The sequence below is a fragment of the Artibeus jamaicensis genome, unplaced genomic scaffold (assembly GCF_021234435.1).
Source record: "Artibeus jamaicensis isolate MK-2021 breed Jamaican fruit bat unplaced genomic scaffold, CSHL_Jam_final contig_387, whole genome shotgun sequence".
NCBI lineage: Eukaryota > Metazoa > Chordata > Mammalia > Chiroptera > Phyllostomidae > Artibeus > Artibeus jamaicensis.
This window is the reverse complement of record NW_026521812.1, coordinates 3583724-3655812: the sequence shown is the minus strand read 5'-3', so window position 1 is coordinate 3655812 and position 72089 is coordinate 3583724. Positions and strand designations below refer to the sequence as shown.

At 41.5% G+C, this 72089-nt stretch overlaps 1 protein-coding gene across 2 annotated transcripts; it reads right to left on the bottom strand.

Moving 5' to 3' along the window:
• Positions 1–40296: 40296 nt before the first annotated feature.
• Positions 40297–46716, bottom strand: LOC119039939 (serine/threonine-protein kinase Sgk1). 2 transcript variants are annotated; one of them, XM_037132771.2, is made up of 12 exons: positions 46449–46716; positions 45334–45409; positions 44828–44903; positions 44318–44422; positions 44130–44213; positions 43881–44012; positions 43535–43647; positions 43070–43193; positions 42572–42667; positions 41941–42096; positions 41746–41835; positions 40297–41483 (listed from the first exon to the last, which is right to left on the bottom strand). In XM_037132771.2, exons 1-12 carry the CDS (start codon positions 46564–46566, stop codon positions 41316–41318), a joined length of 1338 nt encoding a protein of 445 aa, XP_036988666.1. In that variant the 5' UTR covers positions 46567–46716; the 3' UTR covers positions 40297–41315. The 2 variants fall into 2 exon arrangements, with proteins under 2 accessions (XP_036988666.1, XP_036988667.1); XM_037132772.2 differs by lacking the exon at positions 46449–46716 and adding an exon at positions 45539–45698.
• Between the last annotated feature and the right edge of the window lie 25373 nt (positions 46717–72089).

Genomic DNA, 72089 nt, shown 5'->3' with positions numbered 1-72089 from the left:
CCACACCATTACTCCAACCTGAAAGCAAAATAAGGGCATTTTCAGACACGCATACTCCGGAAAATTTTTTATTTACCCTTTTGGAAATAAAAATACTGAGGATCTACTTCAGCAAAACTTAAACCTGAGGGGGGAAATAAAGAATCAGGTCAAGATTGCATGTTGTAACTAAGCCTGGAATTGGTGGGGTTACGCAGCATGACTAGCTGGGAACGAACATATACATTGCTCAACAACCAATTGTTAATCTCAGAACAAAACACACTCTAATGAAGGTGAAAGAAACATTTTTAAAAAGCTGAGTTTGACAGATCTGGGCTACTTCCAAAAAGATGCCACAGCTGCACCTAATTCTTCCTGTAGTCTTTTTTTTTTTAAAGATTTTATTTATTTATTTTTAGGAAGAGGGGAAGGCAGAGAGAAAGAGAGAGAGAGAGAGACGTTAATGTGTGGTTGCCTCTCTCTCACTCCCTCCTGGGGACCTGGCCTGCAACCCAGGCATGTGCCCTGACCTTGAATCGAACCAGTGACCCTTTGGTTTGAAGGCTGGAGCTCAAGCCACTGAGCCACACCAGCCAGGGCTTATAGTCTTTGATTTATCAGTGAAGTTTGGTGCTGGACGAGATCTACTATTTAAGTGAGTCTGCTCGGACAGCCCTGCTACACTAAAGGCAGGTAGAGAGGCAGACGTTACCGTGGGAGTATGGTGGGCACAGTATCTTCTATTTTTTAATTCTCTTGGGTTCCCTGGGCAAACTTTGATTTCTCCATAATTAGTCATTCTGTTTATTCCTCTTGGTCCTTCTCTTTGGAGATTACTTTTGGAAAATTGCTCTTGGTTACCTGGCAACAAGCGAGCTGAGACTGATGGTTCACGCCTCTCAGTGGCAGAGCCCGAAATTTTCTATGTAATCAAGTGCTCTGCCTGCCTCCACCGGGAAGAGTGGTACCCAGATTTCACTTCTCGTGGTAGCAGGACCCCGCAAGTTTTTCAGATGTGGAGAGCTGAAATTTTCCAGGGGGTTCCTTAATAACTGGCGCCCAAGCTCAGACTTCTGAGTACTCTGGGCCAAACGTTTATTCTTCACACCTGAGACCACTGTCATACCCACTTTAGTAAAGAGCAACAGAAATCAGGATCCCAGCCCAGCGCGTGTTCAGCTGCTCCCAGATCAAGCATGTCTCTCCACAGGATGTGAGAGGCCAGGGTCCTCCCTACTTCTACCACGTGGAGCCTCTGGTGTGCGCTGCATCTCTCGAGCGGCGGTCTAGTGGTTCTTGGTTGTCCTTTCTTCTTTCTACATGGAAGGCCAGAATGATTGATTGGGGTGGTTGGCATGGTTTCCAAAGCCCCTGCATGGCTCTGTTCTCCCAAAGAGAATCTTCTTGAAATTGGCATACAGTCTGGGGAGAAGTGTGTATGTGTGTGCACACGTGTGTGTGAATGACAGGGTTTACTTTTGGGTGGAAGCCCTGCAGGGAACACAAACACTAATTTTGTTGACAAAAAAGACTAAGGCTTTACTCTGATGGGACAGTGTTCACGCTTGGAACCCAAACCACAGTGCAACAGGTCACTCTTTTTCTTCAGCGATCACATGTCTGTGTTTTTCTCCCTAGGACTAAAGACAGTAGTAGCTGGTTGTTTATTAAGTATGAGGTGAGGGAAGATAGATGGGAAAGCAGCCACCAGCACCGGTTCCGCAGAAACACATTCTGGCCTCCCAATTCTGCTCTGAATAGGCCGATGCTACGCTTAGTGCCTCCCTGGAGCTTACAAAGGGGACAGCTGCCTTGTCCTGAAGGTGCTGGGTGGCCTGCCTTGTCATTCAGCACAGTACACCCCAGCCTTCTGTCTGGATGTCAGGTACCAGTCAAAATCTCTAATCTACTCATGGCCTGGTGGGGCTGCTGTCCCCTCTGCATTTCTGCATTTGTAATACATACGCTTGCCCAACACGTAGAACCAAACGACTAACCCCTTTATTTAAAAGGACTCTGGATTTGAAATAATAGAGTACTATGAACCCTACTTTTTGTGTTTGTGTAAGGGGTTTATAATAAGAAACACTTTTGCTCTCAATTTTTACCACAGCCTCAAAAGTTTGAGTTGAAAGTACTAGGTGGAGCCCTCGATGGTGTGGTTCAGTGGATTGAGTGCTGGCCTGCAAACCAAAAGGTTACCGGTTCAATTCCAGGTCAGAGTACATACCTGGTTGCTGGCCAGGTCCCCAGTTGGGGGTGTGCAAGAGGCAACCAATTGATGTTTCTCTTGCACATTGATGTTTCCCTCCCTCTCTCCCTCCCTTCCCCTCTCTCTAAAAAAAAAAAAACCAAATAAAATCTTTAAAAAAAGAATTTAGAAAATAATAGGTGGAAATGTTCTCACATCCCCAAGGGAGGGGCTGCAAAGGAGCTGTTTTCCTGACCTATCCTAACGTCTTATCCTAACATTCACCAAAGAGCAGAAGAGGTTGAGGTTGAGTGGGAGTTCCTTCGAAAAAAAAATACTGGCAAGCTGAGACTCTTTTCATTGGGACAAGGAGAGGGCTGCTTCCTCTTCACTTAAGCCCAGTGAGAAGGTCTTCAGAGACACCCGTGGAAAGCTTGATGGGTGTTTCTAGTGTTTGGGGATGTGTATGAGCCATACCTCTAAAGCCAAAGCTGAAAGGCTAAACTGAAGCCACGGGTGAACACAGGAAGAGAAAGAGGGCGGTGATGGGCACAGGTGGTTTGTGTTAGAATATTCGAGCATATCATAGACCAAGTGCATAGTAAGGATTGTAAATGATCCGTCTGGAAGGGGCCCTACAGAGGAGAGCAGCCTAAAGAGGTAATCCCCTCAGTCTCAAGGCCAAGGAACCACTGGGTCTGATGCTGAGGTTCAACGTTGGCGCGACAGTTCAGTTCGGAAGGACGTATTCTGAGTGCTTTCCATTTTCTGTTCTGCGAGAGCAGGATCCTGGAATACACAGGAAGAATCTAGTTTCTTCGGGTGTGAAAGGGGGGAACACAACTCTCACTTATCAAGTTTCCTAAGAATAAGTAATAAAATGCAAATAAATATTCCCAAAGTTATCCTGCTCACCTTGCTAAAATATCATTTGCAATTGAAATAATAGGCATTTTTAGTGGGTTGGTTTAAAATTCAGCATTGATTGGTAAAGGAGAAGAAAGATAACGAAGTCCAATTCTTTCTTCTGCTCATACACCATTAAACATTTAGTTCAGGAGCTTCGGTAATTCTGTGTTAAGAAAAAGAAGTTTTTTTTGGAAAGACAGAGCTCTGGTCTTTTGTAAAATAGTCCATTCTTAATGGTCCCCTTTGAAGTGGACCTTCTGTTCGTACAGGCAGCTGCCTGCTGGAAGATATGTCTGACTCAATATGACTTTCAAAACAGTCTGCTGTGAAAGGAAGAATCAAGAAGCCAGAATCAAAATATAATTATAAATAAACCATGGGCAGGCTTACTTCCTGGACATGGATGAGGAAACAGCTTTCCCAGAAGTGTTGGCCGCGTGTTGTGAATGCGAAGGGGAGCTGGCTTTACTCGGGTAGAGTAGTAATAAGGGGGGAGATACTGGGTTCTTAAGTACGTCCTTGAACTTGCAAGTCTGCCTCTGAAATTGAGTTTTGCAAGCATATGTAACATCTTTATGATTTGAGTCAATGAATAGAAACATTTTTAAAGAAGGCATAACATCAGCTATTTTTCACCATGAATTTGACTTTGTTAATTCCTGTCACTAGGTCATCTTTCAAGAAATATAACAAAAAACTGTTATGTTTTGTTAACAGAGAAGGAAAAGAATAAGGGGAGGAGGTAAAAAAGGAGAGAAAGACAAGCAGAAAGTTGTTTTTAAAGTCAGCCTCTGGACCCCACTTTTAATGAGACGAAAACAGAATAAAGACCATCCAGGGAGTTTTTCCTGAAGGTAAAGTCACTCATTTTAAAGGACCGTTCTTTATTCGGATATGTTCTTCCACCTATTTTTTGGTGTTAAAATATCCTTCGTAAAACATGAATGGTGGTGATAATAGTAGTAGCTTTGAAAAATTTGAACTAAAATTGGGCAGCTTTCTTACAGTCAACCTTATTTTTAAAAAGCTTGCTGGTCTGAAGTTGAAGAGCCACTGCCTTAGAGGCTGAGGTGAAGGCCGAAAATGCGTGAGCTCCACAGAACCCCCGCTGGGATCGCTGGGGGAAGCTGAGTCCGAGAGGGCACAGAAAGGAAACCCAGGAAAAGCCAAGGCAGAAGGACGGTGAGGCAGGTGCAAGAGCTGAAAGGAGCTGATAAAAAAGGAGAATTCAGGGGTCGCTCTGTTCCCTTCCTTTATATAATCTTTGACCACGTTAATGAACTAGCTTATGTTTCCCAATGCCTAGTGCCATGAGTACTGTATAAATATTTTCTGTTATAGGACTAGCATAACTAATCCATGCTTAGGTAAATTAAGAAGAAAAGAATTAAAATAACATTTAATATTTGATGTCTGGCATCTATTTTCTCACTGGATTCTCACAAACTATCTTTTTATGCCATAGATGAGGAAACGGGGTATGTGAAAAATTCTTTAAATCCACAGAACCCATGAAGAATAAAAGCCTAATCTGAACCAAGGGTGTGTTCTTTCAGCTACATCATACTACTCAGCATTATCCTCGATATCCAAAATATAAAGCACAAGACTGCCTATGTTAACATTTAGACTATATTATGATTTTAAGATTTCAACTGTAGAATATTAACCATCTCTATTGCACTTATTGTATTTATATATTATTTTTCTCAATGGTAAAAATGAATCTATAAATAATGGAATTGTATACCAAATGCTGATAAAATATTTAAGGTTTGCTCAGAAGGGAAGGGGGTGATTAAGGTTAGGATTTACAGACTCTTGCTTTCTTCTTTTGAATTTAAATTTATTAGCCACAGAAGCACACAGTTGAAGACTAAAACTCAGTTTGACTTCTCAAAACTCTTTTACAAAATTTTCTTATAAAAGTGAGGAAGAGGAGGAAAGGGGTTTGATCAAACAGAGAAGCCACCCTTCTGTGTCACTGAAGTGGTACTAAGTCTTCGATCAGCAATAATATGAAAAGAATGCAATAAACGGGACCTTTAGAGTTTCATAAAGTCCAACGGAGGTACATATTTTAAGAGCATACTAAGTACAATTCAACAAAACAACGACTTGACCTGAGAAACAATATCTTGATTATGAACATTCTTTAATCCTCAAACTTTGCCCCATTTGATATTCATATATCTCATGATCAAAGCAGAGAATTTCTGTCAGAAATTATATTTTTGTCCAATCTATTGTTGAAACATGATGAAGTAGTATATTCAGCACTTCATAAAAACAAAACAAAACTCTTTTCTTCATCCTGATTTAGGATAGATTTATATATCTTTTGGTTATTGATAAATCTTCGCACAGCTTGGATTAAGCTTCTCAGCAATGACCAAACCCAGCATCTACTCCTTTATGCTTCCTGAATACTCAAGAGAAAGAATTCTCACTGTCTCAGTAAGTCAGAACTTCTCAATAAAACAAAAATAATGGAGCTTTGGAAAGCTCTGAGTATCCAAGGGATATGAAAGCACCATCTTTGGCCCTTCACTCTCTGTGGAATGGAATCAGCCTTTCTCTCTCTATAAAACAGGAATTGACTACTTAATAGATTTTGAAAGTATACTTTTTACTTTGACTTTCTACTGGCAAGTCTTAAACTGGGGTAAAGTTGTCTTTTTTTTAATGAAAAAGAACTTCACGCTGCTCGAAGGAAAGTTAAGAATTAAGTTTGAAGACTTAAAATAGTTAAATATAGAAATAAAGACTGTGTTCCCTGCAAAACCCCCTAATTAGCAGAATTTTGGCCACGAAGAAGATCTGGAAATCACAAGTTCATGTCCCACGACCTGACTTCATCTACCTTTGATCAAAATGCTAGGCCAAGGGTTAGAAAAGCAGCCCCCCTGGTGGCGGGGAGCTGGCCTGGTACTGTCACTTAGGTCTTGGGTGTGCTAGCTACTCATGGTTGGCATTTGCAGCTGAGTTTTGCCCTCTTCTGTTGAATAGGAACAGTTTCACAGGACATTATTACCAGAAAAGGCCATCTGTGACCATAACTGTGACAGAGAGAGCGAAAATAAATCTATTCTGCATTCATGCCTGAGCACAGATGAGAACATATGTATTCTTCAAATTACAAAATGACCGAGCATCCCCCTTGCCTGGGTAGTAGTCCTGGCTGCAGCATCTTTACCAATAATGACTTCGGCTTCATTCTGAAAAATGGTGCCCTTCGGAGCTGGCACCGTCTGTCTTAACACTTGAGTGACGGAAACCCCACATCCCCAGAGTCAGTGTCGTCCTTCCTTCTTGTCCAGTTGTCTCCCTCTAGTTGCAGGCCCTAGATGGATATAAGACAAAAGCTACTAAAAGGAACATGGATATGGAGAAGAGAGTTGTGTGCTTTTATATTTTTTCTAAGAATTTTAATAAGAAGCAAGGAGAGGCTGTGTCAGAGTCTCCTCAGTAGATGGGATATTAAATGGGGGAATAAAAAATAAATGCAATGGTACCACCAGAGCATATATTCCTTCTGGGAATATATGCTTGGACTAATTTTACATTTCTTTACTAATTTATAGCATCGTATCTGGACAAACTAGATTTCAATAGATTTTCTTTGACGTATAAATCAGTTTGAGCTAAGCCACAGGTAGTTCCTGATTACCCAGTTGGTATTTCCTGACACCTGAAAAGGAAATTTTACACTTATTTCTTTTTTTCCAATTTTTTAGGTTTTATTTTATTATTTATTTTTAGAGAGAGGGGAAGGGAGGGAGAAAGAGAGGGTCAAAAACATTAGTGTGTGGTTGCCTCTAGAGAACCCCCCACTGGGGACATGGTCTGCAACACAGGAATGTGCCCTGACTGGGAATCAAACTGCTGACCCTTTGGTTTGCAGGCTGGCACTCAACCCACTGAGCCACGCCAGCCAGGGCTATACTCGTTTGAGGTCACAATGCCTGCTGCCCAGATACTAAGCCAACTCACTGTTCACCTAATGTAAATAAGTACTAACTTCCTAAGTTTATTGTGAAGATTGAAAGAGTTTGCTTCAGGCAGTCATTATAATGTTACTATAATAGCAAGTGTGTCTTAAAGTTAAATTAAACATTAGCTTTCATTATAAGCTATTTAGAATGCAAGTCCTCATTGGCCCGGGTTTAATAATAGCTTTTTTTAAACCCTCTAGACTTAGTATCTGGATGTGTGGAAACATTTATTGAATGAATGAAGAAGTGAATGAACAGATTAAGTTCACACCCACTCCTAAGTTCTCCACTACCTACTTTAGCAAATGAATCACTGTTGATTATTACATACGTTAGAAACCGACAAGTCACTGTACAAGTTTATCATCTGGTGGTATCAACACAGGTAATGAGAACCCTAGAATGATTAACCTCAAAATAGGTACAGCCAACTGCAAAGAAGTCAGTCCTAAGTGAAATAAAGTATTTCTTGAGTAAACTTGTTCATGACCACTATCAGGGTGGGCATTAACAGCAGGTAGTCAGTCGCATGTAAGTTAGTACTTGAACCCTGAAACCACGCTGCCTGCTGAGGGAAGCTTCCTTCAGTTCTGGCCCCGTGTCTCCCTGGTGTGCTCAGCACTTAGGGCAATGTCGACAGGAATTCAACACAAAGTGGTTTTGCTACTGTTAGTGGGAAACATAGGTCGAATAATGCAATCTAATAATGCAATCAAGTGCCTTGCAATGTAAATGAGGCAAGTAAATATTTACACAAATATTTCTATTACAAAAGACAAACGATGTAACAGATTTTCTATTAAATGATTTTATTTATTTTATTTCATGGTGTTTCACCTGAGCGAGTCTGTAATATAATGAAGATTTTAAATTTTAATAACCTTCTCCTATTTAAATTCTATGACTTAATAGTTCTTCCATAATGGGCAAAATGTGTTTTACTTCTATTTTCCAGTTAATGAAGACAAAAATGAATGTTGTAAGTTTTTGAAATGACATGTAAACGTACCTTAATTTTTATTCATGTACGTTCTGTTTCTGTCCTCAAGTGTATCCAACCAAACTGTTACTTCAGAAATCTTGGGAAACCTTAAGTTTTCTAGCATTTCCCTTGCTCCAAATCTGAATTTAGTGTTTCAAGGTTAGAGAGAAATTATAAAAAAATAAAGGAATAGTGTGACTATGTAAACAAAAGCAAAAATCATCTCTGAAAAAGCTGTAAAGAGCTGCCTGTGGCCTCCGGGCCAGAATTTTCTGTAGGGGTCATTCCGGAGGGGCTGGTCCGGCGTCTCCGAGCCAACACTGCCATCTACTGGTCATGGTGCTACAGTGTCTTACGAGTGAAGTTTTGGTTGATGGATGGTGAAGGATTGGCTTTTCCTTTTGCATTGGTATATTTTACAGATTTTATTCAAATCGGCAAGGATGGAAGGAGAAGGTTTCTTCTACTTCCGGAACAAATCTCACAGTTTGGTGCACCGACTGAGAACACTGGCTTTCCTGCTCAGCCGTTTCCTGCTTGGGTGACTTGGCAAATTGCCTACAGCTTTCTGGGTCTTTGCATATAATCTGTGCTCAGTGATTATTAGGTGTTATTATTACTTTCCCCATAAGGTGAACCTGAATGAAAGTTTCTTGATTGTTTTATAACAACATCCCTAATTACTAAGATGTTTCCCATGTGTGTGTTTGTTCCAATAGCCCTACCATAGCAGGACAGACTATAAAGTCTAAAAGTTTACTGAAGTTTCATTTTCATTGCTGGAAATTAATCAGTGTCTTAAATGTATTCCATCGAGAGTCATTTCAGGTTGCCTGTTTTCATAAAAGCACTCATTTTATTTTTGAATTTTTACATTTTTCTATAAACCCAATTTATGATGGTGACAAACGTTGAAAAATACACCTATGAACAAATAAAAACTGGGCACTGCGTTTGGACATGCAGCATGGACTCATGAGGAACAACTTTCAGAATACAGACGACAGACAGCTCGGCACGCCACGCCGTCTCAGGTCGGAAATTCACGGACGTCCGCGACAGTCCCACGCTGCTTCTTTCCTCCCCTCGGCCATCTTGTCTCCTTTCTTCACTTTCGGATTTACTCTGCAGGCTCCTGCCTTGTCTGGTGTTAATTTGCCTATCTTATCTCAGCTCCTGCCAAATCTCTTTATGAATTTTCTTGATGCGGATCACAAAGGCCCAGGAGTACAGCAGGCCCTCAGGGTCCTCCTCAGAAGGTCATGGTGAGGAGGGGTGGGGATGCTGCCATCATTCTATCTGTGACCTAGTTGGATACATATTTTATAAGTTCCAATTAGCACACAGTGCAGTTAAATAATAACCCATCCTCCTCAGCATCAAAAACATAATGGTGGAGCTGCTACCAGGTAGTTCTGCCTCAGTCCTAGGTCTGAGGCAGACCCATTGCTCAGGTCCAAAGTTTTAGAGATGCCTTTAATTTCTCTTTTTGTCTCACATCTCAAATCCAGTCCATAAACAACTCATCAGCTCTACCTACAAAACACATCCCTAATCTGACTTTTTTAAGCCTCCTCGAGGACCAAGACCCCAGGTCGAATTGCCACGTTCTCTCCTTGTACCTCTGTGAAGTGTCTCTGAATGGATCTCTCAAACATGTAAACCAGACCATGACCTTCCTCTGTTCTAACTCTTCAATGTCCTGTCATCATTTTTAGGCCACGGTGCAAACTCCTTGTCATGGCCTCCAGGCCCTGCAAAAACTGGTAGCAGACGACCGCACCGATTTCCATCCACTTTTCTTCTCCCACACTGCGCCTGGGCCTCACTGGCCTTCTAGTTCTTTCTGAGCCTTCTGAGTTTATCTCACTTCAGAGCCTTTGCCCTCGCTGATTTATCCACCTGAAGTGCAATGGTGAGCTCCCTCACAGCCTTCACACCCCACAGGAAGGCCTCCCCCAAACATGCTGACTACCTTGTCCCATTACTTCCACCCCTGAGCAGCTCTATGCCAATTTGCAGGATGGTGTGTTTATTTGTTGGTAGTGTGTCTCCACCCTAAGTTGTAAACTACATTGAGGCAGCGTCTTCCTGTTGTTCACGGCTACACCCTGCCCCCCACCCCAGTGCCTAGCACATAAGAGGAATTTTTTAAAAATTGTTGCATTTATGTGAGAATTATTGAGTAAACACAAATTCAAGGTCTCTATTGACTATTTATAGACATTACATCTAATTATTAAAAGTAATAAATACCACTTAGAGAACTCATCAAATGACAGATACTAAACATTACACCCATGTTGTCTGATTTAATGCTCACAGTAAATGCTAAAAGAATCCTATGTGTTTTCTTCAACTGCCCGATGACCTTGGTTGTCTATTAATTTTCAGAAATTTAGAAAGTTGTTGATTAATATTGATAAATGGCATAGATCTTCTCAGACATTTTGTAGATATGTTTCCAAAACAAGCCTTTCCTCTGGATTTAAACTGGCCTAAGCCAATCTGCCCATTTGAGACAGGTCCTTTAGGGACATGCCAGAGGTCTCTGGGGAGTGGAGACCCCTCTAGGAGAGAGTCAGAGGACCACCACACAACCTCCCCATCAGTACACATCACCTCGAAAGCAAGGCTTAGGCTGAATTGTGCCACACGGACAGCTTTTAGAAAACCAGCGCAGTGACAGCCGTGCAATCTTTTTTAAAAGCTCAGTGACCACCTAGCACAAAAGGGCCACTAACTGTGCCTACATTGTGGCTGCAGACGTTAACTAATGTAGTCAGAGCAGGTGACTTCAGTGAACTGGTGCGACCAGGTCTTGTCTGGAGCCCTGAAGTAAGAGTTGTGAAGGGGAGAGGCAGCTGTCCTCAGATTCTCATATCCCAGTCCACTCAAGGGCAATAGTTCCTGTACAGTATTTCTAAGCAAATTCCACAACTGGATTATTCGTTTTAACAATATAAAATTAATTCTAGCAGCTCTTGTGCTGATGAAGAGTCCTTATAATGTGGATGGAAATAGTTGAAGCCTGTATGAGTAGTGTCTGGAGTGAGATCATCTTCTGATTCAAGGGCTTCAAACGGGAGCTAACTACTTAAGGAGTGTGTAGTCTTGATTAGAGAAAATAAAATACACTTCAAATGCCAAGTAAGCTGTCCTCAAGTGTTCATTCTTCACACACACACACCACACTGCCAGAGCTGAAGTATATTTAAAGGGAAACTATAAACCATGCAAGTCTCAATGGGAAGGCCAGTTCTGGGACCGGGTGGGTGATGGGCAGGCTGGGCTGACAGCCAGCAGCATCTTCGTGACTCTTTCCTGGATAGTGAGCAGTGAGGATGAAGCCCTCACAGTTGTCAAAGAAAGACTTCTCTGCAATCCATTACTGGACGAAGCAATCCATGTTTTTATTCCCACTGGGCGGGTGGTAGAGTTGGGAGTTAACTTGCATTTCCATTTGCAACTCTTAACCACCCCCCCCCCCCCACTACGGGAACTCTGTGAAGCAAGCACCCGCTTATCTTGGAGAGCTGTTTTTGGGTTGTGGAAATAAACACAGACCAAACCAATGAGAAAAGCAAAGGCTACTTATTCAGAGCTCTAAGATAGGCACTGTCACACATGGTTTGGCAGGACTTAAGGCAGGGAGAGGAGGAGGAAAGCTTAATAAGGGAAGAAAGAAAAGCCTTCAGGTGTGCCCTGGTTGGGGGTTGTTGGAGTAGAGATGCTGTAGGTGGGCTAACTAAAAGTGGGGTGTCTTACTCAATTGGATGGGAGTGCATATCTGATTTTCTCTGGTTGGTCCTAAGTTAAAAGTAGGGACAAAAATTAGGGAAGCTGGCAGTTATATTTAAGTCCTTGACCTTTGAGGCCAACTTGTTACAGAAGTTACCGTTTAGTTTCCTGGACTATTTCTAGAGAGCAGTACGAGCTCCTCCAACTCTGACTTCTAGCTCTTGGTTTCCTGGGCTAGTTTCTGCAGTAAGGGGGGTGGTATCTTGTGCAGGTTGCTGCAGGTTGGGGTCAGAATTCTTTTTTTTAATGTAGTTGTCCATTGCATGTTCGATATCTTGGGGTAGTAGGCAAGTGAGATGAGGTGACTATATCAAGCCAGGTTTTTTCATGACCTTGTTAGGTGCCCTCTCTGGGCACCTCATCCTGCCCAGAGAGGTTGGGATCTACAGGTTGGCCCAGGGCACTATTAGGAAAAATAGCTCGATCTCTATAAAAGTCTTCTCTCACCTATTTTGGTTTGTGCCTCCTCTGTACTAAGTGCTTCACCAGTAAAAGTGCATCTGATTTCTGTCTTTTAGGAATTCCTAGAAATTTCTGTTCCATTGATGGTATCCTTCATTTATCATATTCTTATATTTTTTCTGCCATTTTGATGATATTCTTCTGGTAGGGAGAAGAGCTAAATATTTTTGCTGCAGGTTAAGCTGTAGTGCGTTTTATACCAGAATAGAATGAAGAAACATTACTTTCCCATCCCTAATGCCAATTTTTTTTTTGAAAAAAATTCAAAGCTCTGATTTCAGGGGATATTTCTTTTCTCTCAACAAACGCAAAGCTATTCTTAAGCTTCTTTTTTTGTTGTTGTTCTAGGGTTTTGCTGAAGAAAACCATACCCGGTTTTGTCTGGATGACTAGATGCATCACAGAACTAAGTTGGAGATGCCATGGGTATGGGCATAGGGGTGGAGGTGAGAAGGTAGAGAAAAGATTATAATAACTGCAAAAAAGTGAAGTCATTTGATATGCTTTATGTAAATCAGGTCAATTAGCATAAAATCTAAATTCTATTTGCAATAATGAGGGACTCAAAGTCTCTAGAATATAATAATTTGTTGGAAAAGTATGACACATATTCCTTTCATAGAAAGAAAATTCTTTTTTGATGGTTTCAACATTTGCTTGCTCTAGTATCTTTTACTTTTACAAAAACAGTTATTAGATCAGACATTCATGTGACATTGTAGACATTATGTCATTTTTGATAAATTTTAATTTTGAAGGGCCACATTCTCCACCACTGACCAATTTTGGCAAAGTCACATACACTCTGTAATATTAACAAAGAAGTTTTCAGAAATGCGCCCAGGAAATTAACCTGAAAATTTGCTGTATTACAGTGAGATTTAAAATAGATTTTAAGAAAAAAACTTAAACACTAACTGCTCATCAACATCACATTTCCTACTGCAGTCAACATTTCATTGTAATTGGAAATGTTTCATAGTTACAATAGTTCTGCAAATTACTTTGGTCACCTGGTGTTAGACAGGCCATAATGTTCTTTTGATGTAGTGACCCTTTTAAAGATAGTGCTGTGTTACTTACAATTGCCAAGATTTGAAAGCAGCTCAAGTGTCCATCGGTAGATGAGTGGATAAAACAACTGTGGAACATTTATTTACTCAATGAAATTGTACTTGGCCATAAAAAAGAAGAGAATTTTACCCTTTGCAACAGTATGGATGGACAGAGAACATTATGCTAAGTGAAATAAGCCAGTCAGAGAAAGACAAATACCATGTGATTTCACTCAGTGACAAGTGACACAGAGACAGACTCATAGGTAAGGAGAAGGCTGATAGCTCTGGAGGGGTTGGGGAGAGATGGAGCAGAAGAGTAAAAGGACTCCTGGCCGCGGACAACAGTGTGGAGATTGTGGTGGGCAGGGGTGGGTGGAGGTGCAAGAGGGTACAAGGAAGATAAATGGTAAGGGAAAAATACAGTAAAAAAATTTTAAAAATAGTGCTGTTATATCTTATATAGGAAAATAATTGATTTGAAATTTCATTTTGGCTCACAGGTGAAATGGAGTCTGATTTATAGTCAAGATAAATCTCCTTAATATTTCTAGAGTTTTTCTAATGTAGATAAGTTGGTATTAATATCGCTCTGTCATATATTTTTATAAACAATTTCTTTTTCTTCAAAACTTTCTTAGTATTTTTGATGATTCCAAAGGGTTTATGTACATTGAATTTAATGCCCCTTATCATTGAAAGAAATTCTACTCATTCCTTTGAATGACTGTCTGAGTGCTCCGTTAATTGGTCTCATCCTATCTTTACCAACACTTGTAAGGCTCTACTATTGATAGTTTTCATTTTCATATTTGATTTAGGTATCAACTTCATATTGCCATTTAATTTTTTCTTGGTGGTAGATCTCGCTTTCTGAACAGAGTTGATAGGTCCACGTGATAATGTCCATTATTTTTTCTGTCTCAGGCACAGGTGGCTTACAGAGCAACTGCCAGTCTCTAACCTTATTAGGCGTGGGGATTATCATCTTGTCCACAGAATCTAGCAAAGCATTTGATACCAAATTCGTGCTCAATAAATTATCGAGTCGAATGCATTGATAGTTGTTTAGTATATGAGTTGAAGAATTCACCTTTCTTCCAGCAGAAGTTGCTAAATTTAAGGTGTTTAAGGCTTAGCTTAACTATAAACTGATACTTATATTCTAAATTGTAAAGGTTTACCTTATATTCTTGTAAGTTTTGAGAATTTCTTTTTTAGAGATTTTAGTAGTTCTTTGGCTTGTTCCGAGTGGTGCCCTTTATTATTTTTTTCATGAGTAGTTGTTTTTGTTGTTTGCCGTACTCACAGATGATGATAACGGTAGTAACAATGGCTGACATTTGCAGAGTTCTTACCATGCGCCAGGTGCGGAGCCAAGCGCTTCCCCTGTATCACCTCAGCTAAGACTTGTGGCACTTCTATGATGTAGGAACTGCTGCTACCTCCATGTTGTGATGAGAAAAATGGAGGGAGGTTAAGCAACTTTGTCAAACATCTCACAGCTGCAAAGTGACAGTACCAGAATTCAAATGCAGGCCTTTGGGCAATTTTAGCATGATGTCACTAAGCTTTTCTCTATGTCATTATGTCTTTTTGTAAACATAACTTTGCTAAATTTTTAACCTGAGGGCCAATATGTGTGCTTACCACAAATAACATATATTTTGCTGCTGAGTGAGCTCCTGCCTTTCCAGTTTTCTGACAAGCATCTTCTATGCTTATTAGATTAAACCTTCCTTTTAACTAGAAAAAAGAATAATTAAACTTTAAAGCTCTAAGACTCAAGCTTCTCTCTCACCTCCAAACTACTTAAAATCTTTGGAGAAGTTTTCTTCAGTCAAAGAGATATCTTTACAAGGACCTCTTATGAAGCACTTAACACAGCCCATGTAGAGAAGTGTTCTGTAAGTATTAATATTATAAGTGCTATTATCTCCTGTGTGGAAGCAAACCACAAGATCAGAAAGAATGCAGACAGATTAGAAAGGGTTGTTTGTAGTTGTGGGTGTCTGTTGTTTTTATCTGCCCCACTTTTCTGCCTTTCTGGGAACAACATCACCCCTTCTTTGGAAGACTTTCCCCCAATACCCATTCCATGTGATGAGGGGCACTCTGATCATGGAACTCTGCCCTTTCAGACACCCTGGTTGGCATGAGGTCCCAGCTGGTCCAGGCCCAGCACTTCCCTAGCATTTATTGATCCCATAGTGAGAGACAAAAGCCCTTTCATCTTCTGAGGAAAATGAAGCAAAATAAAATTAAATAAGTGGTTTAAAGTTACATTTGTCAATCTATTTTAAAAAGAAGTTAGATCTCTACTACACATCATTCACAAAAGTAAATTCCACATTAATCAAAAACTTAAAAAACTATAAAAATATTAAAAGAAAAAAAAGAGTGAATATAATTTAGTCAAGGAAAGAACTTTTTCAACGTTATATCAGATGCAAAATCCATAAAGGAAAATGATGATGCATTAAACCCTGTTAAAAATTTAAACTTCTATATAACAAACACCATTGCAAAAAAAGTTAAAAGACAACCAGTAAACTGAGAAGAAATGTTTACAACATATATAGTAACCATTGGCACAATACCAAAAATTTACAAAGAACTCATAATCGACAAGTAAGAGACAAACAGCAATAAGAACAGGTAATTCACAGAATAAGTAATATGAATCATCGGTAAACATATAGAAAGGTGCTCAATTGTACTGCATGTCAGGGTAATGCCAAAACACAAACTTCGGTGAAATAAGGTACCTTTACTTACCCATCATACTGCAAAAATATTAAAATCTGATCCTTGCTAGCAAGTGTATGGTAAAGGGGTTTTCTCATGGTGGAAGTAAAAATTTCATAATATTATACACTGCAGATTTAAAATTTAGTGCTCATAGCTTATGGCCTGGAAATTTAAATCCTTGGCATTTATTTTAGAGGAAACATTTGCATGGGTGTATAAAAAAGCATATTTAAGATTGTCAATTGCAGAATTGCATGAAACAAGAAAAACTTGGAGGCAGCTTAAATGTCTAACAACAGAGGTTGAAAAATTAAATATATTCATCTAGAATGATTATGAAGCAATTTTAAATGAGTTATGTTTCAATATCTGATATGGAAGAATCACTGAGAATATTGTTACATGAAAAAATGAGTCACAGAACAGGTGTGGCATAATAACATCCATGTAAAACAAATAAATATGCTACATTTCCACATGTACGTGTACCTATAGGCATACTTGGTGTACTATATATAGATGATATGGATAGAAACATCATTGTGACAAACTCTGAAAGATGAGCATTAAAAGATGGAGGCATGGTAAACACAGCCTGCCTCCTTGCAAAACCATGTCAAAACTATAACTTAGCTATAGAACTACCATCACTCAGAACCATAAAAAATGGAGCTGAATGGAAGTCCTAAAACTATGAAATTAAAGAAGAAACAGCATCCAGACTGATTGGATGGTTAGAGATGGAGACAGTCCCACACTGATGTAAGGAAGATAAAAATCAGGAGGGCTCTCTCAGGAGCAAGAGGTCCCAGTCCCCTACCGGGACCCCCAGCCCAGGGTTCCAGTACTAGGAAGATAACTGATAACTTCTGGCAGTAAAAAACAGTGGGGTTTGAGTCTGTGGAAGACAGAAACTGCTGGACTCCCTGAGTGGTTTTCTTAAAGTGTCCACGAATATACTTACACACACTCACTCCCCGTGAGCTCCAGTGTGGTGGAAGCAGAGTGAAAGGCATCAGGGAGGAGCTGAATTGTCTGGGGCAGAGCTGAAAGGCAGCTCTTTCCCAGACAGAAGTGCCGGCAGAGGCCATTGTTTATTTTCTGAACCCTCCCTCCACAGAGCCATAGAGCTGGCAGGTAGACACCACATCTGAGTTTCCATCAACCTGGCTCACACTGTTTACTCCACTCTGGCAATTCCCTGAGGCCCTGTCCAACCCAACTTTGGGGCCCGTCCAAGCTGTTTCCAGTGGCTTTTCTATTCAAATGGCTTGTCTTGGCCCATGCTTCATATTTTCCTTAATTGTCTCAAACAAGTAGCATTTGGCTTCAGGAAGCCACATACACCTCACTAAGTTGCCTCAAGCCTGATACTAGCAGTAGCTAGACTTGTTTCACAGTTTGGCCTTGCTTGCACAACTCCAGGCCCAGCATGAGTAGTAGCCATCTGCAGATTAGTTTGTAGCTTATGCTATGTGACCCTGGATAGAACACTGTCAGTGGCTGACCTTGGGCTTACCAATAGCAATCAGAGCTCAACTACGAGAGGAGGATGTACACACCTCACACAGTGGACACATTTTGGGTACTGCCCTTGGGTAATAGAGGAGGCTGTGCCACTGGACTCTACAGGATACCTACTACACTAGGTCACTCTACCAAGCTTGGAGACATTGCAGGCTCTACTTAATACATAAACACAAACACAGGAAGGCTGCAAAAGTGAGGAGACAGAGAAACATTGCCAAAATGAAAAAAACAGAATAAAAGTCTAGAAAAAGAACTAAATAAAATGGAGACAAGCAATTTGTTTGATGCAGAGTTCAAAACACTGGTTATAAGGTTGCTCAAAGAACTTAGTGAGGACCTTAATAGCGTAAGAAATCCAGTCAGAAATGAAGGATACACTAATTGAAATAAAGAACAATTTATAGGCAATCAACAGTAGAGTGGATGAATCCAAGAATCCAATCAGCAATTTGGAATATAAGAAAGCAAAAACAATCAATCAGAGCAAAAGAAGAATAAGAATTTTCCCAAAAGAAGATAGTGTAAGAGCCTCTGGTACAACTTCAAGCATACCAACATTTACATCATGGGGGTGTCATAAGGCAAGGAGAGAGAGCAAGAATTTAGAAACCTATTTGAAAAAATGACAGGAAACTTCCCTAACTTGAAGAAAAATAAAAAAACTTCCCTGTTGAAGAAAATAGACATGGAAGTCCAGGAAACACAGACAGTCCCAAACAAGAAGAACCCAAAGAGGCCCACATCAAGACACATCATAATTAAAATGCCACAGGTTAAAGACAAAGAAAGAATCTTAAAAGCTGCAGGAGAAAAGCAGTTAGTTACCTACAAGGAGGCTCCCATAACAGTGTCAGCTGATTTCTCAAAAGAAACTTTGCAGACTAGAAGGCATTGGCAAGAAATATTCAAAGTGATGGAAAGCAAGGACCTACAATCAAGATTAGTCTACCCAGCAAAACCATCATTTAGAATTGTCGAACAGATAAAGAACTTCCTAGACAAGAAAAAAGTAAAGGAGTTCATCATCAGCAAGCCACTATTATATGAAATATTAAATGTCTTTCTTTCTTTCTTTCTTTCTTTCTTTCTTTCTTTCTTTCTTTCTTTCTTTCTTTCTTTCTTTCTTTCTTTCTTCTCTTTCTTTTTTTCTCTCTCTCTCTTTCTTTCTCCCTTCCTTCCTTCTTTCCTCCCTTTCTTCCTTCCTTCCTCCCTTCCTTCCTTCCTTCCTTCCTTTTTATAATTTTTTAATGTACTTTTAGAGAGAGGGAAAGAGAGGAAGAAAGAGAGGAAGAGAAACATTGATGGGTTGCTTCTTACTTGCTCCTAACTCCGGACCTGACCCTCAACACTGGCATATTCCTTGACTGGGAATAAAACCAGGGAGTCTTCAGGTTGCAGACTGGCACTCAATCCACTGATCTATACCAGCCAGGGAAGGGTCTTCTTTAAGAAGAAGAGAAAGACCAAAAATATGAATTAAATGGCCATAAATACATATCTATCAACAATTGATCCTAAAAGACAAAATAAAGAAACAAGCAGAACAGAACCAGAGTAGATACAGAAAACATTTTTATGGTTGCCAGAAAGGAAAGGGGGTCAGGAAGATGGGTGAAGAGGTGAGAAATTAAGAAGTGTGCTACAAATTGGTAGTTACAGAATGGTCATGGGGTGTAAAGCATAAGGAGTATATTAACCAAAGAACTTATACGCATGACCCATGGGCATGAACATGAGTGGGGATTGCCTGAGGGAGGCGGCGAGGCTGGGTGGAAGGGGGGCAAAGGGGAAAAACTGGGACAATTGTAATAGCATAAACAATAAAAAATATATTTTTAAAAAGGTAAACATTAAACTACTAGTAGTAATAGTAATCTCTGTAAAGGATTATGGTAGAGATAATAGCTGAGAATCACTTTTAATTCATCAGAACTGTTTGGATTTTTATACAGAGAATATAACCATTAGGTGCTTTGTATACTTAAAAATTAATTATTAAAAATAAGCAGGAAATATTGAACATGGGTTGTAATTCAGTTTTTAAAAACAATTATTTTCTTCATGAAACCAACCCTATTCAAATGAGGGCACCACCTGTCTCCTCCATCTGTTTTCCCAGCTTACTCTCTTACTCAAGAACACTCCTGTTGACACCTGCTCATCCCAGGATCTACACTGTGACTCTAAGCTCTCCAGTCTTAAGCCTCATCAAATCTACCCATCTTTTTATCCGTTTCTTCAAGTGATTACCTAAGTACAATAGATTAATTCCCTATGGGAGTGCTATAGTAATATCTTAGTGTATTGTCTCTCATAGATAAACTATGTAATTTAACAGAGATCTTTGGTGTCTTATCTTGTAGAACGAATCCATGTATTCAGTAATCTGTACACTTAACATTTGTGCAATTTACTGTGTGCAGTTAAAATCTTAAAAAAATAAAAGCTTAAGACAATGGGAAATTGTCATAAGCACCTTGCCTTAAGGAGTGTGGCCTGAAAAGTAAATTGGGACTGTCCATTTCCCCAGCAGATGGAAAAGAAAAATGATTCACAAATGCACATAAGACCCAGGGACTCTTCAAAATGTTTGTGGAGGTGAACCCTAAGAAAAGACTAGATTTATAGCTAACGAAGGAGACAGGGGCTTAGAGTCTCGAGATTGGCTCTAAGTGTTCATATAAAATGATTGCATTTTTAACAATTGGCCAAACAGAATCTTTCTGAGTCAGTTAAGAATTAGAACCATTTTGACTAAATCAGTTAAGCTATAAAGCTAGCTTATCACCTTTTGTTTAAAAAAAATTAAAATGATTTATCAGCCAAATGTTTTCATAAGAAAGAATGATTGATTAATTAAATAGCTTGATTAGCTTCTACTTCTTCATTTACATGTTTCCCAAAATTACCCTTTATATCAAATACCTTATTTCTCTCCCTGATTTTTTTCTTTCATATATACTTTCTATTGCTGTAGCATATGACAGTTTATTAAAGGAGATCGTAATTTAAGCCAATGAACCTAGTCAAAAGAATATTATGAAGTCTTAGATGACTAGTCTTTGATATAAGTCTTCTGAATCTTCCAATAGCTTATATTTGTGTTTAGAGCTGCCAGGTTTTTTGGTGTGTGTGTGTGTGTGTGTGTGTGTGTGTGTGTGTATGTATGTAGAAAGACAGAGCAACTGGTCTACCTCAAGTTCCTCAGCGTAGTTATCCAAGTAATAGTAAAATTAACAACAATTACAACAGCAGCAACAGCAGCAGCTTAGCAGCAGATTTGGTGACGGTTGTGCCATTTAAGGAGGAAGAGTTGCTTTGAGTACTTTGTTTCTGCTTGGGAGGAGCACAGTTTTTCAACTGACACATTTCTGAGTTTCAGTTCTGGATTAGCCATGCATTTATTAGTTAGATGACCTTGGGCAAGTTCTTTAACTTCACTGGACCTAAGTTTTCTCATCTACAAATGGAAAAATAATATCTCTCGTGGTTTTTGTGAGTTGGAAATGTCATCACTGTAGAAGTGTCTAGTACATAAAGGCAACATAGAAATATGTGTTTTTTTTCTCGTCCCAGCTGGAGGACTGTCTCTTTTTCTGGCAACATCTAACTCTTTCCCAATCTACATGTGGTAGCATTGCTTTTAGACTGTTGTAGACTCAGCTGAGGAGCAAACATTTTGAGCTTTTGCCTGGGGTCACTGCCTGCCAGCCGCAGGTAGATCTGGACTCCTTGTGTAAGCGCAGCAGGATGGATTAAATCTCTAAAATATTTTACTGTATCAGATCTTATTATTTTATAAATTAATTAAGAAATAAAAATATGAATGTTGAAAGACTGGGTTCTAAACAAAAAATTATGGGTCTTATAAACAATACCTTTGGAACAAAGATGTAAATCATTAGTCATGCCCACAGTGTTAATGAGATATTCATTGACTTATGAATAAAAAGAAAATTGAAGAACATTTATAATATGCTGGAGCTGTATCATGGTGTCTAAAGGTAAGATGAGATCAAGATTCCTATAAAGATTTTAGATTTGGGGGAACAGCCTTCTGCATGACGTGAAAGGATTGGCTGTAATGACCTCATTCACCATGTATTTAATTACAGAGTCAAGGGTTCCTCAGTTACACCTTAAGTTCAATTCAAAGGTAGGATTTCTCAGTAAATAAACAAAAACTCTTTACTAAAGATTTACAATGCATTAAGTACCCAGACTTACTATGTACAGAGCTTTTCAAAATGACGAAAATACCATTTTAGGAACCATCTTGGTAGCGGAACTTCCCACCTCGGCCCTCCACCTCCCTCCTCTGCAGACAGAGGCTGCATCCTGTCCTTGCTGCAGGAACAGCAGTAACAGCCTAACAGGGAAACCGAAGAGAATTTACATGAACTACATAGACCCCAAAAGCAAGCAGATACATCCTCCTAGACTACTTATCATCACATGGGGAACTTGTATGCCATGTTGTTACTGTGCAGGCACTAAAATCTTGTCAGAGCAAATGAAGAGAAGTTCGCAGGAGCTGCAAGTCGAGAAGAGATCACGAAAATGTACTAGGCAGAAAGAAGCCCTGGGAATATAAATGGTCTCTTAATGGATCCCTTGGGGAGTAGGTACTTAGGAAGCAGTGGAAGAATTGAATTTATGTCAAACTCCCTTTGAGGTGAAGAGGTTAATTTAAAGTAAGACTAATAATTTTAGCTCAAAGGCCCTAGGACTGCCCTCACATAGTGGCACAAAGTTATCCTCAGGGTCCCCTGAGGGGCAGGCATTTTTCTCATCCCATGGAGGCATTTCCTTATTCTCTCCTGGCCTAATTAAGTCTCTTCTTTCTATTCTTTCTGATTTCCCCCTCTGCACACAGGAATAGACATCTTTTCTCAGTCCCTTGTACAAGAAGTGATTGCTGGTTAAATAAGTATTTCCAAAGTGTGTTCAGTGAAAGATCTTCTCCTGCCCAGTGCTTTTTGGTTCTCCCAAACAACCCAGCACACCCAATTACCCAAGTGTATCTACTGGCCTCCTTGAGCAAATCCACCAAAGAGCCGCCCACCTTGGTCGCATTCACATGCGATGTGTGTGCATGTTTTGGTTATTCTCATTTGTATCATTCTCCCTCCAAGCACTTTTCATTCAAAAAACTTATCAGCAAGTTATTTTACTATCATTGAGATTCTGCTCTATTTACTGTTCCCCTGCAGAAAAAATATCTCCACTATGGAAGAAAAAATGTTAACTCTACTTTTTGCATCTGAATCTGGCCAAGAGTGTTATTAACCTAAGGGTTCAGAAGTGATCATCAGTATAACTCAAATTCATGCCAAATCCTCCATTGAAACATTCAGTTGGTGGAAACCAGTCATAACAATTCCATTCTAATTTCTGTTCATAATTATGGCAAAAATTCAAGCCACTTGATATTTTGACTAGCATTTCTCCTCCTCCTCCTCCTCCTCCTCCTCCTCCTCCTCCTCCTCCTCCTCCTCTCCTTCCTCCTCTTCCTTCTCCTCCTCCTTCTTCTTCTTTGCCACTGGAAGACCATGAGGACATTATGCTGGGAATGAGGAGCTGCTAGTCACAGCCATCCTCTGAGATGCCTGTATCACTTCAAATAGTTCAGATGTTTTTACAGCAAGGGAACACAGCACATACAGGATGAAGCTAATAAATGGCCTCTCTGTGAGGAGCAAGAGGGCAACCAATATCATCAGTGATAAGGAGTAAGAGTGATTTTGCAGTGGAGAAGCCTAGAAGACCCACTGCAACAAGTGGTCAAGGTTAACATTATTAGGAACAGGACAATGAAAGTAGTGTCAACTAATAGAATGCAATGAGAGCACATAGGTTCTGTGATAGTCCTTCCAAAGGTGTGTAACCTGAATGCTGTCATGATAAATTATCAAATAAACTGACACAGAGAGACATTCTACAAAACTACTGGCCTGAAATTAAATATGTCAAGGTCAAAGGAATTAAGGAAAGTGTGAGGAACTATTTCAGATTGAAGGATACTAAAGAGATGTGACAGCTAAGTAACCGACATGATTCTGAACTGAATCCTTCTGCTGTAAAGGGTGTTGGAACAAATGGCAAAATTTAATTGAGGTCCAAGGGTTAGATGATAGTGATGTTATGAACGGTCATTTCTTAGTTTTGACAGTTGACTGTGGTTATGTAGCAGAATAGCTTTTTTGTAGGTAATATATCTCAAAATATTTGGGGTTGATGAGGTAACAGGTCAGTAACTTATTCTGAAGTAATTCAGGAAAAAAATTATTGGTACTGAACTTGCAACTTTTCTCTAAGTTTGAGATAATTTCAAAAATATTAATATAAAGTAGAATGATGCACACAATAGTGATACAAAGAGGATTCTTCTGTCTTTTAGTTTTTCAAGGACCACCCAGAGGATATACAGGAAGACTTGATTGAAATAGGTTTGGTCAGATTTTACAGGTTAAGTGCCTGGTTTTGAAGACTTGGACCAAGCTTTTCTGTGAGGACAGATTGGCTCATGTGGTTTGCCTTGGGTTTCCTTCTCTGCAAACTTTCTAACCTGAACTCTTTTCGTCTCTTTACCCCAATGCTATATTGCACTGGTGGCAATGGAACAGCTTCTCTTTCCTTTATTTGGCCCGGCTATGAGATCTACTTCACCAAGGCCAGAGTGTGCCCAGCGATGATGAGAAAGCTAACTTCTCAACCTGAACAACAACAAAAAATCTCCACACATAATTTCATAAGATTGGTAAATCCAATCAAATTTGGTTTAATAAGATCAGTAAATCTAATCATGGGAGTAGATTTCTACATTTCCACTTTTTTCAAGTGGCAAAACCACAAGCTGGAAAAAATAAATAAAGATCAGGAAGTTAAGTGTCGTGGATAAGCATGAGCTCAGAGTCTAGAAGATGCCCAGGGGACCAGTCCTGGCTCTGGCACGTCCTGGGCCAGTTACCCACCCTCTCCATCTCTCTGTCTCCTCCTCTGTAAAAAGGGTTAAGATTGATACTCTCCTAATCGACTTTGTAAATGTAAAGCACTTAGGATAGTAACTGGTAGATGGTAGTTTCTCAATACATACTATTATTATTTATACCTTATGATTTAGCAAATCCACTTCTAGGCTTCACCATAGAGAAAAAGGAGCACCATGCACAAGAATTTCCATTGCAATAGTGTTTGTCCTACAGAAAAATGCAATAACTGAGTATCTATAAATCAAAGGTTAGCTATACCTTGACACATTCCTACCGTAATTTTTTTATACTGGAATTCAAAAGAGTAATTGTCATGTTGTATTGGGAAGGATAAGTGTGTATTGGTACACATGCTATCTTTATGTGAAAAATATACTAGGTAATGCTCTATATTTCTGTGGTTCTACATAAATATATGTAATGCTTTGAAAAATATCTGGAAGAATACACACAACAAATTGTCAACCATCTGTTACCTTTTGCAGGAAGAAACTAGGTTAAAGCCATAATCAAAAGCAATGTAACTTTGCTTATAATCCTAATTTTTTAAAAGATTGTATTTATTTGTTTTTTAGAGAGAGGGGAAGGGAAGGAGAAAGAGAGATAGAGAAGCATCAATGTGTGGTTGCCTCTCAAGTGCTCCCCACTGGGGACCTAACCTGCAGCCCAGGCATGCATCCTGACTGGGAATTGAACCAGCAACCCTTTGGTTCACAAGCCTGTGCTCAATCCGCTGAGCTACACCACCCAGGGCTATAATCCTAGTTTTAACAATATATATTTACATTATGTATACAATTAAAGATTGGCAATAAAAATCATTACAGTATTTGTGTGGTATAGATATAAACATTTTAAGCATATGATCAATTTTTGATTAGCGTCCCAATGAGAAGGAACAAAATATTTCAATTCAAAATATTAAATTGGAGAGAAATTTTGACATATTTTGCTCTGGGAGATGACGTTATTCACTAGTTTGCTTCTTTCTCCAGCTGATTTCCAGTTCCGCGTTTTACAGGGACTAAAAATAAAAGTTGTCTTTATTTTCTAACCAAATACCAGCAGATGGGAAGGGACACTGGGGTGGGGAGGGGGCAGGAAAATGTGCTCATGCTTTAGCTAAAAGATGACAATTTTTTTGTGAGTTGTTTCTCCCGCTGCCCCTGGATTAGTAAAGATTTTGTGCTTGGGGTCATTGCGTTGAATGGCCTTTGGAAGTCTGTGTGTTTGGTTTTCTCAGAGAGGCTTTCTCTTCCCTGTGTCTTTTGTCCCTCTGAGTGCCTGTTTGAGACTAGGGAGTGGACCTGTGGTTCTGAAAAAGGAACACTTAGACCCAGTCATAGTTCCAGGGGGCTCCCAACCGCTGGCCCTCTGCAAGTTCTGCTCTAGCAGGAAACATTTGTATGTAACAAGGAACAGGGGTGTGACCTTGTGGGTAAAATGGAGGTGCTGAGCCATTGGCAATGACCTCAAACCCTGGCTTGAGAGATTGTTTGCACTTTAGTCATAGGGCATTTAACCTCTCATTTTTTCCATTTATAAAATAGGAATGATAATAGCACTAACAAATGTAACCCAATGCCACATTTACACAGCACTTAAAACTCTGGGATAAAAAGCAACTTAGAAAATGTCTCTGCATTACTCACTGGGATAATGGACCAGGAATAGGCTTCCTCTGAAAACGTTAAACTCATAATATTCTTATTGGTTATTTGATCTCAATATTTGTGCCAAATGCATTGGAGATAATACAGTTTCTTATGCTGCTTACATTTTTTTACTCAGCCATAGAAAGTTCAAAATCAAATGTTTACTTATTTTTGGAGTTGGGGGAAAGAAAAATAAAGCAACTGGCCATATAGGCACAATAAAGTTAAAAGGTTTGACTTCAAAGAAAACACAATATCCATTTAGTCAAATGGCTTAAAATAAGACTGATTTAAAGGACATGAAGTTAAGGAGTTGGCAAAAATTAGAGACAACTAGGATGCCAAATTTCCTGATGGGCTCCAAGGAAAAAATGAGAGAAAAAGCCAAAAGCCAGAGGTGTCAGTGTGAAACAGGAATAATCCATCTACAATTAGGCTGCAGAAACACTGAACTTGAGGGACAACAGCCAGTCTCTTCAGTGTGTCTGGAACCTGTCCTGTGTCCAGGACCTGCTAGCCCTCTCTCTCCACGACCCTAAAGAATTACTTTAGATTTCTGGGAGTTTGCTTCTGAAACGTCAGCTGGGAGATTTGGAAGCTGATTCCCACCAGCTATGGGTCACTCACGGTTCCTTTTATTTTTTTCTATGTAGAATTTGGATGCAACTCATTGTAGTTGGTCTGTAATTTCAGACAAGCACAAGGGCTGGCCTGAACTGTCTCCAGAAACAATGTCATGAACTTGACATCTACCCACATGCTAGCAAACGGGAGGGCCTGCTTTCCACGTGAGGCTAGTCTCAGCACCACTTCGGTATCAACTCAGATTTGCACCTATAGAAACTTATTCTGTCCAAATTGGGTGATCTCATTTGCGTAACCTTCACCTGGGCAACTCTTGCATAGGAGCTAATAGTAGGTACGTTCCAAGTGCTCTGGATAGCACAGAAGTGACCCTGTCCTCAGTGGTTGCTCGAACTGGCCCCATATAATTAAGAACCTATCCTATTTATTTTCTTGATCACTTCTAAGGAAGAATTTTATTTTCAGCTCTCCCCAGAATGCATTCCAGAGTTTACTAACCTACAACTTACACTATTGGGAAATTCTTCTGTGTAACAAGACACATGTCCTCTCACCTGTGAATATGGGTGGGGATGGGGAACAGAGCGAAGAAGGCTGGGGGATGTCTGTTCCTAGGATGTGCCCAGGCTGATAGAATAGTTGATGTGATTCTAGCTTAAAATGCATGCTATGGGGCTCTTCCCAGAGGATTCTTTACTCGCGTTTCCCTGGCACTCTGCCGTGAAGGATCCGTGGCTGAAATAAACAGGGCTTTCATCAGGCTTCTAATGGAACGGCATCTCCTTATTCCCTCTGGAAGCAGGCTCTCTCAGTAAGTGAGAGATGTGGTACCTTCATGTCATGATTACTAAAAGTCAACGGGATCAGTTTTCCATTTGTTGAGTCCGGTTCATTTTTTTAAAAGATATTTATTATTTATTTATCTTTAGAAGGGAAGGGAAGGAGAGAAGGAGAGAAGCATCAATGTATAGTTGCCTCTTGTGTGTCCCCTGCTGGGAACTGGCCTGCAACCCAGGCATGTGCTCTGACTGGGAATCAAACCGCGATCATATGGTTCGCAGGCCCGCGCTCAATCCACTGAGCTATGCCAGCCAGGGCTGATTCTTGATCTTTTTCTTAGTTATTTCAAAGAACTACATGAAAACTTGTGTTTAAGTAATGAAGTTTAGACATAAAATTGTAATGGTAGGTTAAAATAATAGGTTATGTTTGTACATAACTTTAAACACTTCAGATGGTTTTATTTATTCTCAACAGCTGGGAGAGCACTGCAAGTATCAAATATTTAGAGCTGGAAGAAAATGTGGAGATTATTTGCACAGGTGCCTACATGACATAAGAATTTCCAGTGCAGTCTGTCCCCAAAAGTAGTTAGTTAAGGTGTGTGATGGTTAATTTTATGTGTCAATTTGACTAGGCTAATGGATGCCCAGGTACTTGGGAAACATTATTTTTGGGTGTGTCTGTGACGGTGTGTTCAGGAGGGATTAGCATTTGAATCTGTAGTCTGAGTAAAGATCATCCTCACCGCAGCAGCGGGTGGGGGTCAGGCAACCTGCTGAGGCCTGAAAAAAGACCAGGAAGGTTGAATTTGCTCTTCGAACGAGGACATTCATCTTCTCTTGCCCTTGGACATTGATGCTCCTGGTTCTCAGGTTTTCAGATCAGGCTGAATTAATGACATTACTGGTTTTCCTGGCTGTCCCTCTTGCAGACAGTAGATTGTGGGACATTTCAGCCCCTGTGATCACATGAACGAATGAGCCAATTCTCTCTCTCTCTCTCTCTCTCTCTATATATATATATATATATATATACACACACACACACACACACACACACACACACGTATATAAACTATACAGGGTGCAGCACAAATAACACCCCCTTTTTTATTACAAAACCTTTCATTACAAAGTAATAAGCATGTAATTCTGTAACATAACAATATCACACTCAAGCACACCATATGACATTTTTTAGATGAGATGTCAAATTAAAATCATAAATTATCACACCCATATTATGACCCTACCAACCACACTCAGAGAGGCATTGCTTCTGCTGAAATATATATATATATAGTTTTTTCATTTATATATGTATGCATATATATAGTTTATGCTTCTGCTTCTTCGGAGAACCCCGACTGACACATGGAGCCACCATTTGGTCCCTCCAGCCATCAGGATTTCACTAGGTTGCTTCAAAGTGGGCCTCCCTTTGCTTCTGACCCAGTTCCCGCTCTGTCCTCACACAGCACAGCAGGATGGGGCTAATCACTGGTTTGCACGATGTATTTGTGGACAGCGATCATGCTTTCTATCACTTCCCTCTCAGGCTTAACACCCCCAGGCTCTCTCCTCCCAGCTAAACACTCACAGTTTTTGCCTATGGAATCTGGGTTAGTACCTTCCCATCCCACTCATTTTAATCTGAAGGTGTTTCTTGAAATATCCTCCTGATATTTTTTTTGAAATTGTCCTCCTGATATTGCCTCATCTGTAAGAAGATGGAACTTCTTCTCATTTGGACACAGCCTTTCTGTCAATCAGCCTAAGAACACATTTGTTTATTTCCCCTGGACTCATATTGGGATTGCAACCAATTAAATTGTCTAGTTTTCACATGCACTGCTAAGTCCAACTTTTTCAATTTTACAGTTGTGAAGTCTTTGTACTTTTATCTGGGATTTTCTATTATTTATTTACTAGTTGTCATTTGATTTGATTTTTCTCCAACAATCTTTTTGAATTCTGGTTCTAGCGTTTATTATGCAATAGTTTTTTTTTTAGTCTTAAGTTTTAATTTCAGTATATTGACTTTTTTGTTTTTCTATATATTTTTACTTGTTTTGATATTGTCCAAAGTGTCACCACCCTTGCTTTTTCAATGAAGAGTATTTTTTAAATGTCTGAAAAGTATATACAAGTAATTATTCATTCATTCATTCAACGAACATTTGTTGAGCATCCACTGTACGCCAGGGATTGGATGCCAGGGACAACAGAGATCAGACGGAGAAAGTCTTGACCTTGCGGAGCTCACAGTCTAAGAAAGATGTAAAGGAGTGTGGTATAGTAAAGGAAATAAGCATATCGAGGAAATCATTTATATGGAGCTGCTTTAGATAAGGTGGAGGGAACATATTTTCCTTAAAAGGCGGCGTAGATGAGGCAGAGTCTTAGGAAGAAGGAAGAGAAAATGGAAAGCCCTGAGACTGGAGAGAGCTCGATCAGTATGGCAAGGTCCTGAGACGCATGGCCTGGTTTGGTTTCTGTCTGTCTGGTTCTGTCTCTGACCTTGGCCCCCATCACAGGACTTCTTGGGTTTACTCATGGCTTCACATTTCCCAGTGTACAGCCTTGAACACAGGGCATTGGTCACTCAGTCTGGCCCTGACCAGCCCTCTTGTGACAAATGCAGGACTCTTCCCTTATGAGCCATTTCATGGGGATTTTTGTTTGAAAGACCACATGCAATCAAGAATTGCAGGCTGAGCAAGCGCAGCAATGATGCAAAATCCAGAGTCTCAAAGTTGAAAAGTCCCCGTTGCTGTTGGAGTTTAGTTGGTGTGTGCACGTGAGTGCAAATGCTTGTATACTGTTCTCACTTTACTGTCTGCGTGTTCCTCTGCAGGCATAGTCCTTCCACTAACCTTATCACCTACTTTCAGTCTTCTAACGTCTCACAGTAATGCCAACTCAGCTGCAAAGTCATCTGGAAAATTAATATCCAGGACTAGTGACACCAGCCTCTCGCCCAGATTAGTTTTGGCTTCTAATTTTCCTTCTTCCCGTATCATATTAAATGATGAGAACATGAGCCAAGGAGGAACCCCCCCAGGGGGCCCTTCTCAGAACACCATGATGCAGGGAGAAAAATTACAAAAATGTGGTCTCCATCGGCTTCAGAATATTTCCCTAGAACAGAGGCTATGAAACAACATGCATTTAGTTTAACAGACCTGTTTTGGTGGTGACCGTTTCTGAGAAGAATCTTAACCTTCCTAACTTCCTCTGTAAAAATAAAGAGATTGATATTAACCACGTGCAATTTCCTGGCACCTCGGAGAGTGAAAGTTTGTGACTGCCAGCCGACTGGATGTCATAAGGAGTGAAATACATTCCGCTCACAGAGGGGTGTGTTCTGTCTCTGTCAGTCAGTCCTCTCACAGGGAAAGGATAGAAATAGGAGAGCCTCTGGGGTCAGCAAGACCCGACATAAATCCTGTCTCTGGCCTTCATGAGCTCTGTGGATAAGTTACTTATTCTCGCCAGCCTCTGAGTCTGCTCCATAACCCAGGCCAACCTATTTAATCAGGTACTTATCTGATTAAATAAAATAAGATATCTCAAATGCTTAACACATAGGTAGGTTTTCAACAGATGTTACCTCTTCAGTAACATTTGTGTGGCTGTTTAATTACTGTGTATCTCTCTGACTAAATTTGCAAACTTCATGAAGGCAGAGATCACATTGGTTTTTGCTCATCACTGTGTCTCTTGCACTGGCGAGGTGTGGACTTAGCAATTTTAAGCACAGCTTATGGGCACATAAAGAAGGAAAAAGACCTCTCCACCAGAAGGACAGCTTCTCCTCCAGTGTTAAATGACAGTTGGTTTATAAGACGAACACTTAGGTCACACTCATGACAATGACAGATATTCAGGGTGAAGCATTAAACATAAAATGTGGATTTGTCATGATTTATAGTCATAAGATTCAGTGGTGAATATTTACCACTTAAAACAAGAAGACATGTACAAATATGTAACATCATGGTACCACTGGGTGGCACTGCAGACTGAGATTGATGTTAAGTCACAAACAAAGGCAAAGAAAGTTGGGACAGTGATTTCTGATATGTGAAAGCTTCTTTCATTTGATTCTCACACCGGCTCTATGAGGAATGTAAAGTCTGTATAACAATTCCTTAAACACAGACCTTAGACACCACTAAATGTAAGAAACTACCTTTTAGGAAATTTGTAAGAAATATTAATGTAGCTATACACATTTGAGCTGCCTGTTCCAAAGTTATTTACTGATAACCATGGTTTCTCTCTTTAGTTTGAGTGTCTATTTTGTTAACAGGCAAGCTCTGCAGAAGGGAGACTAAGAGAGCCGGCCCCGCCACTCCTGGTGGTGGCTTCTCTGTTCACCGCTCAGTAACCACGCCCTGACGCTCGACGGAGGCTGTGCAAAGGGCAGGCATCAGTGGGTTCAAGTCTGACTCTCCCACTTACTCCATAGGCATCTATCTATTCATTCAAACTTTTCAGGGTCTATATTTTAGCATAAGTAAAAGGGAATAAAGGTAATTTGCCCCATTTGTCTTGCCTGTCTGGTGAGATAAAAGGAGTTAACATGAGGTAGTGTGATGTGTGCCGTGAAGGTAGGTTATTATTTTCTCTGGACACTTACTGTGTCATGTTTTGACCCATTGGTTTGTTTTGCCATGAATGTGTTACCCATCTATAAATAAAATATCCTTTCTTGTTCTCTGATTATCTCATCTCTTATTTGTTATATTTTAAAGGAGTTGTCAAATATATGTTTGATTTGAAAAATTATACTTTCCATAAGTTTAGCCCAAATTATCCATTATTACTAGGTAGCATGTAATTTACTGAAAGTATCAGATCATTTCTGTGTCCCCTATTTTATGATCTTTTAGAGGAAAGTGTAATCATTACTTTCAGTTTGGACCCCAAATTGTCTCCAGCATACCTTTAATTAACTTAATTAAAATAAACTTTAATTCAATTAGTTATGGCCAACACAAACAGATCTGTGCTATGCTTTGCCAGTAACGCTGCACCACATTTTGAATTAAATTCAGTCCACTCAGGAGCAGCAGTGACTTCAGCCTCTGGAATGCTAATTTAAAAATCTATGACTTGACAAGTCGTATAACCTAGAAAAATAGATAAATTCCCAAAAATATTTTTTTAGCCTGACTCAGAACAAAAGCCCCAGAAAATCTGAACACAGGTGAAGTCTATCAAACAGTCAATGAAGAATGAAAATCTATTCTTCTCAAACTATTCCAAAAAACTGAAGAACAAAGAATGCTTCCAAACTCATTGTAGGAGGCCAGCGTTACCTTGACACCAACACCAGGCAAAGACACTACAAAAAAATTACAGACCAATATACCCAATGAACATAGATGCGAAAACTCTAAAAAAATGAGCAAACAAAATTCAACAATATATTAAAAGCATTATATACCATCATCAAGTGGGATTTATTCCAGAAATTCAGGGGTGGTTCAATATCCACAAATTAATCAGCATAATACTCCACGTCAAAATAAAGAATAAAAACCGTATGATCATTTCAATAGTTGCAGAGAAGGTATTTGACAATATGTAACAAGCATTTATGATACAAACTTTCAACAAAGTGTGAACAGAGGGAATATATTTCAACATAATACAGCCTACATATAACAAAACCACAGCTAGCATCACACTCAGTGGTGAAAGGCTAAAAACTTTTCCCCCAAGATCAGGAACAAGGAAAAATGCCCACTTTTACTCAACAATGTATTGTAGTCCTAGCCACAGTAATAAGAGAAAAAAAACAACACTCACATTGGAAAGGAAAAGGTAAAACTGTCATTATTTGCAGATGACACGTCACTATATGTAGAAAACCCTAAAGACTATATAAAAAAACTTTTAGGATTAATAAATGAATTCAGTAAAGTTGCAGAATGCAAAATTAATATATAGAAATCAGTGGTGTCTCTATACACTAATAATGAATTATCAGAAGAAGAAATTTAAAAAGCAATCCCTTTTATAATTTCATAAGATATAGAACACCTGAATATATTTAACCATGGAGACAAAAGACCTGTATTCTGAAAACTGTAAGACCTTAATAAGAGATATTGAATAAGATGACACAAATGGAAGAATATATCATGCTTATAGGTTGAAAGAAAATTAATATAATTAAAATCCATACTTTCTAAAGTGATCCACAGATTCAATGCAATCTCTATCAAAATAGCAATGACATTGAAAAAGATATTTTATATATTTATTTTTAGAGAGAGGGGAAGGGAAGGAGAAAGAGTGGGAGAGAAACATCAATGTGTGGTTGCTTCTCGTGTGTCCCCCACTGGGGACTTGGCCTGCAACCCAGGCACGTGCCCTGACTAGGAATCAAACCGTTGACTCTTTGCTTCATAGGCCCATGCTCAATCCACTGAGCTACACCAGCCAGGGCAGCAATGACATTTTTTCACAGGGCTAGAACAAATGATCCTAAAATTTATATGAAACCACAAAAGACTTCAAACAATCAAGGCAATCTTGAGAAAGAACAAAGCTAGAGGTATCATATTTTCTGATTTCAACAATGCTATAGAGTTATAGTAATCCAAACACTACATTCCTGGTATAAAAACAGATGCATAATCAATGGAATAGAGTATAAGAGCCAGAAATTAACACAAACTTATATGGCCAATTAATCTACAACAAAGGAGGCAGGAATAGGTGATGGGAAGAATACAATCTCTTCTATAAGTGGTGTTGAAAACATTGGACAGACACTTACAAAAATATAAAGGTGAACCACTTTTTTATGCCATGTACAAAAAAGCTAAAAATAGATTCAAGACTTAAATATAAAAGTTGAAGCCATAAAACTTCTACAAGAAAACATAGGCAGCAAATCCTTTGACATTGCTCTTAGCAATATTTTTCTGGAATATCTCCACACGCAAGGTCAACAAATGCAAAAAATAAACAAATGGGACTACATTAAACTAAAAACTTTTTGCATAACAAAGGAAACTATCAGCAAAATAAAAAGGCAGTTTACTGAATGGGAGAAGGTATTCACAAATAACATTTCTGATAAGGGGTTGGTTAATATCCAAAATATATAAAGAACTCATAAAACTCAATAGCAGAAAAAACAAAAAAAATCCAATTTTAAAATGGGCAGAAGACCTGAATAGCATGTCCCCAAAGAAGAGATACAAATGGCCAAAAGACTTATGAAAGATGCTTAACATCACTGATCATCAGGGAAATGCAAATCAAAACCACAATGAGATATCACCTCACACCATTCAGAAGGGCTATTATGAAAAAGATAGCAAGTAAGTATCGGTGAGGATGTGAAGAACAGGGAGCCCTCCTGCACTGTTGGTGGCAATGTAAATTGGTACAGATACTATGGAAAATAGTATGAAGGTTCTTCAAAAAATTAAAATAGAATTGCTATACATTTCAGCAATTTCACTTCTGGGCATTTATTTGAGGGAAACAAATGGTAATTTAAAAGATACATGTGCCCTTATGTTTACTGAAGCATTATTCACAATAGCCAAGATAGGGAAGCAACCTAGGTGTCCACCAATAAATGAAATGAGTGGGTAAGAAGCTGGTATACACACACACACACATACACATACATACACACAATAAAATATTATTCAGCTATAAAAAATAAATCTTTCCATTTGTGACAACATGGATGGACCTAGAATGTATTTTGCTAAGTGAAATGAGCCAGACACAGAAAGACAAATACTGTATGATTTCACTTATATGTGGAATCTAAAAAGCAAAAAGAAATGGCGAAATGAAACAAAACCGGGACAGACTCACAGATACAGAGAACAAATGATAATTGCCAGAGGGGAGGAGAGGTGGGAGGACAGGTATAAAAAGCTGAAGGGGAATAAGAGGTACACACCTGTACAGTTATTTTGAAAACCCAATAAATCATGGGGATGTAAAGTACAGCATAGGGAGAACTGTCAATATTACTGTAATGACTCATCGCAAGGTGACAGATGGTTGCTACGCTTATTGTGGTGATCACATGTTAAGGGATATGTGTCAAATTAGTATGTTATATATGTGAAACTAAAACAATATTGTATCTCAACTATATTTCTTAAAAAAGAGTATGGCTATTTAAAGTGACATTAAATATAGATTGAGCAGAATTGTGTTTAAATCATCTGGGTATCGGAACAGATCAGCAGCCACGTACCTGTTTTATGTATTTGCACGACAATTATATAAAGTGACACCATGCCTTTATGCTCGTGACCCTTGATCAACTCAAGAAGTAATTGTCTGCATGCATATTTCTTGTGAACAGTCTGTACCTGGTATATTGTTGTTTTATCATCATCACCATCATCATCACGCCTGCTGTGATGATATCCTAGGTGGAGCACAGAACAGGCAGCCCAGAAAAGAAGAAATCAAATACCCTGCCCATCAGAACTCATGGTTCCCAAGATCTCCAAATACACAAATATAACTGTCTGAACACAATGTGATAAGTAAACACTAAGTAAACATCGTGGATCACTCCTATTCTTGTTGCTAAAGTCCTCACAGAAAAATGTGGAAAGCAGAGAAAACCTGTAAATGAAATGTGTTCTTGCATAGCAAGCATGGAGTGCCCAAAGCAGGCCAGGCACACTAAAGTCTAAGCAACAGAAATTTAATTGGTGTTTTTGGTGATTGTTAACAATTTTCATGTCATAGGAGAAAAATTTAAATAATTTAATTGGGATTAATTTAGAGGAGTGTTTTTTTTTCTTAGTAGAGATGTTGTTCTGAGCAACACCATCTTAAGTTTAACATCATTATGCTCCTGTTACAAGCCTCAAAACATAGGTCCTTAGAGGCTTTTTGATGGGTAAGTGAGAAATTTCGTAACAGGATGGGGTAAAGACTGACTACAGTGAGTGACATCTTGCTTTGCCAACTACATTGATTGATTATTGACAGGCTGTCTCATTATAGCCTGGGAATGCGGAAGAAACTGGTGGGTGGTCTTAGTCCTGTTATTGCAGCTGTGACCACCACTTTGAGGAGCTGGGTCAGTTACATTGAAGAAATGAACTGTACAGATGTGCCTTGGCGTTCTGATTCCTCCTTCTCCACTCCGTTCTCAGTAAGTCATCCGATAGGGTAATGTGTCTCTCCTTTGTGTTTCCGTAACGCCCTGTTTTTGCAATAGTACATATTTTAACCATTTTATTGACATATAACAAACACAGAAAAGGGCAAATGTCCCAAGTCTATAGCTTGATGAGACAGCAAAAAGCAAAACCACTCCCAGATACCCCCACCCAGATCAAGAATTTACCACCACCCAGAAGACCGTGCCCTCAGGTGTCCTCTTAACCGTTACTTCTACCCCCCTCCCCTCCCCAAAGGTGATCATAGCCTGACTGCTATAGCGATGCATTGTATTTGCCTGCCTTCAGATTATATACAAATCCAATCATACAGTGTGGTTTCTATTTTTCTTTGTGAGATTTAGTCCTTCCCTGCAGTTGTATGTAGCAATTACTCATTTTTATTGTAGTATAGTATTCCATTATATAAAATCACACTAATTTATTCATCTTACTTTTGGCGGGCATTTTATTTTGTCCACATGTTGGGGCTAATATGAGTAGTACCACCATAAACATTATTAAAATTTTTATTGAATATATGTAGGTTATTTTAGGTATTAAACCATGGGGTGGAAATACTGGGTCATGAAGTTATATATGTGTTCGTCTTCAGTTGATAGTGCCAGACAGTTTTCCAAAATGTTTGTACTAATTTATACTCCCACTGCAAGGTGTATCTCCAGCTGCTCCTCATCTTCATCAACAGATAGTGTCTACATTGTATGCTTTCTCTCTTTCTCTCTCTCTCTCTGCCTAGCATGACACCCAGGAGGTATCTTAGTAAAAGTCTGGTGAGATAATAAGTAAATGACTAACGATGGCTTCTTTTTTTTTTTTTTAAGATTTTATTTATTTATCTTTAGAGGGAAAGGGAAGGAGAGAGGGAGAGAAACATCAATGTATGGTTGCCTTTCATGCATCCCCTGCTGGGAACTGGCCTGCAGGGAACTGGCCTGCAACCCTGGTATGTGCCCTGACTGGGAATCGAACCACGATTGTCTGGTTCGCAGGCCCGTGCTCAATCCACTGAGCTACACCAGCCAGGGCTTAATGATGGCTTCTATATTCTGCTGTCACCTGTCAGGCAGAATGGCAGAACGGTTACAAGCATAGGCTCTGGGGTCAGACTGTCATGATTCAGCTTCTAATCTCACCACCACAGACCAGCAAATCACCCTTCTGTGCTAGTTCCTTCACTTTGGACATTGTGGGGTTTTTCTGAAGATTAAATAAACTGAGTATTAAATACTTAGGACAATGGTTGGCATATAGTATATATCAGCAGTATTAGCTATTACTGTTGTCTAATCCTCAGGGCCTGAATCCCATGAGAGCCCCTAGAAGTAGAATTGGTTAGTAAGACTCTCCGGCCCCCCTTTGTGAAGCCTGCTCTAACCAGCTGACCCCCCAGCAGAGAGCCTCTGGGCTTCTGAAGTCCTCTTTACCCCCATTCACGGCCTGACGTATTCCAGGGGTAGGCGCTGTGTCTCCACAGTAGAAGGCAAATTCTCTAAGCACAGTGTTTGACTTACTCGTCAGGGCAGCAGTGGTTTCAGAGTCCCATTGTACCTCGTGGGGGTCTGGGCTCAATAATTCCCCCCAACCAATCTGAGCAGGTCCGCAGCTGGAGAGCTGTGAAGAGAATTTGCCCTCTTTTGCAACCCTCATGCTCAAATGGAGTTTCAAACGCTGGCAGGAATGGGTACCACACCTGCAGGTAAAAGACACTTCTCTGGGAAGGCCATCTGACGTCACCTGAATCACTGAACATCAGAGCTTAGTAAATGTTTGCCCTTTTTTATGGATCTCTTGTCCCTTCTTGACTTCCCTGTTCTTGCCTTGTCCCCAGTTCTGCCCTAGTCCCCTCCCGTTTGTGTGACAGTGCTCGAGATTCCGCTGGCTCCTTTCAGTTCTCAAACAATGTGAATCAGACCTCATATAATGATTGACTGTGACCCCATAAACCAAATTCCTACCCTTGAAAAAAATCAATAAGCTTTGAAATCCATGACTGGACTCTCTGAGTTATTTGTAATCAGATTATAGATTTGCAGCCTGCCAGAACTGTATTCAACTAAAAATGTGATTTAAGCAGTTTTTGTTCAAGGAGGAATTCATAACTTATTTAGGAGAATGAGGGAGAGATCAGCAATAATCTTCTAGTCAGAGCTAGCATCAGTGTTTATCAGGAAAATGCAGGCTTTAGATTCTCTGCCATTGTAGCTAATTTTAGCAGTTGGGGTTGGTTAGGGGAGCAGCACTTAAAATTCTGACCTGGAAGGGAAGCCACCTTCTGCAAGAAGTTGCTGGGTCGCTTTGATCCTATTCCTTAAGTGGATGAAGGACAAGGAGCAAGTGATCTTCAGACACTTGTTCTGCCCTGAGAAACCTTGAGGGTGGGGGTGGGGTCAAAATATGAGAAATATGAAATACAAGGGAAAAAGATGACAACTTTCCCTGGGGAAATCCCTCTGCAAACTAAGAGGCCAGGGTAGAGGGAATACAGCTGACTTAGAGGTTAAGGCTGTAGCAAGACCAACTGGTGGGGGATTCCCTGTTTGCTAGGAATTTGTGTGAAAGGCAAAGTGTATGTCCTAACAGTTTGGATGCAAGACATTGATCTCATATCATGCTACCTCCCCCTCTTCCACTGTAATCATTCCAGTGAGATGAGCTTTAGGAATGGCCTCTGCACACTAGACCTACAGTCTGCTGGGTCCATGCAGTTCTAGAGGCTCCCGGTCCAAGCCAGGAATGTGCCACTCTTTGGGGACCCTTCTCTGAACCAGCACTGGCCTTGGTTCAGCTCTGGGTACTCTCCCACTAGAAGTCTTTCAGGAAACATCAACTTTTGGGGAACATTTCCATTGATGACAAACGTCCTCACCCTCTTCGGTGGCATTCTCCTACCTTTGCAGACTATGTCCTTGACTTGCACTTTGATAAACGGCTTCACTGACAGTCAGCCTATCCTCTCAGGCTCTGTAAGGGCAGATTTGCCTTCTTCGCTCACTGCTATTGCCCCAGCACACAGAACAGAGCCTGGCCCAGAGCAGGCACTCATGTACTGGTTGAAAGATAACCTGTTAATCGCAGACAAGTTAAATGTCTGAACAAACAGCAGTCAACGTCACAGGACAGGCAATAAACATAGGGAACTGTATGTTATGGCTGTCCTGGGGAGACCAGCAAACTGGAAAGGATTTGTTTGAACAGATTTATGAATAACTGACCTCATAAAATGCTGCAAAGAAGACCTGGAATATACATTGGATTTAAGACCGCCCTATACACTTCTGGAGTCAGAAGGTGCTGCTGTTATTGGAAGCAAGTCAGTGAGCTGGAAATTACGGCAGCATTTTCCTGTTTTAGATTTTTAAAAGGACCCTTTATTGCCCCACCCCAACCAAAATACACAAAGGAACATGCATGACACAATTTATGTAAATATTTTCCAAGGTTTTATTGCAAACCAAAATCGGTTTATCACACACAAAAAAGTTGTGTGCTGGGAGGGGAAAAGTATTGTACATATTATAACCATGTTAATTACAGTACATTAAAAGGGTGGTTTTACATTACAAATAGGCCTGTAAGTTTAAATATACTAGTGTTATAACCCAATGTACAGACTTTCTTTATACAATACATACAATTATCAGGAATGCAAAAAAAAAACAACCCATAAATAATGCCCATTTTACAGGTGACATTTTAAACAATGAAAACACTGGGCTCGACCGACAGCTGGGGCATTGGTCCATAAAAACCCTTTCTAAAAATAGAAATATTTGTAGCAGCAATGCTTTCTTTAAGCATCTGGATACAAGTCATTGCAAGACCAGTTCAATAAATTTTAGTTATTAACTATAGCTTACAAAAAAAACAGTCTACACATAAATTCATCTTCCCAATATGGAAGAAACAGTGTCCCACATTGTAGTGCCCTGCGCACGTCATGCTGACGCTCACTGCTCGGTCCATCTGCGATCAGGCACCCCGCCCTCTGACCGCTGCTCGCACAGTGGTCCACAGGGAAAGACAGAGAGCTGAAACACTGCGAGAGGAAAAGCTTTGGAGCTAACACGATCGCATCAGAAAAGGCACGTTTCATAAGGTTCATCGCCGCCGCCCAGACAGGCCTCCGGGAAGTCCTTCTCAGAGCAGTGTCCTGCCGCTAGTCAGACCCCTGCATCTGTCCACGGCGCCCTCCAGTGCGCGTTGAGAGATAGCACCACATTGGGAGGAGGAGTTCGAAGGAAAACTTCAGGAGCTCACTGAGAGGAGGATGTGCTCTTCGAAAAGCTTCCAGCAAACAGTGTGCAATGAGACTGCCAAGGTGTGCAAGCTCCCGGAGATGTGCAAATTCTCTTTTAAGATGTCCCGTCCGCTGGCAGCTCTGCCAAAAGGCTAACTAAAACATTTTCAAACGCACAAAAAAGCCTTCAAAACCAACCCTAAGACTGTTCAGAGGAAAGAGTCCACAGGGGGTGCATAGGAGAAGCCCAGGAAGGCCTCGGCGGCTTCCTTGACGCTGGCTGTGAGGAGGATGCTGTCGGGAGACTTGCCAATGGAGTTGGGGACCGGCTCTTCAGTAAACTCGGGATCGAAGTGTCGCAGGTCGCTGGGTCCGCTCTATAGCAGGAAGGAAAAAACATATTCAGTGTTAAGAATTCACACTGGATACAGGCCTGGGAAATCCTCATTTAGGCCTAAAGTTCTGGAGCCCAAGTCTTTAGGGCACAATATGGAAATCCCCGTTAATAATCATCCATTTCAGGCCCATGAATAAAGAATAAAGTATCTGACAATTTGTTCCTCAGGGCCCTCCCCCTGCCAAATGTGACTTAAAGAAATGCCCTTTGGGCCTCCCTATACTTAGAAGAAAGATACTCACCACATTTGGGTTAAAAGGAGGAGTGATTTTCTTATTAATGAGATCATCCCAGTTAATCACGGAGAAGAAGACATGATTCCTAATCTCCATCTGTGGAGAAGAAACAAGATTCATTTAGCCCGGAGGAGTTCAAGAAGGGCAGTGAGGTCCAGTGCACACCCCTGACAACCGGGAGAGAAGAAGAAGGTCACTCACGAAGTCGTCCTGGGCACCCAGCCTCTTCGCCCTGTCCTTCTGCAGGAGGCCCTCCAGGAGGTGGCGTGCCGAGTTCGTGATATTTGGCTTCAGCTGGAGGGGCTTGTTCAGAATGTTGTCGTACATCTCAGCTGTGTTTCGGCTATAAAAAGGAGGCTGAGAGAAGGGAGAAAATGGCTCAGTACTTAATTGTAAGTTTTGGACTCTGTACATTACAAATAGAAAGATTTAAACCGTGGTATATCTGGTTGGATTTAACACTGTTTTTCTTGATAGGTTTTCTTTGCCCCAGATTTTTAAGTGACTATTTTACAACTCGTTATCAGGGGGTAGGTGCTAATAAAGCCATGTTTTTCATTCTCACATAGGTTAAGTGTGGTCAAATCCAGTATAATGTAAATTTACAAAAGAAAAATCTACTAGGTAAGAGTTTACCTTAAACCATGTATAAAATAACCAATAGGCCTCCCTTATCAGCATTTGGTAAGCTTGCTGATAAAGGCCAAGCTACCACAACCAGGTCTGCAATAGGGACCGAGTGCCCTGAAGAGCCTGGATTTTAAGAAGCCCACACTCGAGGCAGCACTATTAAATTGGGGCAATCTCCCATGATTCTCAATGTGCTACTCACCAGGCCATATAGCATCTCATACAGGACGGCTCCCAGGCACCACCAGTCCACAGTCCTGTCATAAGGCTGCTTATGAAGAACCTCAGGTGCCAGATACTGAAAGACAGACAGGAGAACAGAGTTTAGAGCTGGTGAAACCAGGCAATCCCAAGGCCAGGCATGCACTTTGAAAGAGCTGAGAGACCCTGCATACCCTTGGAGAACAGATTTCTTTGGATGACTTCCTGATATAACTACTGGATTTTGAGGCTGACTGGCCAACCAATAGCATCTTACTTGGGGATTCAGCGATCCTTTACAACATGCTATTTTTAATTAAAGCAGCAGAAGGCCTCGGAATACCTCCTGCTGCATCAAAGAGCAAATGTATTTTACTTGCACTGAACTGGACTAAGGAGCCTTGAAGAACAGTTGACCTTCAGTAGTTTAAAGCACTATTGCACTTATGTCTCTGGAAAGAAGGGGGTAGACCAGGCACCAAGGCAAGCATGCTCCTACCTCAGGTGTGCCACAGAAAGTGGATGTTGTGCCGTTGGGTTCGATGTTCTCCTTACAGAGGCCAAAGTCAGTGAGGACAATGTGTCCCTGGGAATCTAGCAGAATATTCTCTGGTTTTAAGTCTCTGTAGAAAAAAAATGTAGTCGCACAAGTTAATTTCACTTCATAAGAAGTTTTCTGTAAAGAGAATTGCTAGGGGTATTAGAAGCATTTTACATTCACAGCAGTTGTATCATGTATAAAAAAGGGAGTCCTTGTTCTGCTAATCTATCCTGGATGCGGTCCAATCCTTGTTGGCTAGTTCCCCAGTGGCATGGAGTCAAGGCAGCTCACATGCTGGGGCATCTGGTTTTAGGTGACCAAGTTATACCTAAACACAGATTATTTTAAGACCCTGTTAAAGGCTAGGGCTGCTGCGTCTCCTTTATTCCCAAGAAGGCTGCCTTTAAGAGCTCTTTAGCTCACCTATAAACGATGTTCAGAGAGTGCAGGTAACCCAAGGCACTGGCTATTTCAGCAGCATAGAAACGGGCCCGCGGTTCCAGGAAGCAGCGCTCCCTCTGGAGATGGTAGAACAACTGTGGGAGACAGAATAGAGTTAGTCTGCGTTGCCAACGCCTGATAACAATGCATTTAATTAGTCTTGACATATATAGCTGAAGAGAACAATGGCAGGAAGTGGCCCTAAATAGTCTATTAACCGCTTGAAAACTGTCAGCTTAAAGGAAATTCTAATTCTGGTAACATCCCCCCTCCGGAGTATCTTTTAAAACTGTGCACAGACAGGTTGGCTCATCTTCCCTCTGCTCACCTCTCCGCCGTTAATGTAGTCGAGGACAAAGTACAGTTTGTCAGCAGTCTGGAAAGAGAAGTGAAGGCCCACCAGGAAAGGGTGTTTCACATTCTTCAGTAGAACATTCCGCTCTGACATAATATGCTTTTCCTAGGAAAAGGACAATTAAAATTTAGTGGCAAATTTCAACATGGCACCGAAGTGCCAAGGTCAAACTATTCAAGGGAACTCAATCTCCAACCCCAACCCATGAAGCACATCTCATACCTCCTTCTTTTTCAGGATTGCTTTCTTCTGTAAAACTTTGACTGCATAGAATGCTTCTTCTGCTTTGTGTCTTGCTAGAAGAACCTAAAATTTCAATTGATAAGTCATTTTGCTATCCACATCCAGGGAGCAAGTAAAATAAGTGCATGAAGGGCTATAGATAATGAGGTCTGCAGATTAGAAATTACCTTTCCAAAACTGCCCTTCCCGATCACTTTCAAGAAGTGGAAGTCAGATGGTTTAGCGTGAGGATTGGATGATGGGCCAAGGTTGATTTGCTGAGAAGGACTTGGCTGGAAAATAAAATGTTTTCTTTTAATATCTTGGTTTCAAAGGAAGACATGGGTAATAAAGTACAGGCTCTGTCAAAGATGTTGCACCTACAAGTGACTGAGGCGAGTCACCACATGCCTAAAAAACCCCAACCTACTTTCCATTCATGCATGTTAATCTTTCAGATTAGAGTATGAAAAGTGTACACAACGTTATTGTAAGCAGGAAAGACTTTTACGATCCATGCCTTTTAAAACACTCTGCTGCCTCAGTGGTTAAGTGCTTGTGTCACTTGTGCCTGAACTAACAAGGCACTCCTGCCTTGATACTAATTTCTAGAAATGCCATTCGAATTCATCAATGTAGGAGTACTGACTCATTTACAAGGCCCCTGCACAGATGCATCACAAATAGAAAATACTTACTGGAGGAGAAGGGTTGGCATTCAAAAGCTCAGGCTCCTGAGGTTGGGAGATTTTCAAAATGGACTGAACTTCAGGGCTGCAAAGAAAGGAAAAATTTAGGACCTCCTAACTCGCCACAAGGGGGCACACCAATACAAATAGTGAGTTTCTAGCTCAACTTTTCCCGGAGAATTCAGTGTTTAAACTAAAAACACCCAAATAAATTACTCAGTTAAAGAAAATAATAAACCCAGTTAAATCAAGAGATGAGGGTTGTTCTTTATGGAAGCAGAGGTGAATTAAGCAAACATGAAAATTTTATCTTAGTTTTAGAACAAGGGAAATCCAGAAATTATTTTAATTAAAAAAAATGTTTTAAGTAAATTGGAATTTCAAAAATGGATTCCCATCCCTGGGGATGGGAATGAGAATCTCCAGCTTCCGGATGAACACACTAATGAGAATGTCTTTACTGGTGGTGAACTCACACTACACTAATTTTTATTTCTCAAATTCCGCCGACTTACTGTTTGCAGGCATAGGAGTTATTGGCAATCTTCTGAATAAAGTCGTTCAGGCCCATCCTCCTCTGTTTCATGAAAGCTGTGAATCAGAAGAAAGAAACGTTAAGATGGCTTTGAAACGCCCGACGCCACAGTCACTTAATCTGATTCAAAAAATTTCCACTTGGCATGTCGTAGAGTAGAAGTCCAGGCTTACTCCTGCACTCACCGATTAGAATTGCTACCATTCCCCTCATCCTGGAGTAAGTGAGGGTGCCCCTAGCAGCTTCGGTTCTCACTGTCATCGCCGCAAAGAGAGGACAGAGAACGGACGAAGAGCCCGTAGCGACTGGAGACCAGCTGAACTGACCCTACGCTCTCGCCCAGCCGCCTCTCTTATAAGCTCTGCGCCGCTGTGGGGGCGGGGCCTGCGCGACACCCGGCAGGTCCCCCGCGGCCAGGCCCCGCCCCCAGCCCCGCCCCCCGCCGCCGCCGGGCTCCGCGGGCTGCGCAGCGGTCGGCGGCGAGCGGTTCCGCCCCTGCCCGGGGCGAGCCTGGGTCGGGGGCTGGGGTGAGAGACAGGGGCGCGGGGGCCTCCGGGGGAGTGCCCGTCGCTGGACCGATTTCAACCTCCCGCGCTCCAGGGCCCGAGGGAGGGAAACGGCCGGCGGAGGGGGTGGGGGAAGAGGGAGATCCTGGGTAATTTTCCACCCTTTTCATTTATTCCGCCCAGCAGGGAAATCGGAGTCCCAGATCCGGAGCGTTTTCCGCCCGGTGCGTGGCCACCGGGTGGCTCAGTGCCTGCTCCGGTTTCTCAAACCCTGGTTTCGGATCCACTCGGCCCGGGCGCCGACCCTGTCCCCGGATCCACGCGGCAGCCTCCTGCGCCCTCGCCCGCGGCCGCGCGCCGCCAGCCCGGTTATCTCTCGGGCGCCGGGGGAGGGCGGCCCCGCGCGCCCTCGTCTTCGGGTTCAGCGCGGGGCCAGCGCGGCGGGCCAGTCTCCCCGCTCCCGCCGCCGCCACCCCCGGGCCTCAGCCCTCCGCTCGCACGACGACCGCAGACACCCGGCCCCTCTCGCTGTAGCTGAGCAACAAGTGGGGGAGTGACCCGAGTCCCGCGTGCCGGCCGCGGCGCTTACCCAGTCCGCTCAGCAGGAAGGACTCGCTCCTTTTCTGCGCCTCGGCCCTCTTTTTGTGGCGGGGCCGGAGCAGGGACTCCAGCCGGGCCCTGGCCAACGTGCCCTGCATCTCCCCCATGGAAAGTGGCGGCCAGGCGCGCAGCCGATGAGGGCGACAAGAGAACACTGACGTTTCCTTGAAGGAGCCGCCGTGACTCAGGCCGGGCAAGATTTCCTGCCCCAGTCCCAAAACAAACAAATGGCCCTTGTGCACGGCCGAGCCGCTTCCGAAAACGCCTTTTTTGTGCTTTTGGCCAAAGCCAAGCAAGGCTGAAAAATCCCATAACTTGGAAGAGGAGGAAGGAAGGAAAGAAAGAGGGAAGGGGGAGGGAGAGGTCAGGAATGTGTAGAGGAGGGGGCGGAAACAAAATTCGTCTCTGCACTAAAGGAAAAAAAGTACAATCTCCATTTCACTTTTTTTTTTTCCTAAAGTAATCTCTGAGAACATTCTGTCCCTTCCGCATGCATTTTTTTCCCCTTGCTTTTTAATCCCCGCCATGCCCAGAACACGTGAGGAAGTCGCAAGTCAGGAGAGCAGTGGCTCCGTGCAGGAGACAGACCTGGTGTGACCCTGGGGCAGCGAGGGTGGCGCCGGCTCTGCACCCCGGGGCATGGTTGACTCCCTGGATTCTCTCTCCTGCTCTCCCACCTGAAAACTCTGCAGGGTCACGTTACACTGTCTTAAAGACTCTAGTTTATTCTCTTCTTCCCGTCCCCTCCTCCGGTTCATTTCCAGGGCTGGCGCAGGAGTCTTCTCACAGTTTTACCACTAGTCCCAGCTGACTCTGAACCATTAGCTCCGAAAAGATTACCCGGGGAGCCTGGGCTCCAGAAAGCAGAGGAGAAGGGGCAACCTCTGCAGAGCAACGGCGCGGTGCCCTTATGTAACCCCCAAGCTGGGAGCTACCTGGGACCTGCAGTCTGACGGCCGGCGCGAGGAGTCGCGCTTGAGTTGGCGGGACGCCGCCGGTGCCGCCTCTGAGCCAGGAGAGAAGAGAAGGCTGCAAGTTACTAAGATTTGCAGGGCCCGGTACCGGGTGCTCGCTGGTGCTGTCTGCGGTGGCTGCCCTGCCATGACCCCTTGCTGCCAAGGGCCCTGCCATTTCAGAATTGCCTGCTGGATCTGACACTCTAAAATACCAGCTGTCAAACCAAGAATAGCATTGGAGGGGGTTTTCTTTGGTCGTGGGCAGGGATTTGCGTGGCAGGCACAACCACCTCATTTGCCCTAATATGATATGTGGCCCCAGCTGCTTCTTGGTTTGCTGAGTTACCACAGCCCCACATTGGGAGAAGGGAACACACATGCTTTCTCCTGGAGCCTGGCTGAGAAATTTGGCTCAGCATCCAGTCTTTTCAAAAGCACTTACTATTACCTGAACTTGATGCCCCAACCTAAAGCAAGGTTTAGGAAACTCCAAATCACAATCACTGGCCCACTTCTGCTTCCTCTTGCATGGATTCTTCACAGCGTATGATTTGTTACTGCCAATGCCTCATGTATCAATTCAACTAGCCTAGCTCAGCTCAGCCCTGCTCCCACACCATCCCTTCCCCCTCTGAGACAGCAGATTTTGCGGACTGCCTAGAAACGGCAGCCCAGCCTGCACAATGATTCCTGTTTCCTTTTTTAAAAACACTTAAAACGTTCCTCAGACAAATCCTCTGAAGCATCTTTGTTTTATCCATTTCGTCAAATTAGAGTAATGAAAGCACATGGGCCTTTAAAGGAGGATTTTACAGCCTCCTCTTTTCATTCTTCAGTTTGCCTAGGATAGGAAGGCTGGGTGGGTGGAGGCTGGAGGTAGGTGGAGCTCATTAGGGCTAGAGTAGCCTCATGCTCTGTGTGCCTGATAAGGCTGGAGGCTGAGATGACAAGGGAGCAGGAGGAGGAGTCAGAGGTGGCTGTCCCTGCTGTGTTATCAACCCCCACTTTATATAAAGACAATTTGCATGCAGGAAGGGAGCATGCTGCAAAGTTCAACACTGGGTTATTCATGCCCTCCACTGCAAGCAACAGCAATGTCACTCAGAAAATTACAGGTTTCAGAGTCCTGGGTTTATTACACCCTCAGCAAGACACACACAAAAAAATGTAACTTGACTGATTATCATCACAAATCAGTCCAGAAAAATCAAAACACATGCATAGGAATAATTTTTCTCAAAGAATCCCTGCTGCTCCAGCTTGCATTCCAGGAAGAATTTAAGTTAGAGGGCTGGAAGTGGGACAGAGAAGAGGCACAACCATATGATTTGTGGTTGGAACAGAAAAGGGCCGTCTGATGTGTTTCCCCACCCCCACCCTAATGTTCAGCAGTTGGAGACGAATGGTCTGCTAAACTTATCATTTAACCAAGAGAATCAAGTTGTTGAGACTGGCTTTTCTTCCAACAGGATACCTGATGGGTGGAGCAGGCGCCCCCTGTCCTGTCCCGGCAACCTACTAAGACTTCCGAACAGGAAGGTGACACACGGACGGCGGGCGTACGGAGTAGGGGGAGGCAGGCAAGGAAAGGAACTGTGTGACGCGCGCCTGTTAACTGCACAGGCTTTAGGCTGCCCGGTGGCCGCTATTCAAACGCTTGATCTGTTTCTTCCTTCCCGACGCCAGCTCTTTTCTTTGGTCCAGAAAGCCCTCCTCCTACCAGGAAGAATCCGGCCCCCCTCCCTCTTACTCCCTGGGGGCACAATGGCCAGAGTTGCTCACCCAGCTCTGCTAGTTAATGCAGCCTAGAGGGCGATCGTGTTCTCTGGAGAGCCGTTCCGCAATGCAGATCTCCCCCACTTCTCTCCTGAGGTTTAATCAGTTCCAGAAAATTTCTTTGCAACACCTTGGCACTCATAGAAAATATAGATGATTTGATAGGAAATAGACTAATTACCTCCCTGTTCTCTCAAGCCAGTCCTCTCCCATTTAGGCCTACATTGGGCAAACTGCAGTCAAAACTCTCAAGTGGAAATGATTTCCCAAGATGTCAGGTTTGCACCAAACCTCCTCTACTGTATTTTTCTTCATGATGGACTATAAGAGCAAAACCCTGAAACTTTTACTAAGATATTGTCCTTTTCATTTCATTTAAAGGCACAGAAAACAAATCACTGGTATTTCTCAATATACTAGAGGAAACACTTTGAAAAAATTCTTTTCATAGGACTTAACTATACCCCTACTTGGACTACTTAAATATGTCCATTGTTTTAGTCTTCACTCCCTAGATACAATATCTTCCACTATAACAGGGCATGCAATTGTTTGGCATTGCTCCAAGTGCCATAAATTCTAGAACAATGCTGTACACAGTTCAGGTTCCTGTACTCATAGATTCATTAGCTGATGCTTATAGAATTCTTTCCCTGGATCATCACCAAAAAGAGCATATAGAAATGCCAGAAAACATAATTATTACGCTAGAGAGCAACTAAATGGACTCATTTTTGTTGAAGGTTGTCACAGTGTTCATTACGCAGAAAACGACAACCCGTGAATTTATTTAGGATAGGTATTTCCGATAAGACCCTGGCAGTGGTAATTAAGAACAAGTCTATTTATAAAACACAGGTTCTAGAGTGGTTATTTCCTTCTGTAGTCGTCATTGTCAAAATTGACATGCATAAAAAGATAAGAATGTGATACAGTAGGTAACTAAGAGAACACATTATCTAGAAGAGCGTTGTTATTTAAACCCACAAAACTACATGCTTTCTGTATATAGGTCTTTTTTTTCTCCCCAAACAGTGATTTTGAATACACAAAGACTGCACCATAAGAACTTTAGAATAGGGTTTTGTTAAATAATGTGCCTATAGCTGTCTAGCATGGAAGTCTTGCGTTGTTTTTCCCAATAGCATTTTTTTAACTATTAAGGATAATGCAATTATTGTTATTTGTTTCTGAGTTGGGCAGATGACAGGCAAACTTATTACCTAGCAAAACTTGCTTTTAGGGCTGAATTTGTCTTGTTCCTATACTCCTTCTTTGTCACTTTAGGCTTCCCCCACACCCCACCTACAGCACTAGCACACTACATGGTCCCCCAGACTCTGAACTATTGCCTCCCACTCTCTTCCCCACTAATACCAACTGCCTTGGAGCCCTGCTCTCTGCCAATCACCGTGGGAGAAGACGACCAAATCCTTCCTTGTTTCTGCCTGGCATCCCTCCCTCCCTTCCTCCCTGTCTCTCTTTCTCCTTCCCTCCTTCCCTTTCTCCTTACCTTCCTGTGTCCCTCCCATTCATTCATGCAATCATTAACAAGCACTTATTAAGTGCAAATATTAAGATCAAGGGAAGCAAACATGAGTAATCTAGTTATCTCACTTCACAGAAGCTCTCATTCTAAAGAGGGGAGACACACACACACAAATTATGGCACAACATGATGAATGTGAAACTGAAGCCTGAGCCAGTCAAACTAAAACAGAGGGATGGTCTACTGGGCTGAAGCAGCAGACATGGGATTGTTGAAGAAAGTCTCCACAAAGAAGTGATCTTTGGGCTGATCCTGGAAAGCCACTTGGTATAAGAGAGGAAAGTTGTTCTAAGCAGAAGAAATAGTCTGAGTGCTGAACTCCGAGGTGCTGTGCAGCAACCCTGGAATAATTTGGAAATATGGTCCTTATTCAGACCTTGCACACAAGCAAAATGTGCATGGCCACTACTGGAAAAACAGGAAAATAGCACTTCCAAGGGAAAGTAAAAAGAGTTTACCCAGCACAAATCTCTCTCTCTCTCTCTCTCTCTCTCTCACACACACACACACACACACACTCTTCCATCCCCTCACCCATAAATATGGAATCAATAATGTCTTAAATATATATCCGCCTAGAGGACTGCTGACTATTGCCCTGCACAGACACTTCTGTGCCTGGCACAGCTCTAGTCTTGGTTGGAGTTCATTCATCTGTTCATCAAGAGATTCTTCTGGAACTATGCATTTGACACTGTACCAGATGCTGAGGACACACACAGTGGTAAGCACGAGCTCACAGGGTGATGGGCAGGTAAGCAGTCACCTATCGAGGTAGACTGAGTCCTTGTGCCAGGACATCTCAAATCCACCGAGGAAAATCCCTCCACCAAGGCTTTTAAAGTGACACATTCCAATGTGTTTTGGAGAGTTAATTCAAGGCCAAACTGTGATCAATAATTCAATTATTCTCTTTCTACTAAGGATATTTGCTTTTTTAAAGACTTCCCCCATCTCGTGAGAAATGAACAAATTTACACACACAGACACATCAGGGAGTGTTGAAAGTTGGAAGATGGAGGGAAGTCTCGACAAGCATAGTTACCAGCCAGCACAGGGATTAGCAGTCTTTCCTCAGTAATAACACCAATGGTCTGCACGCATTCCTTCTAGAAAGCCGGCCACAGGAAAGTGGGCTGGAACGTGGGGGCATGGTCTGTAGTAAATCTTTCATGTCAGTCAGGGCGTAGATTAAACAAAAGTGGGCAGTGGTTGCTCTCAACATAGAGGAAGGGGAATCTAGCTAGCAGTAAATCAGTGGGCATATGACGGGCTGAAACCTGCCTTATCTCCATCTTTGGAATGTTATAATGTCCAATGTAACATAATCCAACAAAGAATAGAAACAAAACTGTCACCTAGAATACAATATGAAGGGCAAGGAATCACATATGTTTGACAGCTTTACAGTTGGCTCTCAGGATTGACCTAGAAAATGACATCCAGGGAAATTTCTACATGGTTATGAAAAATTACACAAGAGCTTGTGGGAAAACTTGTAAAGTCAAAATTCAGTATTATCTCTGATTTTCTAAACACAAGGAGACTATGGCATTACTGAAAGCCTTCGATATTATCAGCACAGCTTTAGAGTTAGGCATTTATTTATTGTTAGGCTTTTGCATTTTAAAAGGCCTTTCCATTCATTCAAAGAGATTTCTTCATGGTGATAAAACTTCAGGTATTGTAGCAAAGAAAGACAGAGAGCATTGGGCTGAGAAGCCTCTCCCTTCACCCTGTGCAGGGCCACCCCTTGCGCCCACTTATTTTCCCTACTAGTCCCGCGGTCCAGCCTTGGTGTTCAGGCAGCACAGGGCTTGGAATATCTTCGCTGAATCCTTGGGGCACACATATTAAATTGCAACCTACACAAAGGCAGAATAAAGGGCTCTCTTTCAACCCCACTTTATTTACCGAGGGCCAATAGTAAATAAGGAGCCTGGATTTCTGGCAGGCAATTTAGCCAAACTACAGTGAAACCTACAAGCTTTAATTGGCTCAGTGTTAATCTCACCCCAAATCCCTCCCATTTCTGACCCTATAATCAATCTAGCAATAAGCATCAGAAACTCAGGCCACCCTAAAGGACTGTTTCCTGTAAATCCTGGCTACAAATTGCCCCAACAAAATAAGATAAATGCAATAGTAACTAGTAGTGGGAACATCAGGGACTGGATGGCTGGCAGAAGGTCGACTGGCACCACTTTAATGTAAAGCAGTTTAGGGAGCTTGTAGTAAATCTTCCATGTCACTCAGGGCGTAGATTAAAGAAGGGTGGCCAGTGGTTGCTCCCAACATACGAGGAAGGGGAATCTAGCTAGCAGTCAATTACATAAGCTCCATGAGCTTCCTTTTGGTTTCAACTCTGAATGTAGGCTATGTAAATATTTATGTGACATCCCACAGCAAGTTCAGGAGTGTCAGTTAGATAAGGCTAAAGGTACACTTTAGCTGGCCACACCTGAGGCTCATTACCTGTGAGACACAGACTAGGTATTCTCCAAACCTTAAACTTTAATCTGTGTCATGGGGATACTACCACTCAACACAAATTGTGAAAAATAGTGGAAATAAAGAATTTAGTAAATGCCATGATCAAATTGGAATCTCACATGGAGAATATGCCTATGTTCCTGACCCTTAGCCTATGCGTATCACTCACCACTACAAACAGAGTACATCACACAAAGACTCCAACAAGTCAAAATAGTAATGGTATGTGCTGTGTTTAAAGTGCATAAACACTGCTTAATCTGCAGGGCCAAGGATGGGCCAAAGGTAGTCCTGAATGATGGGAATTCCACAGAAGGCCTGAAAAGATAACCCACTTTGTTCTCAAACGTCCTGCTCCTCCCTTGGTCTCCTCACAGACAATGCTCCAGAAAGGGCTGTATCAAAGAACTGAATGCCATGACAACAGAATAAATACCTGTTCACCAAGTGTTTAAAGTAAAAGCTTAAGTTTTAGGTGAAAAAGCAGAGAGGAAGCCAAAATCCAACCTAAAGGAATTTTCGATTGCTCAGGATGGATGGGAAATAATAGAATGTAAGTTTGGACCTCTTGAGAGGGTGAAGTTATTGCAGGAAGGTCAGAGAAGGCCAGCTAGCCCAGAAGATGCCTTTTCTAGGTCATTCAGCTCATCCTTCAGTTATGGAAAGAGAATCCAGTTCCAATTTACTTTTAATCATTGAGACCTCCATGGGGCACCTTATTCGTGCCAGGCACTGTACTAAGCCTTGGATCTAACAGGAATGCCTAAGATAAGCAGTGCTGCACACTCAGGCATGGTCTATATTTATTTAGTAAAATTGTACAGTATTTTCCCATAAGAAAAGATAAGCTTGCGCATAGCTCTACTTTTCTTGAGACCCAGCTATGGCTTAATGCCATTAGCATGCGGGCTTCGGCAGGTTTAACCATTTGCAATGTGCACTTTCTCAAATGAAGAATGAGCTGGAAGTTCTCCTGTAGTTCTAATATTGCAGAGTTCTGTGATATCTGGGAAATGATAAATCTAGAAGGAAATTCTGAAAGCCCCAAACCACCTCACGTGGCTTCCTGCAATAACGCTCCACAGCTCGCTAATCCTCTGGATCCCACCCTGCTTCTCCTCACTGTCGCCTTTGGTCATAAATTTTGTGCTCTCAGTTATTTAAATCTTAGGTGCCTCTCTGGACCTTGAGTTCCTTGAACACCAGACAGTACAATTCATGTTTCTTAGCTACCTCAACAACAAACACATCCCTCTCTTTCCTTGCTCCCCTTTGTCCTCCAGGCGGGTACCATGTTGACTCTGTTCCTTTAGCAGCCCAAGCTCTCGTCTGCCTTGGGGACTTTGTGCTCTGCTGTCCCCCTGAAATGCTTTGCTCCTGACACTCACATGGCTGGATCCTTCCTACTGTTCAGATTGCGGAGCGAGCATCACTTATGCAGTGGGCCTGGAGTAGGCAGCTGGGCATCTTTGTCACTCACCCTGTTTTGATTCTCTGCGCATTAGTTCTATTACCTGATGTGTTTCTTGGGTTTATCATTTGTCTCCCCATAGGAGGAACTATTCTCTGTGAGACAAGGACACTGTCTGTCTTATTCTTCAGAGTCCCCCTAGTGCCCCGAAGAATGCATGGCCCTAGGACGTGCTTAATAAATAAAATGGTTTAATAATACCCCCTTAGTCTATGGCCATACCACCCTGAACACACCCAATCTTGTCCAAGAATATCCCCCTTATATATTTCTGGGCACATTATTCTTTCTCAGTCAAGTTTAGTTTTCCTTCCTTCACCTAATAACCAAGAGTACATTTCCCTTGCAGTCATTTTAGACCTCCCTATAAAAAGCAAAACCGAATCAGGGCAAACAAAAAGCTCTTGGTTTCAGCAATTTTATTATATATTACACTACTTAATTGCTTCCGAAATCTGAGAGATGAGATTTTGTGATATACAATGAAGATTTTAAAATTAAGTCTATTCTTTTGGTCCAAACGGATCATTAAACCATCATGTTGAGTAACCATTTTTCAAGAAAACCAAAGTAAATGCAATTTTTTTTTACAGACACATTGAGTGGATTCTTTGTCAGGTTCAGAGACACGAACCACCGGAAGGGTGGTCATCCAGGCTTTCATTCACCCAGCTGGCTTAAAACGCCAGTTTAACCTCTTGTTCCAAGCACCACAGATGATCTTCCAACAAGTCAGAAAAAAATGCATCCCCTTTTTTCTCTCCTTTTTACATGGCCCCCAAACTCTCCTTTGCCCCAAATTCTTTGCTGTCTGTAAAGATAAAATTAAAAAATGAGAAAACCATTGGGTCCCATGATTCTTCTGTTTTTAGCTAAAGGCCCTCTGACCTGTTCTGTTTACGAACTTCCTAGTTTTGCAGGTGTGGAAGGATCATATTCACAAAACATTGGCAGTTGGCCAAGGAGAACAGCTCTTTCTTTAGGGTTTAAAGAAAGTGACAGCAAGCGATCTTCCCAAGAGTGTTGGAGTTCCACCCGGAGGCAGCCTGGTGCTCTCATGGTCTCTTTCTGCTCTGTAAAAGCACATGTAGCCTCGGTAGATGATCGCAGCAAATGGCATGCCGGATTTGTAGACACAGGGGAATAAAGGGAGGGAATACCCTCTTCGTTAATGACACTGTATGAGTTTGGTTAACAGAAAAGAATGCTGTCATAGCCTGTTTGACTTCTGTCATTCCACCAACTTTCCCCTGATCTTTAGTGTGAGGACACAGTGACAACATGGCTGCCTCACAGAATGTTTTCTGTCTAACTGGAAATCATAAAGTTCTCCCATAACTTTCATATTGTCCACTTTTAATCATCGAGACCTCTATGGGGCACCTTCTTTGTGCCAGGCACTGTACGTACTTAAAGCCTTGGATCTAACAAGAATGCCTAAGATAAGCAGTGTTGCACACTCAGGCGTGGTCTATATTTATTTGGTTAAATTGAACAGTACTTACCCCAAAAGAAAAGGGAACACTTAATGCAAAACCCTTCTACTTTATTTTGTGTTTTAAAGATAATCCTTTTCTACATGATGGTAAGACACTGATTAAAGGGCCCTGACTGTGCAGTGTCTGGTGGGTAGGTTTGAAGGCAGAGCAGAGTGACTATTAGGTTGTCAGAAGTGCCAAGAACTACAGCACCTGTTCCAGTGTGGCAAAAGTTTAGTACCAAAGTGGGTGGGTAATTGCGTTTTCATATGTCTGTACTTATATATACACATATATGTGTATCAGGGTTCTCCAGAGAGAGAGCGAGACAGAGAGACTGAGAGAAAGAGAGAGAGAAAGTGATTTTGAGGGACTGCATCATGGGATTATGGAGGCTGCCAAGTCCAAGGTCTACAGGCTGGGCCTGAAGGCTGAACACCTAGGGAAGAACCAGTGTTGCAACTCAACTCCAAAGGCCTCTGCTGGCAGAATTCGTTCTTGCTTGGGGAAGACCAGTTTTTGTTCTATTCAAGCCTTCAGATGATTAAATGAGGCTTGCCCACATTATGTAGAATTATCTGCTGTATTCAAAGTTCAGTGATTGAAATGTTAATCTCATGTTAAAAAAAATACCCTCATGGAAACATTCAGAATAATATTTGACCAAATATCTGGGCACTGTGACCCAGCCAAGTTGATACAAAAAGTTAACTATCACAAGTGTCCCCTCTGTGAACTTGGCACCCATATGCATCTTCTTAAATTATGCTTAACAAGGTCATACTTCCACTTAATATGATACAACTACCCTGTATACAGTTGAAAACTTACTAACCCTTACCCCAGAACAGGATGCAAAGTCCTTAAAGGATGGTTACTCATCTCCTTGACTTAAGTAAACTTAAGTTAACTTAAATCCAGTATCTGGTAACTTAAATACTATGCTCTAAAGTTCATAATTCTTAAATATTTTTATATAAAGTTAATACATTTTGTTACATGACAAGGGGATGAGAGAGAAGAAAACAAAGACATTTATCTTCATACACACAAACATACTCATAACATATAAGGAAAAATTTTCATGACAATTACAATCCTTGTTTGTATAAGTAGTCATGTGGTCATAGCTGGTATTCATGACTATCTCCTTCCAGTGCCCACTTGTCCTCAGAAAGCACCTCAGTGGTTGTGGTCCTTTATATACTGGAGTGATCCAAACTGTCATTCCTGACAGGGTCTAGGCCATTAAAAGTCTAGCCTGGATTGGACTGTTGTAGTTTTCCATTGACTGTGTTCTTGGGGCATGGCAATACTAAGGTGCACCTTAAGAAATCACTTGTATCCCAAACATACCTTCCCATGCCTCCATCGTGGAGTAGCAATCCATGTTCTCCTGGGTAGTCAGGACCAGCCATCCCAGTCAGCACACTACTGCCCATCTTTGTCTGTTGGTTTGGAGCACAGAGAGAGCCGAGAGCTGGAGTCATTTCCAGCTTCAGTGGAATTACTGCTGTGTCTCCAGGTGGAAAAATTCTTCTCTTTTGAACTAAGACCTCTGGCTCAGCAGAGCATGAGATTGGAGAGAAAGGGGGCAAAAAAAATGTGGCCAGTAGGTCACTAGGACTAATAGCGAATGATGCCACTTCTATTTCTGTGCTTCAATTTCTGGGCTGGTAAATCCCAGCTATGGGGGAAACAGCACCATACATAGATGCTAATTTCGAGTATACACAACCTCCTGGAAAACCTTGCCCCAGCCCTGCAAGGTAGTACCACCCAGCTGGCACTGTTACTGAGTTTTCAAAAGGCCATTCCACTATTTTATCTAGCCAACCAATTGCTTCAGGACAGTGGAGAACATGGTAGGAGCCAGTGAATTCCATGAACATGGGGCCCCTGGCCAAACTTCACTCATTGTGGAGTTTGTTCCCTGGTCAGAAGCAATGCTGCATGGAATACCATAGTGGTTGTTTTGGCAGAAGCATTGCATTCAAGGAAGGCAAATCTGTATCCAGATTAAGTATATATTCTAGTAAGTACAAACGCTGCCCCTTCCATAACAGGAGGGTCTGATGTAATCAACCTGCCACCAGGTAACTGGCTGATCACCCTGGGAATGACGGTATGATATCAGGGGCTCAGTCTGGTTTTGGCTGCTGGCAGACTGGGCACTAAGCAGTGGGCTTAACCAGGTCAACGTGGTGAGAAGTCCATGTTGCTGAGCCCATGCAGAACCTCCATTATTACCACACTGCTACTTTGTTTATTCACCTTTTCAGTGATGACTAGATGGGGCATCCTATCATTTAATGATCCACTTGATCATTAAAATCCTCCTTTGCTGAGGTAGCCCTTTGATAAGCATTCACACGGGATACAAATATCCTCATGTTTTCCCCTTTCAAAGAGATTTATCTCCATACCCCTTGTCCCCAGACTTCATTGTCACCCAATTTCTAATCCTGTTCCTTCTACTTCCAGTTGCCTGGCCATCTAGCCAGACCACTGGCCACAGCCCATGAACTGCTATATGATGACACCTTGGGCCACTTCTCCTTCCAAGCAAAAATAAACAAGCAGGAGAAGTGCTCTTAAGTTCTCCCCGCTGTCCTTCTGCTGTGTCCCAGGAAGCGGATATAGTATTGCAGCTGAAGGGGACATAGCACTGCAACTGTCCACTTCTGTAATTACATGTGACTTGCTGGTGTCATCGACACACAGGGTGTGACACACAAGTTCCGACTCACACAGAGATATAAAAATGCAATAACTCACTGACATGATGCTAAGCACCTGGATTTTTATTTCCTGAGCATTCTACCTCTTCATTTACTTCTTTCTTAGTGCTTTGTAGATGTGGGCACATTTCATTATTTCTAGAATATTCCTGGCTAGCTTTGATGTTTGGGTTTTGTTTTTCTTGCCCTCCCGCTCTCTTTTTACCTAATAATTTGCAACACTCTTTGTAACCCTAAGAGGAAACTTGGCACTGCATCAGTTAACTAAGCAAAAATTCTAACAAAGATTTTTACTATGATGCCTTAACCATACCACCTGATTATTCATTTAATATATTTGAAAATATTCAGTAAATATATGGAAGGCATTGTCTTAGGGTTAGACAATTTTGTGGGAAACTTGGGGATCACCTAGCTACATTTCCTATTCCACGTAGTAGCACCACGGCTTGGCGAAGGGAAGCAGCCAAACACCCCATGTGCCCGGATATGACAACTTAGTCCTTCTGATGTCTAAAAAAGCTCTAGAAAAAATGCGACTTCTTGATGTCTGTTACTTTGGGGGACACCCATTGTGTCTCTATAATTGTCTATTCCTAGAATTTCAGAAGATGTGGCAGGAACCCCACTCCCTCCACAGCTTATTTTGGAATTTTGAAGCTCCCCTCCACTCTAAAGCTCCCCAGTAAACTCACTGGTCTCAGCACCACTAACAACCTCCCCTTTACTTACCAGGGGTTTTAGCAACCTCTGCACATGACTACACGTTCCTAGCAAACTGAAACTCCAAAAGAGCACAACTATTTTGTGCAGTTAATTGTCTTTCCTCATTCCCTAACACATGCCTTGCTTGTTATCAGTGGTCAGTAAATACTGGACATATTTGATGAATAAATCTTCCCGGGCCTACCTTAACTTTTCCTACTTGTCCTTACTTCTCAGCTTTAAAACCCTAAAATGATTATTGAAAGTCTTGATCTTTTGCTCAGGCGGCACTTCCAGTGGCACGTGTTTAGACTAGTTAGTGGGAGTGGACTCAGGTTTTGTTCCATCGTTATACCCTGGACCCGAGCTCCAGGACTAGTTTTCATAGCCCAATTTCTAAGAACATATGGTCGTACCATCAGACACTTCTGACAGTGTCCTTTACTTTGAGTTGTGGTTACAGAATCCTTGTAACAAATAATATGAGTTATCATGAAAGAACTGTTTGATGGTTTAGCTAAGAATTTCAGTATATGCTACTGCTATCATTTTTTAGTGTGTGTGATAACACCAACCTTGTTTTGTAATCACCATTTCACAAAAGATATAAATGAAATGGAACTGAGTGCCAATAAGCTTTTGTGTACCACCACTAAGTACCCACAGAGAAGAATTCAAAGAGACATGAGCAAAAACAGGAATCGTGAAATATGCTTCACTTTCTAACTTAAAACACATGGTCACTTTAAAGAAGTTACTATAAAGTTATTTGTTTGTAAAACTTCATATTAAAATTGCAAAAAGAACAAAAACTATCAGTATTTACAATAATTCTATTTTGCAGTTCATAAAATGTTGCTAAAAAAATCTGAAGTCTGAGAACACAGAGATCATCACGACTGAATAATTTGAAATATAAATGCAATTTGGCAAGTTCCGTTCAATAAGCCTTGAATTTACCTTTTAGAACCTAAAGCATTTTCCTGTTCTTGACCACATTGTAAATACTTTTGTTTGATATCCACAAGCTCTTCTTGTGGGCTCGCTGACGGCCCACCGCTCTAAGCCTTTTCCTTTTATAATGGGAACAAGCAACCAAAGGGCAGAAATAAGCCCAACAGTTTCTGTCTCAGCCCCACTCGCCACTCTCGTCTACGTCCCTCTTCCTATCTCTTCCCACCAACCACTTTCCTTTTCAAAATGTTAGAAAGCCCATTTACATAAGATGTCAAAGAGGACCAAATACACTAGACACAAGCAGACTACTCTTCCAGGAGTGGTAGGAAGATGTCTAACACAGGCAGCTTTGCTAGAACACGGTATTCCAGGTCTAACATCTCATCTTCCCCACATAAAACAACTATTTTTCCTTACAGAGTGATCTTTTCTGATTTTCTCAGATGTCTTTTTAATAATTTGTCTCACGAAGAGACTGGGCAAAGGCATGTGGCTGCATCATTGCGGACTCATTGCCATTTCTAAAAACAAGGCAACCACGGCTCACCTCCGCTCTGCTGTCCTCACGGGCTCCCGTGTGTGAGGCAGTTCCGGTCACAGCCAGCATATTGTGCGGACTTTTCCTCTTTGTTTTAAAGTTTGAAACTATTATATACACATAAAATCTGTTTTTTTTTTTTTTTTTTACTGAACAGTGCTGCTAGCTTCGCTTCATGCTCTGTGTAGAATTGTAAACGGATTCTATCAGCATTAAAAGTGAGGCAGGATGGGAAGAAGCTAGGCAAATTTCTTGGCAAATGGAATGGGGAAACTGAGACAGACAGCTGAGCTGAACAACCTGGCAGAACAATTTACAGCCAGATACAGAATGTCACCTGGGTGGAAAGCCCTGGGTGCCTAGCAACGGCACAAACTGGTGAATGACCTCACCCTCAGGGTGGGCTTTCCTTCCCGGGCACTTCGCTGGTCATGCGGTTTGGATACCTAACCTTCCCGCCCTAGAGATAGCATCTAGGCTTCCGTTGTATTTCAGTGCCATGCCCTGAAAAGCAGCAAAACCAGACAAGTGACACTGTAGCTGACATCAGGACAGCTGTATTGATTAGTAACACCCTGCCCTGGCACTGGCCAATCCGTGGAGACCACAACTCTAAAGGGGCACAGCTGGTAAGCTGATGAATATCTACTAAGAACTTCCCCTGGGACCTCCTTTAACATAGCCACCTTGGAAGTCCTCAGGACAGAGTACCCAGTGCCCTCCCCCTCCCTGGAGCACGTCTGTGCTTTTCCCTTCCTTCTCTTCCTCCCTCTCAGGCATGCGCCTCCTAAACTCCAAGGGACCCCATGAGACTGGCAATGGACTGTGGCTTGACTCGGGCTACTTGTAAAACAAGACCTGCACTTGCCTTCCTGTCTCCCTTCCCCCAACGCCCCCACCTAAAAGCAAGAGGACATCTCACTTTAAATCTCATTCTTTATTTACTGCTCTTTCCCTACATTCAAGCTACTTTCACCGAAAAGCTCCTCTCCTACCTTCTTGATGCCATAGAAAGAAAACTCCTGGGAGGAGTTCCCAGGAAATCTTTCTGGTTTGGCTTTTGTAACTCAGTGTTTAGCTTTGGGTAAGTCACTTATCATCTTCAAATATCCTGAGGGTGCACAAGCATTTCGTTAATCCAAAACCCACAGGGCATTTGGAAAGATCAGATAAGATTAGATAATGGGAGAATAATTTGAAAATTCCTGTGTGTTATGTAATTAAATCCTTATAAGAACAGTGCAACTGAACTACTAGTATACAATTTTTTCTTTAAGAGCCCAAACCGTAGTCACTGGGAAAGTTGATTGCCTTGCATGTCTGAGGACGGAGGGTCATGGGAAGGGCCCCAGCCCACCCTGAGTCAATTTTTTTTCTAAGTCCTTTTAATTTTCTATTTATAGTCAATGTCTACCTTCATAGAATAACAGAGCTTCAGAATAAGAAAGAACCTTGGGGTTGATTTCCTTCAACTTATTTTACAAATGAGTTTGCTGGGAGGTCCCCGCCCTCACTTCTAGTTCTGCTCCTCTCTCCACCTCCGGCTTCTTTCCTCCTTCCCCCACCTGGCCCTTACCTGCATCCCTAGTCCCTGGCTTTCTGTCCTTTCTCTGCCCCTCTCTGTGGGCCACTTCACTCCTGGGGTAGCCTGTCCCCATTGTTAGTCATTAGCCTGTTCTCTTTATTACCGACAATGTTAAAGGTGTAAAACAACTTTTCATCAGAGTTTGAAAAATATGTTTATAGGTGATTAAATAAGATGCTTCCATTATTAAGGGCAAAAATCCAAAATTCTTTTTTCATTTATTTTCCCTATGGTAGATATATAACCTCCTGAAATACTGTCTTATGTATTACATAGCATGCATTATGGGACACTCATTTGGGGCAAAAAGAAAGCTGTCAAAGGCTGAATGTATTTCAGCATGTTTAAAATAACAAAATACATTAGGACATTTTAACATTATCTGCAACTAAAATTCACTACATTTTAAAAAATCTGCTGTCATATTAGTCTGATATAAACTAATGAAAGGAGAAAAGGTTTATTAAAATATGGGGAAAATAACTTAACATCATTAAGTTGCATTTAATCTATTTTTCTTGTATTTTTTAAGTGAGAAATTTTCTTGGTAGCACTTTAACCATAACAAAACATCCTTTAATACTCTGGAAATCAAAGATCTTGGGCATGAAATGAATGACTTGGATAAAATGGGCAGAAGGGCAACATATTTAAAAATATTTTCACACAGTATTTAAAGAGCCCTGGGGAATCAGAAAAGGCAGCGATTGTGAAACCCGGTTAGTTTAGCCTTGAGTAAAACAGCAGAAATAACAGTAATTTTGGTCCTAACAAAGAGGAAGAGTGAACTGTGAGTTCAACCAAAGCAGAAATAGATTTTGCTCTACCTGTAAAGCTTCAGAAGGCTAACTCTTAATTTACACGATCCCTGGGAAAAGAAGAGGGCTTCTCTGCCCTGAGCGGACCTGAGCACGCAGTCACACATTCCCACACTTGTCCCACAGTGGGACAGTCAAGGCACTGGCTTTGACAAACTCTGATGTCAGACATACTTAAATGCTCATGAGCATGACTCAGTATCTTTAAACAGGGGTTCTGAAATGACAATTTACTACTCACCGGAATAAATACCTATCCATGAACTTGGAGCCCTCTAAACTATTGTAACAGTTAAAGACACACAAAACGTTACAGATCTTTGCTTAAGAAGCAATATTTTACCTAAATGACTAGGTGGTATCTAAGGTTCTCTCAAGTTTGAGGATGTAATGCCCAACCATATGTCTGTTTTCAGGAAGCTTCTTGGTCTGGGGCCCGAGATAACAGAGACAGTGAATGACAAACTTCGTGGTTCAAGGAGAACAAAAACAAGCCATAGAGCCAACAAAGTATGAAATAGTAACAGTAATGGCAAAATGAAAAGTATTATTCTTTCAACCCGTATTTGTAATCCCTATAAGAGAGCAGGGGACTATGTTCAGGTTTGTATAAATGACATAATTCTTTCTCCAAGTAAGAAGAGCTAGCAGAAATTGACCAGTAACTATACGCTATGTGCAGTGCTAAGTGCCTTTACCCGTATGATCTTCTTTAACCCTCACAAACCTCTATGATCTATTATTACTATTTCATTTTTGCAGGTGAAAGAAATGGAGGCACAGAGGGTGAAATCTTTTGTCCGAAGTCACAGGTAATAAGCACTGAAGTTGGAGGCACGCTCAGGCGGCCCTGTTCGAGCGTTCATGGCACTAACCATAGCAGAAGGCAGACTGTTGAGCAGGTGCTGTTGTACACCCAGGACACACTGGGAAGCATGGCCAAATGGTCATGGCCAGCTCTGAGGTGAGCTCAGTTGACTGAAAGAGATGCAGCTCAGAATACAGAGCTCAGAATACAGAATCACCTGATTGTGGCTACCTGATCGAAGATAGGGGGAATGAGTTCCAAGTTTGGTTTTGAAAAGTGAGTAGGGGAAGTAGGAGGTCAAAAGCAGCATGAGGGTAGACTTCTTATGATTGTTCCCTGTCCTTTCCTAAAGCTACATCCATTTATGCTACCATTGGCAGCATTATGTCATCCTAGGAATTGTCCAGAGATGGTAAGATGACTTTTATTACTAAGAGAGCCATCTTGTTAGTAGGGAGGACCCCAGTAAATGAGGTCAGTCCACATAAAAGATTTTCATGGACCATCTTGTGGCCCCTGTCGCAAAAGTTCCCAGAAGTCAGCACTTCCAAGTTTGTTCAATGAGACAATATATCCAACAGACAGCAACAACAAACGTGTGATCTTCTGTTAAAGGAATGTGGGACATACAGAAATGAAGAAGATAATGATGTTGGTAGCTCACCTCAAGGAAGAAAGAAAGGTTGGCGTTCTTTTTGAGGTAATTTGGCACGAGGAGCTCTCATTATCAACATGGTGGATAAGAGCTTCAGTCTTCAGACCTCCAGAAGGATGATGAAAACATGGAGATGAGGAATGTCCAGAAGTACCAAGTAAGACACACTCCCTATACCATGGGACATGACAGGAGGAGAATAAAATGGCATAATGAAGGCTGAATCTGTGTTATTCTGTGAAGTAATGGAAAACATCTGGAGAGAGAAATGCGGGAGAACACACAAGGCGGAACCCAGCTGAGGTGGTTCAAGATCACAGTTCCCTACGAAAGAAAGTATGACAAGACATGGCTAACAAATTCAATCCGGAGCCACTGTAGTGCCCTCTTCACTGCAGAGGACTTCCACTGGGTGCAACAGAGGGCCTGGTTCTCTGTCTAGGATGCTAGCCTTGCCTCTGCATTGATGGGTGTCAGCTATAAGGTTTGTGATGAGAGCAAAGAGATATCTACCATTGTCAGTACTTCTGCTGTACCTTATTCTGTGCGGGATGAATTGGAGCAAGGAAAAATGGGACAGCCAAAGCTGACCCTGAAGAAACGATAAGGTGTCTCCCAGAAAGCTCCTGATCTCCAGCTGCCCTGCGATGACCCAGACTTGGTGGGCCATGACATTGATATGATCCTGACTAGAAGAAACCGCATGACCGCCGCCCTGCAGATCATCTAAATGACTTTCCCTGAGCTGTTGTACTTGAACTTGCACAAAAGCTGTCTGTTCCAGCTAGATGGCCTGTTTGATATTATGCAGATGGTCCCCACAGTCAAGACCCTGAACCTCTAAAAATGAGCTTAACTCCACCTGGGAGTTGGGAAAAATCAAAGGCCTGGAGCTCAAAGAGCGGTGGCTGGAAGAGAATCAACCCCTTGTGCTGTACCTTCCCAGACCAATCCACTGTGTAAGTGCCACCAGGAAATACAACCCCAAGTCTTTATCCTTGGATGGCCAGGCTTTACCCCCACAAATTACCAAGGACACTGACAGACTGTTGGAAACTGCTCTGCCTGGTTTCAGGAGCTGTAACCTTCGCATGACTAAGGCTGAGTGAGTGGCCTTCCAACCATCAGCCACTAAGGAGACGAAGCTTATCTCCCTGGCAGGAGCGCTGCTTCTGTTCCTTTTACTTCACCCTGCCTGGCCCCCAATGCTTGGTTGGTGAGCCAGTGATGGGTAAGATTCCTCAAGGGAGGGATGACCTAAGACAGGCATGATCACGGGGGTCCCAAGGAAAGGACTTGGGGGCTACAGGAAAGGGGTGATGGACCCTTTCCCCTTGACTTTGACATAGCCTGTGTCCTTGTTCTGTCTGCCGGAAGTCTCCTAATCTCCTGGCTGCCTTACTTCCCCTGCCTGACTTAAACCTGAAACAATGCCTTAAGCCGAAAACAATGCCGGTGGTGGGTGCAGCCCTATGCTGGAAAGGGTGGGTTCCCTAGGGCAACCAGGTCTAAGAAAGAATATGTAAAATCCGGTAGAATCTGCTTTGTTTAGAATGCTCTCAATTAAATGATAAGGGTCCAAGCAGGAAGTGAGTTTGTTCCCCAAAGTTTTATGGCCATTTAACTATTTGCCCCTGACTCAAAATAGGCCCCCAGTGTTCTTTGTATGTTATCTATTGTTTGATCCTTACTGCCTGATAATGATTAAGGAGCTTTACACCCTTTATTTTTATGCAAATTGAATCTAATAAAAGCTTCTCAAGGTAGGGCCTTAGTTGCTCTCCTCTTGAGAGAGAAGTTGTGCTGTCTCTTTTTCTCCACAGGACTAGGTAGTCCATGTAAATTTATTTTGTCTCATCCATAATGCCTCGGACACTGTGGGCTGGTGTCTGTGTCAACAGACACTACTTGATAAAGCCCTATAAAAAATGCTAAGGATCCAATGCTGTGAAGAGTCGAGCCCTGCAATTCCTGCAGTAATATTACCTAACCTATGACTTTGGAGACACTCTCCTTGATGTGTATCATGATGAGGCCTGCTTCTCCCTGACCATTCCCTTCAACCCAAGATCCAGACCCAAGCAGCTTGTTTAAGTACTTCAAAAATAACAGTAATATGAAAACCCTCAAGGCCTGCAAACTGCATTTTCGGCTGCTGAAATATACCAAACACGACCTGGTGTGCTCACTCTGTGTGTTGCCCAAAACTCAGCATGACCTCGGCTCCTTTGTCTTGGACACGGGGTTCCAGTAGGAAAGCCTGATCTTCTCCAGCGTCAACCAGGTGTTCAAGGAGGTGGAAGGAAGGTCTCAGGCTTCTGTGTGTGCTTTCACCGAGACCTTTGTTGCTACCCCTGCCAGTAATTCCAGTGTGTTCATTGTGAATGACAAGCTATTTGTGAGGGTTGCCACCCCCAAGAAGACTAGATTGCACTGTCCAACCGAATACCCGCACCCTCCTGCAGCTCTAAGCCCACACTCTCTCAGGAGCAGAGAGATGCTGCAGGTTTCCTTCAACCTGTCTCAGATGAGCCTCTCATCAGAGGTCTCAGAAACAAACAGCAAGACCCCAGATGAGACCTTCCTGTAATGACCTACGGTCCTGTAGACAAAGCCAGGGAAAGAAGCCCATAGGTGTTCTCATTTTCATCCTTATCATATTTGTCATATTTCTTCTTCAACCTGATGCTGCATCCATGACTAAGTTTGGAGGCCAACTGACCGTGAGGCCAAAATTTGCCCCGAAGCCTGCTGCTAGTTGTTCTACACTTTCCCCAGTCTGGATCCTTGTTTATTTTCATATTAAAGAGTTTTCATGGATCCATAAATTTTTATTAAGTGGTTTATCTTTAATAGCAAGAAGCAAAGTCTCCTCTGGCCATCAGGTATCCCAGGGAAAGTTTCCATGTGAGCAGATTGTGTCTACCTTTTTTTGTTAGATAATGCCGTGCTTTGAGGGATGAAACAATGGTTTTCTATATGTAAATATGAGAATGTTTTTGCTTTAAAAAATCTGGAAATTATGTTTCTTCACTTAAAAAATCTATATAATAAATCGATATAATTAATCTATAATTAATTCAATGATTTAACTTTATATATTCTCTGAAATACTAAAATACTACTGTGGCCCATATGTTTTCAAGTTGAATCATTTTATTTCTACATTTCATATACAAACTATTACTGCTCCTGAATAAATATGAATATACCATTTTATGATTTCTACATTTCCAGAAATTTGGGCTAAATTTTAAAATACAATGAATCACTAAGAACTATAAAGATACAATGCATAATCTTGAAAATATAAAGGAAAACTAAGTTTTCTCTCTGGGAAAAGATTTGTATGAGATTCTTACAGATATGAAAAAAATATGATTCTTTTCTTTAATTTTTTCTTGAAAGAAATTTAGACGTTTTGAACATCCCGATGGTACAATTTCATGTTTTTGTTAAAAGGAGGCCTCAAGTAAAAGCCCAGGGAAGACATATGGAACTTATATATATTTTCACCCAGCAAAATGAGTGCCTGGTTAAAATCATGGACCTTGCAAAAGAAATCTTACTGTTTAATCACTCTATTATCTTACTTCCTCTAAGCAAACAACATTATCTGTGTCACCAATAATAGTATTGGGAAAAACATACAATCAGAAAGTATGGGGAAACTCACCCTACCTTGAAATTCTAATTTAAGAGGATGTTAGCAGACCACTCTAGGGCCAGCAATTGAAAAACAAAGGTGTGCAAAAACAAGTCTCAAAGCCTGAAATAAAGATAATAGAAAAGAACCTGAACTTGTGCAGCCAGTTTGCTTTTTGTCAGAATAAATGCTAGGAATCCATGAGAGTCAAATCCAATCAAAAAGGAAAGTATGGGTGGTTGGATTATGGATGATTATTTTCTTTCTTTTTCTATAAAAGCCTTTAAACAATCACTTGTGCTCTCCAATGGTCAGTATCTGCCTATGGCAACTGAGCCCGCCAGTCCTGCCCCCTGGTAGGTGATGTGAAAAGAGAGTAAAGTATGAAGAGCTAGGCAATCTCACCAGATTTCAGGGTGAGCTCACCCTCAGTAATTCCTTACATCAAAACAAAATAATTTTAAATTTAAATTCTATTTCTGTCAAACAAAGTGGATGAGTTCCCTCTGATATTTAACTCTCCTTAAGCGAGGTATTGAGAGACTATATATTAGATTAAATATATAAAATACTTTCTGATGATGCTGGTTTTGAATGGAAATATTCCATTTACTGAAATATATCTTCCATGGGAAATGGTGGAATCATTTTATCACCATTATTTCAGGAATTGAAAAGGTTACCATAATACAATTCATCCTGTGACTAGAATATTACCTTTGTTAAGAATCCATTCAGAGGCTCCTAAACTTGCATGCTGCAGAAAGGTGTCTGTGGAGTTGCTTTAGCTTGTGGGTACACCGAACAGAATGGGAAGCTTCAGGAGGTGTGTTAGTTAGAGCGCTGCCAGCGGAAGGAGGAAGGGCACACAGCGGCCCAGAAACCACAGCGGAAGCAATTGCGCCCCTCAGATGGCAATGCTAAGAAGAGTACGAATAGGCTAGAAAAATGTTTAACTTCCTAAACCTCTAGTTATATATCTTAAAAAAAAATAGATCTTAGTCTAGACACATTATAGTCAAACTGATAAAAACCAAAGATTAAAAAAAAAAATCAGAACAGCCAGTGAATTACACTCAGGGTATCAATAATTTAAACAATCACTGAGTTTTCTTTAGAAACCATAAAGATCAGAGGGGCATGGACCCAGATCTTTGAAGTTATAGAATACTCAGAATTCCATACCTAGAAACCATACCTTTTAAGAATAAAATGAAGATATTTTCATTCACAAAGGCATATCATAAAATTAGAAGAGAACTAAGAGATATCACTGCCAGGGAATCACTACATTTTAAGAAATGCACAAAGAAGTTTCTCCAGCCTATAAGAAAATTATCTCTGAGGGAAACTTGTGTCTTCAAGAAAAAATGAAAAATTTCATAAGTGGAAAACATCACAGTAAATATAAAAGCTGTTTTTCTTCTTGTTTTTCTTGAAATATACTGTAATATAGGCTTCACTTCATATGTAGAAGTAACATTTTTGACAACCACAATGTAAAGAATGGAAGGGGAAGTGACGGAAATGGACCTATACAGTTTCAAGTTTCTACAATGGTCTATGAAAATGTAAAGGGTAATTATTATAATCCCTAGAACCACAACTAAGTTAATAGGTGTATTAATGTTGGTTTCTAAAAAATATCCAAGTAATCTTAAAGAAGTCGGGAAAGGCAAAGTAGGCAAACAAAGAAGAGAATGGACATGAGGAAAATAAATAGCAAGATGGTGTATAGCTTTATCTGATGAGGTCAACCATCACATTAAGTGTAAGTGGTCTAAATATTCCAAATAAAAAAGAGATGGTCAGAAAGGATTTAAAAGGAATCCTAACTATATGAGGTTTGCAAGAGAAGCATTTAAAGTACAAGCCACAGATAGGTTGAAAGTGAATGAATAGCAAAGATACATAATGTGAGGGGTAGGAATAAGAAGGCTTGGCTGTATCAATATTAGAAAAAGTAGCCCTTAAATGAAGATTTGTACCAAGATAAAGAGGGACATTTTATAATGATAAATAACCAATTCATCAGCAAATCATAGCAATTATAAAAGTATATGTGCTTAATATTAGAACTTCAAAATACATGAAGCAAAAATCAACTTAATTAAAAGAAGCAAAAGGTGGTTGGTTCTACCACCACTGGTGGAGATGTTAATACTCTGATCTCAGTACTTGATTGAACCATTAGCTTCTACCCCCACCAGAAGAGTCACTGAGCACAAACCCTAGTCTAGGAAGATCTTCATTAGATGAGCTGCTTCAAGTACGACCCACGGACATGAACTAAGGTGGGGAAATGCTGCTGGGAGGGGGGTGCAAGGTGGAGGGGAATAAAGGGGGGAAATGGGATAGCTATAATAGTGCAATCAATAAAATATATTTGAAAAAAAGATGAGCTGCTTCGGAAGGGAAACTAGATCTTTGTAACCTTGTTGCTGACACAAAAATATATTCTTACAAGTTCTAAAAATGAGTAGGTCTGAACTACTCCTGTTTCTATTTCTTGTACATGTTGTGCATTAGTATTTCTCGTAACCATTTCTGCGGCTCTGAAATGTGTCTGAGCATCATTTTCTGGCCCTGTCCTTTACACATTCCCCTCCCATCCCATTCTTGTTACTTCAAGAATCATTTATTTTTTAATTGTAATGTTTTTTTCTACAAGACTTTCTTCACAGTATGTGTGCTATAGCTCTTAGTAGCAGTCTTAGCAAGTGGATGGCTTGTTTATTCTGCCGTTGTTCAGCCGATGGACCAATATGATGGCGTAAATAGGCCAATTCACATTCATGTTTATTCATCCTTCTTCAAAAGACATAAAACAAGACAGAACAGTTTTGCTGACAGATGAAATTGATAATGACATTAGACCATAAGTCTGGTCTTTGAAAAAAGGCATCAGAGAGTTTTTCACTCCCCTCCTGAACCCCTCACGCTTCTGCTAATAGGCATGGTCTCTGACTCTCTTTGATGAAGAAAAGATTAAAGCACAGATTTAGCCCATGCTGCTTCTCACAAGAGAGCATCTTCTTCTTGGGAAGTGAAATATGAAACTGGGCATGCCGGCTCTTTGTCTCAGTCCTGGGCCTGGTATTTTCTGGTCATGAGCTATAAAGAAGTCAGCTTGCCTCTTTCAGCTTCTGATCTCATCTCTCACTCAGGGAGGGGCCAGGCAGCCTGCCCCCCCTCCTTCTGCAGGGTTGCCCCAAACACTAAATTAGAATTTTGTGAATGTGCTTTGTAAAACTACGAGGCTTAATACAAATATCAGGTGTCATCACTGGTTCTCTGTCTAATTAGAAAGGGTGAAGAAAGTGCTAGTAACACTCTCTTAATCATTTTAGCTCCTTTTGCTTAACCTTCCATTTCCAGTGTCTTTACTTGGTGCAATTAGGCCTTATGGCTCAATGTGTTTGTGAAAAAGAATGAAAAGGTATCTTCTATTTCC

Excerpts from the sequence above, each read along its gene's own strand:
- LOC119039939 (XM_037132771.2), bottom strand. The coding sequence starts at position 46,566 with ATGGGGGAGATGCAGGGCACGTTGGCCAGGGCCCGGCTGGAGTCCCTG. Across the intron at positions 45,410-46,448 it reads CTTCCTGCTGAGCGGACTGG|CTTTCATGAAACAGAGGAGG; the intron begins GTAAGCGCCGCG and ends TCTGATTCACAG. Across the intron at positions 44,423-44,827 it reads ATGCCAACCCTTCTCCTCCA|CCAAGTCCTTCTCAGCAAAT; the intron begins GTAAGTATTTTC and ends TTTATTTTCCAG.